Source organism: Vicia villosa, linkage group LG4 (assembly GCF_029867415.1).
Source record: "Vicia villosa cultivar HV-30 ecotype Madison, WI linkage group LG4, Vvil1.0, whole genome shotgun sequence".
Lineage (NCBI taxonomy): Eukaryota > Viridiplantae > Streptophyta > Magnoliopsida > Fabales > Fabaceae > Vicia > Vicia villosa.
The window spans coordinates 64,014,721-64,086,809 of NC_081183.1; the positions used below are offsets into that span (position 1 = coordinate 64,014,721).

Here is a 72,089-nt window from a genome sequence, read left to right on the forward strand (position 1 = left end):
TGGATTGTGACCTTAACCGCTGTTCAACTAAAAAACACAAAACAAATGGAAACTATGGCGCCGAACTACGGCGCTCTGATTCCTGGTAAGGGATACGTAGGCATTGGGTCGCGGGGCCTAAGCGAGCACACTTGTAAATAATTCCTTTTTTTCCCCGTATTTCTTTTGCATTCATTCGCATTTAGGTTTTAGACATTAGACACCCTTTAGATAGAAACAAAAATAGGTGGATACCATCGAGTACGATGGGCGTGAGGGGTGCTAGCACCTTCCCCTTGCGTAACCGACTCCCGTACCCTATTCTCTGGTCGAAAGACCTTGTTCTTGTTCTGAGTTAGGTTTCCTGGTATTCCTTTCCCTCGATGGGATGAATATATTAGTGGCGACTCTGATTCCATTTTTCGCGGTAGCGACACCTGGCGACTCTGCTGGGGACGTGATAGACCTGTGCTGGTCCATTCTTAGCGAGGCGATCCTAGCCTTTGTTTGTTTATTTATTGGGTGTTTCTTTGTTTGTTTGTTTATCTGTTTATATGTTGTATATATGCATATCATGTTTTATTTTCTGCTTGCATATCATGCATCTGGACTATATTATGGGTCCCCGTGGGGACCGCATATTCTTCTGCTTTGTTTTGCAGGTTGGATGGGTTGTTCTATGAGGTAAAAGGCCCAATACCCAGGCCAGAGTTGACACATAGGATACCTAGGATAAAGTGGATAGTCATGACGCCAACAGAATGTCAGGTTCTGTTGATTGCGATCATGAGACCCACGACCAGCCGAGACTCGAATGGGATACCGTTGTTGGCATGTATTTGCAACAATGATGGTGTTTCAGGAGAGTTGTTAACGCTGGAGACCTTTTGACCTACCCTGACCTAGATTCACCTGTGAGTGGGGAGGGATATACGTGACAGGTACCGTTGGTGACTATTCTGTTCTGTTGGTGACTATTGTTTCTCCTGGTATTCAAAAAGGTGTCGGACCTTTGATCTTGTGACATTCGACCTACCGAGGCTTTATATCAGTTATTCAAAGGATTGTACAATGGTTATTCAGATTATATGGACCGTGATCCCATGCTTTTGCATTGCATAACATCATTACTTTATCCACTTCATTTGTGGGGGATTCTAAAGTCTATTTTCAAAAAAAAAGAGGAAACAAAAAAGTAGAAAAAACAGAGAAGATGGAAAAGAAAAAGGAAAAGATACTATATGCAAAGAAAAAAGAGAATAAAAGAGAATAAAAAGTGAGTGAAAGGACTTTAGGATCCCTTGTAAATGGAACATGCATTCACATTATCATGCATTTCATAGTTCTATCAGAAGCTTATGAGGGCCCTTTCTACTCAAGTTCTAACTTCAACCACAAAATCTGACTTCTCCCCGCTACGCGCTTGAAAGTTAATAATGGAACAACTCCGTGAGGTTTTGACTGAGATAAGAACAGAAGTGGGGACTGACATAAATCTGTGTATGAAGGTTATTCAAGCCTTTTCTCTTAGACAAAAGGATTTGAGAACAGTTTCTTCAGAGGCCAAATGCAAATGTTAATCTCACACATGAGAAGTTCTTATGAATTAGAGTGTCTGAAGTGTGTTGAGGTTCCTATTACTGTTAAAGAGGCTCCACATCATAAGAAAAATTTGGGAATGGAAATCTTCAAGTTTCCGATTACTGAAATTGACAAAAGATTCCATCTCTTGGAGGAAAAGTTTGAAAGCCATAGAAGATTGTGACTCCATTGATATAGACATCGTTGGATTGTGCCTAGTGCTTGATGTCAATAGCTGCAAAGGTCATTTATTTTCTCTCTGGATAGTTTGGACATGCAAGCCAAAGTGGTAATCATCTCTTGTACATATGTAGAAGTTGCTTGGGGCTCCCGACTGAGGGATAAGCAAGATGTATTCTGGTCTTGAGTACTGCACCATTCGCATTGCTCGAATCCCTAAAGCATTACAAATTTTTGTGCAACTTTGTCAGAATATTTTTCCATGTGATAATCAAGAGTGTTCTGCAGAGGCATTTCTAATTCTCAATATGTTGCTTCATATCATGTGTCATCTCTTCCCGGAATTTTCTTCTCAGTGGCCTTTGCTCGTCAATAGAGAAAGAAAGAATATGAGAAAGGAACCGATGTAATTTCAGTGCCTTGTGCTCGGTTATCCCTGACTGTTGGTATTTCAGTTGGTATTTAGGGTCTTCCTCACCACATATAGCTCTCTTGAGTTCGATGATATGCAATATTCTTTCAATCATGATGGTGATTATCGTTCTAACATCTATGTTTGGGGCTCCCGACCGAGGGATAAGCAAGACATTGTCTATCTTGAGTATTGCATCATTTGCATTGCTCGAATCCCTAAAGTAAGGGAAAATGCACCACTCTTATACGCCTTTGTTGGAATATTCTTCTGGGAAGTAATCTAAAGTGCGTGGAAGGAACATATGATAATGCCAAGTGGTTACCATGCTGGGGCACCTAGCTATTCAACTGAAGGTGGTAGGACATTCAAAAGCAGAATTCAAGTACTCGTTGACTTCAGAATAATCACAACCACTCCAAGAGGTTTTATGCACAAATTGAAGTCTCGATGGGGTATCAAAACTGCAAAAGGCATTCGAGAGCAGTAAGTCCATACGGAGTCAAGTCTCCTCAACAATGGTGTTTGTTTAGATCTTTATTGCATTCTCATTCCTAACATTTTGTTGTTTGTTTAAGCATGCTAGCATGTAAAAATTTGTTAATTTCTGAATGAAAATCATAATAAAAGAATATGTTTGTCTTGAAGTAATCCTTTCGTTTTCACTCATAAAAATGTTTTGGCATTATGATACCAACTTTTACTAATTGCTTGCTTAGGCAAGGAGCGGAGGGAGAATGATGATAAAAAAAAATGCAAAATCCCTAATTGTGTGTTTTTGAATAAAACCCTACTGATGATGTACAGGCATTGTTTCAAATCCCCAAACACCGGAGATATAAGGGAGATAGACCCTCGTCAACCCCTTTGAGCCTTGAAGTAGGAGTTTCTTTTCTGTTCAGAAAAAACCCTTAATTTTAACCCTGGGGCAGGGTAGTGTTCATTTAACTTGATCAAGTGTTCAAAACTCACAAATGATATGCATCTGAGGATACAACAATGGCTATCCTTCAAAAGGTTGAGGAGAGTCAAAACCGTAATGGTTATCCTTCACCTACCAAGAGGTCAAAAGATGACGATACCACAATGGTAATTCATCATCAATCATGGAATGAGGCAGTCGCAATCACGTCCAACGAATCAAAGACAATGCGAGGTCACACGACTTGTTCAAAAAAAAAAAAAGAAAAAAAAAGGGCAAAAAAAATTTGAAAAGAAAAAATGATGAAAGAAAAGAAATAGCAATAAAAAGAAAAATGGCGGCGAAAATAAAGCAAGAACAAAGTCGTGTGATAATGAATCAAAAGAATAAAAGGTGAGCGACTTCCATGTCCGAAAAACCTCATTGATTCCTCAACCATTTCAAAAATTCCTTGTGAGGGATGAGCACTCATGTTGAGTTAATTGAACTTAGGAGTGGAGAACATCACGAAGGGGGTGGGCACCAAATAATTTTGAGCCTAAAAATCCTTTGTTTCTGAAAAACATGAACTTGGCCAAGTTACAACCCCTAAAAGTCCTAATTGAAGTAGGGTTTATTTCAAAAATGCACTCCGATGAGATAGCGTTTAGCTGACTCCCAATGAAGCGTAACACATATCTATGTTGGTATTGTATGCCCGCTTAACATTTCATTCACAAGAGGTGGCCACCTCATTGCATAAAAAGTTTTTAAACTTCAAGACTAGCATAGGCTTTGCATTAGAATTATCATTCTCACAATTAACATTCTTTTGCATACAAAACATTTGCTTAAACATCAAGGAGGTTTCCATTATGAGAATCAGCAAAGAGATTAATCATGTCAATAAAGAGACTTGAGAACTCCGTAGAGTAAAAAGCAATTATTTGAGAGATTGGTTATCAAAGCAAGTTGTCTGAATACCCCATTGAGCATGTGCAGTTTGATGCCCTCGTTGTTTGAATATTAAGAGACAAGTGCCTGAACACTCCGTTGAGCCAAATCAGTTTGATACTATTCTTTATTGGTTACCCTGAGAGGAAAAGGGCTGAATTCTCCTTTGACCAAATCAGTTGATACCCTCTTTGATTGATTACCCTGAGGGGAGAAGTCTGAATACTCTGTTAAGTAGATGCATTTTGATTAAGTACCCTGAGGGGAAGAGTTTGAAGACTCCATCGAGTATGATAAAGTTGATTCCACAGTTTGGTTGACTTCAAGGGAAGTAAACTTGAGGATTATGATAATATGGGCATAATCAGGGGCAGTCACGACGAGGAATCTCTCTCGTGAGTTCAACCGATCTGGGGCAATCAAATCGAGATTTGACATCTCAAATTCAATCAATACGGGTTAATCAAGTCGAGGAATCTCTCTCTTGATTTCAATCAATCTGAAGTAGCGAAGTCGAGGAATCTCTCAAACTCACTCAATCTGAGGCAGTTACGTCGAGATTCGGAAAATCTCTTCAATGATCCATGGATCAAGAGAAAAGAACATTTCAAACACTTGAATATGCTGGGGAATAATTTTCTCAGGTAATTGTGGTGTAAGGATCCTTTCGAGACAAATATCTTTGTAAGTCAGGCCGCCTGGGGCATAATCTTTTTGGTTTGTATTGAGGGAACCGTCATTCACTTGTAAAGTGCAGTTGGCCATTATAGAGTGGAGAAGTATTACAATGCTTTTCCTCAGCAAGTTACTCTCTCCCCAAGTGTAGGAGTTTATTTATCCTGAGAGTATATTTCATTCCTCAAGCATAGGAGTTTATTTCTCCTAGAAAAGTCTCTCCTCAAGCATAGGAGTTTATTTCTCCTGAGAATTCATTCTCTTCCCAAGAATAGGAGTTTATTTCTCCTCGGAGTTGTTCCACTCTTCCCAAAAAGGTTTCCTTATCAGGATTTCTTATCCCCAACAAGGTGAGTCGAGGGGATCTCCTCATGTCAAAAATCCTCAAAGCAATGGCACATGGTGAGAAGTCAGAAGTCATTCTTCAAGTCAACGAAGAAGTATATCTTGCAAGTTAATGCCAAAATATCAAGATCTATCCCCACAGAGTTCTTAACGCTAAGGGGATTCTCCTTGGCGTTTACCCCTCCCGAGGTTAAAGACGAAGCTCAATCGACAATTCAGTGGAATATTCTCCAAAGGGCCCTCGTTATCTCTGCATATAGTAATCATTGCATTCACATTGCATCTACAAAAACGCGTAGCATTTCCATGAATATGGAGCATTACGCCATGGAAAAATTCAAACATGCATCAACGCATAAGCCAAGTTTGTATGTGCTTCAAAGGCACAAGGTAATATATCCCCAAAAGAAATCTCACTCAAGTGTGGATTGGATAAAAAGTCTTTCTTCGTAAACATCATTGTCTCTATGGTTATTTCCAGTTTGCTGAGCTCAATTGTTTGGATAACCCATACTTTGTGTGTGGCAATTCGAATGATTATCACTCTTGTAGAATTACACCCCGCCTTTTGGCGTAATGGAACCATGTAGTTCTTATGTTCCGTAAGTAACAATACCTCTTTCAAAGTCCAGTGCTTACTGGCATCATCTAATAGAGTCTGGTCGTCACCAGTCATCTCTTTGTATTCACTTTTTGTGAGTCCCCTTACTGCCTTTTGCATAAGGGATATCTCTTGTTTCTTGCAAGTTTGCCTTGGTTATTTTCCCGTATGTTGCGCGCAGATTAAAGTGCGAATGAGGGTGGGCATTCAACCCATCTCATTTTTTTATCATTTGAAATCCATACTATGTGTGTGGCAATTCGAATGATTGCCACCCTTGAAGGGTTACACCCCGCCTTTGCCCTGAGGGATCCATGTAATTCTTATGCTTCGCAAGCATCAATATCTTCTTGAAAGCCCAGTGTTTACTGGCATCCCCTGATTGATTCTAGTAGTCACTAGCCTTTCTTTCAGTCAAGCCCAATGATTATTGGCATCTCTTTCCTTAAAGTCCCATGGTTATGGGCATCCTTCAAATTCTGGTTGTTACCAACAAAAGTCCTGTTGTTACAGGCATCCTTTAAAGTCTGGTTGTTACCAGCAAAAGTCCTGTTGTTACAGGCATCCTTTAAAGTCTGGTTGTTACCAGCAAAAGTCCTGTTGTTACAGGTGTCCTTTGGTCAGTTCTAGTTGTCACTAGTCTGTTCCTTTAAAGTCCTATTGTTATAGGCGTCCTTTGGTCAGTTCTAGTTGTTACTAGTCTGTTCCTTTAAAGTCCTGTTGTTACAGGCATCCTTTGGTTAGGTCTGATTGTTATCAGTCCTTTCTTTCAAAGTCCGGTTGTTACCAGCAAAGTCCTATGGTTATAGGCACCCTTTGGTTGAGTCTAGTGGTTATTAGCCTTTTCCTTAAAAGTCCTGTGGTTACAGGCATCCTTCAAAGTCTGGTTGTTACCAGCAAAGTCCTGTTGTTATAGGCACCTTTGGTCATCTCTAGTTGTTACTAGTCTGTTCCTTTAAAGTCCTGTTGTTACAGGCATCCTTCAAAGTCTGGTTGTTACCAGCAAAGTCCTGTTGTTACAGGCACCTTTGGTCAGTTCTAGTTGTTACTAGTATGTTCCTTAAAGTCCTGTGGTTACAGGCATCCTTCGGTCATGTCTGATTGTTATTAGTCCTTCCTTTCAAAGTCCGGTTGTTATCGGCAAAGGTCCAGTTGACTGGCGTTTCTTGTTTGTGTCAAGCATTTAATTGTATCCCCTGGTTGGAGTCAGTAGTAACTGGTGTCCTTTCTCAAAATCACAATTACAAATATCACTTCAGAGTTGTTACTCCGGAGCGCAAATTTTTGGGTTCTTTGGTATTCAATCCACTAACACCTCAAATGTCCAGAACTTGTGTCGTTCGTACATTCAGGTCCAAGAAGATTGAATAGGGGCAGCTGTTGCACCCCAAAATTTGCCCATCTATTTATTCCTAAATGGTTTTCTCATCACATTCATATACATGTTGCATTTAGGTCATATTTCAAATACATGCATTCATATCGTTGTTATTGCTCAAAATTGACAAGAAAAAGGGGTTTCTAATGAAGGAGGTTCTTGATCAAAAGAAGAACATCTGGGGTCCATCTGATTGCTATATCTTCATCTGGTCCTCCCCAAAGTCAGGGTTTCCCAATTGTCAAGTTCAAAGCTTTGATAGAAAGATACAAGTTACAAGTTCACTTGGTCTCCCAAACTAGGGTTTTGACCAAAGTCAATGCAGTTGACTTTTTGGTCAACAATTTAATCAGAAGATGATACATGGTATGAGGTGGCATGGAATTTATGTTGAGACACTCAATTGGTTTCATTGATTGATGCTCAATTGAAGTGGGATCGGAGGTTGATTAATTAGGAAATGTATTTGGGTCAAAAGTTAAAAGGTTGACTTTTTGGAGATTTGGTCAAAACCGGAGTCAACATTCATGTGTGGGATTTTTGGTGGGAAAAGTGATCAAGAAAGTCAATGAAAATAAAAATAATAAAAAATTACTAAGAATGGAAGGTGGTTGGTTTTGGAAGTTTCCATAAGTGGAAATTTTGTATCATAGAGATTTTTGAGGTTTCTTAAGAATGGTTACATGGCTGACTTCAAGCCCAGATTGCACATGGTTCAAGGCATTTTCTCGAGGTGAGTTCAAAAGAAGAGTTGATCAGTTCATGGCAAGTTACAATTTTGTAATTGGGAGTTTCTCCATTTGGATTCTCAGTCAAAAGTTATAAGGGTTGGAAGTTGGTGATTTAATGCTGGAAGACTTCTAACACTTAGAAATTTTTCGAATATCTTTCATATTGTGCAAGGGTCTGACTTCGAGGATGTTTTCCATAATGTTCCAGCCGTCAATTCGAGTTTGCTCCAACTACAAGTCTGCTCCTCTCGTGGCAAGCTATAGCTTTCTAGAAGGAAGTTTTGTCAAAAGATGCTCGGATGCGAAGATATACAGCCTGGAAGTTGGCGTTCCAACAGGTTAGTTGAGCATAGCAGTTGACATAATTCTTCGAGAAGCCGCGTGAATGATCAAGGGTGGGACCTTGAGGACAATTTTCATGTCAATCCAAGTTCCGATTCAAGACGAGTTCAATTACAAAATTTTTATCCTCATTGCCGTTTGTAACTTTGCTCAAGGAATCGAGTCCAGATAAAGTTCGAATCAAGAGATATGGACAAGAGAAGTCGGTGCCTCGCTAAGTATGACGGCTTTTGAATGCAGAATCTTGCTGGGAATTTCTTGAACATTTCAAACGCCGAACATCAAAGCCGAATTACATAAGGATTCAAGCTCCGACTCGAAAGAGGACTAACACGAAAGTTGTTCTACTATGTCTCACGTTTCTACTGAATACGATAACTCGACGTTTGAATATACAGGTGATGAGATCTAATCGTTGGAATTGGAACATTCGACGCTGCAGAAACTCTAATGTTTAGCAAAAGTTTGTGTGCATACCATTCAGTCACGAAGAGCAAAGTTCAAGAGCACTTTCGAACATGTCGCAAGCAACCTCTCCGTGAATTTTCAACATGGAATCGATTCTATCCTGTATGGCCTTTGACATGAGTCCAAGAAGGGAGTGTTTGAGTGTGTGGATGATGGGCTAGAGAGTCTCGAAGTTTGCTACTCGAAGAAGCTAGCGGCGCAAGTCTGGCCTGACGGTGCGGCAGCGTTGAGTCAACCTCTTTGAGACTAGTTTTCACGCATATGTAGTCACTGTGCTAGAAATCTTTCAACATCACTGTTTCTCTACAACACGTCCTCTTCACATTGATCGTAAGCTCGAGCCGATTGAGGGGTCGTCGAAGAAGTGGCATGCATGCTAAGCGGGCGTCTTAAACGCTGAAGTCGTATTTAAATTCGCTGAGTTGGAAAAAAACAAACTGTTGCTCGAAGAGATTGAAGGCTGCAAGCAATGTCTTGATTAGTGCTCAAAAAAGAAATTGATTCACGCAAGCTTTCTTTACATTTTTAGTCTTAAGATTCTTACATGACAAGGCTTAAATATGGAGTTATTTAGTTGAGAAGAGGAGCGCATGGCCATAAGTTCACTTCTGAGATTCAGCCAGTAATGCATGTGTTTGTGCATAACACTGATGGAATAGGCCGCAGTGCATGCATTATGCTACGTCCTCGATTCATTACCCCATGGACCCATGCAAATTGCTGCATGAATAAAGAGAGAAGCTACAATACACTGATCCACACCATAGCTAATCATGTACACTCACCATATATATACAAAACTATTCACAAATTCAGGGGTCAATAATTTATTTTCTCAGTTTCACAAAATATCACCCTCACAATCATCTTCTCTCATCTCTCTCTCTCTCACTCTCGCCATCATAACCACCACAACAACCACCACGAATCTCCATCTCAAACATCATACTCCATCAACCTTGCGCTCTCATCATCACCGTTCAGTCATTGTGACCACTGCCATCTCCATCAAGCTCCCATGGTCATCGTTCACACCAAGATCTACAGAGTCTCGTAGCCGCACCGTCACTCTAATCATTCTCTCTCCATGAGCAACAACGACGCAACGGCTTCTATCACCATACTGTAACAACTTCATCACCTATATTGATCAACTCTCATCATCATCCTCTCAAAACTCAGTTCCAAGATCCAAGATCTTCATCAAACCTAAGTGCTTCATAATCATCATCATCTCCTTCAAGGAACAAAGAAAGCAATCTCCTCAAATCTTGATCAATATCTCTCCAAGTAAGTGACTCTCTCCATTGCTTTAGAAGCATATAGGCCTGGAACCCGTCATCAGGGATTGGGTTAGGATTTAGACCACCATGTTTGCATCGAAGTTGTTGCATATTCATTGAGCATGTATTCTGTTTGCGTGATATATACCTCTTATGAATGTGTGGATCGCATATTTGAGTTCCTTGTAGCATAAGGATTGCTTTGGTAATAATATTGTGCATTTTAGGGAGAATCTTGAATGTTAGGGTTTTTAGAAAGTGGTTCGGTTCGAATGATAGGGTAGGAATTAGAAGGAACTAATTGCAGATCCGTAATCAGTGCGAAAAAACGAGTGGAAAGGTGTTTGCTCTTTTCATTTCTGGTAATTTTCGTCCACCTCCGTCGTCGGCCTGATCGGAGAAGATGACCGGAGCAGAGCTCCGGCATCTGTGTGTTCACGTTTTTAGTTTTCCTCCCTCCCTTACGTGGCGCGATATCAGTGGGTATGTTCCCATGCTTTTTGGCATTTTTTGTCTTTTCTCAATCATTGGCATGTGTGTTGTTGAGTTCTAATTGGTTAAGAGTTATCTTTTGTCTTTTAGTAACTTAAAGAATTGACTGTCCAATTGATATGGGTGTGTGTTAAGTGTCACGAATAAAGAATCATACTGTAAAAAAACATAGTAACAATACTGAGTAAAAATTGAAATGAACTAATGGAATAAATTAGTGCATGCTGACCAAAATGAAACATGGGCCGTGAGACTTTCTGAACACATGGGCCTAGCTGTTTTCGTTTTTACACCACCTAGTTTTGGGCCCAGCGCGCCAGTAGTAGTTTTCAGTTCATGTTCTTTTTGCTAATGCACCCCCAGTTCAGGCAGATTTAGATTTTATTTTCAACTTTGTTTCTCTCACAATTTTGGCTTGATAAATCATTTTCTATTGCAATAAAAAATGCGAAAAAATATGTTTTAAATAGAAAAATGTGTGTAGATAATTTTAATATTTTCTTTAGAATTTTAGGACTTATCTTGGTATTTTTAATGGTCTATTCTCTAGAGTGTAGTCGATTTTGTTTCGGTTTAGGTACCTTGTGAGTTTAGACTTGATTGAATAACTTGCAAACTAATTTTTTCCACTTCTTTTTGTGTACATTCAGTAGAGATATGTAGAATGTCATGTATCAAAGAGGAAGTCTTGATTCTAAATTTTGGTATGATTTTTGGGCTAGTTCCTTTAGCGTTCGATTATTGTGCGTTTGTGTACGTTTGTTGTTTGTTTTTGCCCGTAAATGATGAGGCAATTGTACAATGCTTTTAATACTTTTTGAGGACATCCCTAGGATTGTTTAAGAGGTTTTAGGACCTGAGTTGTGAATTTTAAGTCATACTTTCATGCTTTGCTCTAATTTCCTTTCTTACATGTAAATAATTTGTTTTTGGCTAACGATTGTATCAAAACTTGTCCGAATGACCTATAATTTTGTATGAGACTTCTTGACTTGATTTCATAATTGTTAGACACCTATTAGAGGTCATTAGCTACTGACTTCTACCATGAAAATACATCTTTCTAACTTCACTCCTAATTTGAATTCTATTAACTAGTTTTGACCTAGTTTTGTATAGTTTTGTTAGAACTTTGTTTGTTTCAAGTTAATTGACTAACATAGATTGGTATAAGGTCTTGGACCTATAAAAGAACTAATATGCTACTGACCTCAAGTTTAGTTCATGTTTTCATTCACTTTTTGGTTTGATTAATTGATGTTTGTTCACTAATTGTTAAGTAACGATTCAAGCGATACTTTGGTAACTTCTTGCGAATATTTTCGTGTGATGTCATGATGCTTTTGTGTTTGATTTAGGACACTTGTTTCCTTGGTTTGCTACTGCCCTAGGTCTCTCTTCTCATCTTGTTGGAGTTGTAACTCTATTCTTTTGCCATGTTCCCTTAGACTCTTCCTTCTTTATTAAGAGGAATTGAGATAGGTTAGGATAGTTATCCTTGACCTTAGGGCCATTAGACTTAGATTAGAATAACTTAGATTAGAGAATAGGTTAGTTCCCTTTTGTTCATTCTTTTTCTTTTCAACTTTAAAACATTAATAAATAAAGAGGCGAATCACATTAAGAAAGTGATAGAGAAATGAGTGGGATTCATTCCCTAATCTGTTTCTCAATCACTTAGTGGCATAGAAATGAGTGGGATTCATTCCCTAATCTGTTTCTCGGTCACTACTTAATGGGAGAGAAATGAGTGGGATTCATTCCCTAATCTGTTTCTCAAACATTAGTTAATGGGATAGAAATGAGTGGGATTCATTCCCTAATCTGTTTCTTGAACATTATATAATGGGATAGAAGTGAGTGGGATTCATTCCCTAATCTGCTTCTCGATCATTATACATTTTATGTGATTCTAATCGCAAAGTAAATTCCCTTAAAAAATACCCAACCAAAAACACTTAAACTACCTAATAAAGGCTCGAATTAAAACAAAGTGACGAAGTGGTGCGAAACCGTGTATTGGATTTTGTTCATCATGTAGTTACATAAAAAACACAAACCCAAGTTCACTCTTTTGCCTTGTTAGGCGCTTAAGAACAGGTTAAGTACTTTCCAAAAGTAGGCGTATAAGTCTCCAAAGGTCGAGCATCGTGGATTGTGACCTTAACCTCTGTTCAACTAAAAAACATAAAACAAATGGAAACTATGGAGCCGAGCTACGGTCGCTCTGATTCCTTAATGGGATACGTAGGCATTGGGTCGCGGGGCCTAAGCGAGCACACTTGTAAATAATTCCTTCTTTTCCCCGTATTTCTTTTGCATTCATTCGCATTTAGGTTTAGACATAGATACACCCTTTAGATAGAAACAAACATAGGTGGATACCATCGAGTACGATGGGCGTGAGGGGTGCTAGCACCTTCCCCTTGCGTAACCGACTCCCGTGCCCTGTTCTCTGGTCGAAAGACCTTGTCCTTGTTTTGAGTTAGGTTTTCTTATATTCCTTTCCTGCGATGGGATGAATATATTAGTGGCGACTCTGATTCCATTTTTCGCGGTAGCGACAACTACGAACGGTACTGACACGGTCAACTCTCAAAGATCTAATTCTATCATCACGAACGGTGTAGACACGATCATCCTTCCAAGGTCTAATTCAGTTACTACGAACGGTGCTGACACGATCAATATTCGAAGATCTAATTCTATCATCATGAATGGTGTAGACACGATCATCTTCCAAGATCTAATTCAGTTACTACGAACGGTACTGACACGATCAATATTCAAAGATCTAATTCTATCATCACGAACGGTTTAAACACGATCATCTTCCAAGATCTAATTCAGTTACTACGAATGGTACTGACACAGTCAACTCTCAAATATCTATTTCTATCATCACGAACGGTGTAGACACGATCATCTTTACAAAGTCTAATTCAGTTATCACGAACAGTGTAGACATGATCATCCTTCAAAGATCTAATTCAGTTACTACGAACGGTGCTAACACGATCAATATTCCAAGATCTAATTCTATTACTACGAACGGTGTAGACACTATCATCTTTCCAAGATCTAATTCAGTTACTACGAACGGTGCTGACACGATCAATCTCCAACAAATACTCCTCAATACAAAGGATCCAGTCTAACGTAAGACTCATCCTAGGATACGACCTGACGTACGGTGTATTCTGACAACTATTAACACAGAGGACTTGGTCTAACGCATGACCCATCCTTCATCCTAACGCACGACTTTCCAGACATTTATCAAATGCAAATTGGATCCGGTCTAATGCACGACCCATCCTTCAGCCTAACGCACGACTTTCCAACATTTATCAAATGCAAATTGGACCCGGTCTAACGCACGACCCATCTTTCAGCCTAACACACGACTTTCCAAACATTTATCAAATGCAAATTGGATCCGGTCTAACATACGACCCATCCTTCAGCCTAACGCACTGTTTTCAAGACATTTGAATAATGCAAACTGGATCCAATCTAGCGTACGACTCATCCTAAAAAGTATAGCCTAACGTACGACTTACTTTGACACTCATCAATACGGTGGATTCAGTCTAATGTACGACTCATCCTAAGTATATCCTTCAGATACAGCCTAACGTACGACGTATTCTGACTCTCAATTCTATCAAGCTGGATTGCATCTTTAAGCCCATCTCAACCAAGTCTCTCAACATCTGGATGGCATCTCTAAGCCCATCTCCGGAGAAAGTCCCTATCCCAGCAAGGGCAAATTCCTAGGTATTCTAGTGTTCAATCCTCTTCTACCTTCAAATTCCGACAGGCACACATGCCAATCTACATCCTCAGGTATAAGAAGATTGAACACGGGCAGCTGTCATACCCCAAAATTTGCCCATCACATTTTCATACTCAAGCTCATTTGAATATCAAAAGCTCATAGCTTGAACATAGAAGACTAAATTGAGATGAGACCAAAAGGAACCTTTAGAGGACACATTGAGCTTTCCAAAAAGTCTTATAACACCTTCATGGGACCAAAATTGAAGAAGTTATGAACGGTGCAAGGTAGATGCTTTTTAGGAGATGCACAAAGGATACATTGAGCAATTTTGAGTTTCTACACAAGTGGGCCTAAGTTTGAATTTCTAAACATGATCATGGGTGCACTAAAAGCCCATAATCCCATTCTTCGATTTTTATTATATTATTATTTTTATATTGAGTTTTTGTTCATGAAAATTCAATTTAAAAATAAATAATTGATGGAAATAATCAAATATTTAATTGGGATTATATTTCTCTCAAATATTGAGAAATTTATTCAAAATCAATCAAGTGGAAACCGTAGGAATGAAATTGAGTCAAAAATAGAAGCCTTCACATAAGATTTTCTATCAAATATATTTCCACCAAATCAAATATTTTGATTGATTCTCTTCAAAGTTTTTTTTTACCCTAAAACCTTGCTCTATATATATATATATCACGCTCAGAATGCAAAAGGGGGACTTTGAGGCTGCAAGGGAATCCTATTCAAGCTTTAAAAAACGTGGAAGGAAGTTACATCGCAAACGAAATTTCTGGCTACCTCGTGAAAGGAATCCAACCAATTTTCTAATACTTTTTGTTTGTTTTTGCAGAAAGAAAAGACAGGAGAATTAGAAAAGTGTGGAATGGAGATCGAAGCACCGCCATCGTGAACCACAGCAACACAGCTTCCACACCCATTGAAGCCACGAAATCTGCAACCACCTCCTCCGCCAGGATCGTGCTCACAATAACAGCTCAAACACAACAGCCATAGGAAGATTTAAATTTGAAGATACAATAAAGCTAACATAAACTTCATTCAAACTTCAAATTCATTGAATTAATAACACAACATTTGTTTTGTTTTGTTTTTTGCAGCCACTCGCAAATCGCAGATAAGCATCAACAACAACAACTTCAGTACTAGCGTAGCTTTAACTCATAAGCCTCAGAACGAGACGCAACAACCGAAGCCGATTCAAAACACTAACCACCCAATTCTTATGATTTTTGCAACAAACAACATTATTAATTCAGTTTCTGAAAAGTTGATTTTTTGTACAGGGAAAGAAGAAGAAGCACAAAGACGTCACCGCCGCGGACATCATCAATCAAAAGCGGAACCAAGACTGAATTGCTGCTCATACCAAAAGCTTCACGCTACCGCCGAATCCACCTGTGACACTCACAAACTCACGCTGATGCTCCCAAGCCAACCCTGTCGGAATCACCACCTGTGAGGTACAACGGAGTAATACGCTTCATGACCTCCGCACCACTGTGGATCCTTCTCCGCTGCCTCCGAAAATCGCCGATGGTGAAGCCATCATCATCTTCGGCACACCGCCGTCGATGTTTAGGACAGATGCTCTCTCCGTACAAATCGCTCCGACCACTGCGAGCTCTCCATGGCTTCCGATTGTACTGCCCGTTTTCATTTTTTTGCAGGTTGCTTTTTATGATTTATAGTTTTTTTTTTAAAATTTATTTTCATTGATGCTTGAGAGATATTGAGGCCAGGTAGAAGTGAGAGAAAAGAGAAGATATTTTTCTTATTGGAAGGGGAAAATCGTGAGGATGCAGAAGAGTTTTGCCAAGTTTGTTTTGTACGGCTGTGAGAAAGATGGGAGTGAGAGTGGCGGATCCCACAATTTACTCCAGGGCTTCCTTTCAGTTTGCTTTGGGCTTGAGTGTTTCGGCCCAGCCTAGGTTTCCTTCTACGCACCACACATCTCTATTCCAGATCACACCCCCCAGGTTTTCATTCTTTTTTGTTGTTGTTGTTTTGTGTTTAGTTATTCTAATCCATACTAATTTAAAAATCAATCATAAAAACCATAAAAAATATTTTTTTCTTCAAATTCTAACTTTTAGGCTAATTTAATTTAGGTTAGGATTAGTAAATTATTTTTCTTAATTAAATTTAGGTTAGTTAATTTAATAATTAGATTTATAATTTTGGGTTTTCTCCTAACCTGTAAGATTTAAGATTTATCACCATGAACACCATAAATTGTTTTTAAACATTGAATTTCTTTTGACGCGCATTCTTTTCTCATCCCATACTCCATTGATTGTCGAATGCTCTATTTAATTTTCCTTCTTATTTAAATTATTTGCCTTTATTTATTTGTTTAAATTATTTGGTTTTATTTATTTATTTATGTAGGCTATTTGCCTTTCTGCCTTGCCTTACTAGTATTCTATGGTTAACTTGTTCCCCATGGTTTCCCCACAAAGTTTATATGCCTTATGCCAATTGCCTTGCCTGGTTTAATTCTTGCTGTTATTATGTATCTGCCCTAAAGCCATGTAAAAAGTTTTCTACCTTTTTGTCTTTATTTTTCTGCCCACAGGTGTTTATTGTGATAGCGTAGGAACTTTTAATTCTGCCTTATATAACTGCGTGGTTAGTAATAATATGGAGTGACAAGCCTGCTAATAAATTTAGTTTGCCTAAATTATAAGATAAATATAACTGTATTGAATCACCTGATTGTGACACACACACACACCTTTAGGGTAACTCCTATTACTGTTGCCTGTTGCCTCTAATTATACTAAATATAGTCAAGTCCCTCGGATGTAGGGATACCTTAGCTTGATGCTTTCGATTCAAAATCACCATGTCCCTCCGATAAAAGATCATTGTCACTTCGAGATGCCAACGATAAATATGATCTCGTCCCTCGATTAAATGGTGATAGTCCCTTCCATTGCTAGGGTATCCTTACTGTTGCCTAAACATTAAATGACTATTATATCCTTCCCTTAGACTACATGTCCTCTTTATGGTAGGGACAGTCTTGTGGCGAATGATTATCATCGATGACCCTTAAAAATCTAATAGAAAGACTTCCTGCCCTCTCATGGTATGGATAGACCCTTTCACCCTGAAAAGCTAAAAGAACGTTTTTTAAACTTAAGGGTAATTGCTTTTTAATTGCTTGCTCTTTTTTCAAATTTAAATTCAAATCTATCTATCCCACTCTTTTCAAATACTTTCAAAACAAGGCTACGCTTATTTACAAACTAAAGTCCTTAACGAATCTTTTTCTATTCACACCCTACTTTTCAAACAATTCAAACCTTTTGAAAACAAAGTGAGCTAAGCAATTAAGAGCCCATGGATAACCATGGATACAAAGGGTGCTTTACACCTTCCCTTTGTATAACTTACCCCTAAACTCAAAATCTTTTAAAAAGGTATTTTTCTGTTCTTTTAGTCTTTCTTTAAATTGGATAAAATAAAAGTCGATGGCGACTCTTGCTTACCGTACATTTCTTTAAAAGTGAGTTCTCCCACCGTATTATAGTAATGCTCTTTGAATAGTGAAGAGTATGTATGACTTAGAGTCTTCCAGTACTATGATTTTTAGGTGTAATGAACTGTCTTTTCCCTTTTGAGGGGTGATGTATTCATAGGGATCTCGAGGGCCTAAGGTTCCCTCGAAAAATGCCACCGCCCACTTAGTCAAATAGTGGACCTTTGAATCTCTAGTTCCAAGGGAGACCTGAGTCAGTAATGATCGTGAATTTATCTTTACCCGAGACACATCTTATCCCACGTTTGTTTCCCGTATGGGTGAGGCGATACCTTCCTCTAGGCGACCTTTTGTCGCCACTCTTCCTAAGGAGATCCCAGGGTATTGCACTAGGCAATACCTTTTGTAAATACAAAAATTCACTTACATTTGAATCTATGTGCTTATGATTGCATCTCTTAGCCTACTTTCCTTTTTTATTTAGATAAAGGGGGAGAAGTATACTCTTAGGGGGAGAAGAGTATTCTTTCTAATTAATTGATGGGTAGTTTGATTACTCCAAAATACTTATATGTTTTTGTTACCACCTTCCATGGGAGATGTGTTTTCATCCTCAAAAAGGTGGAGAATGTAGATCTATATGCTTGCAAGTTATCAAGATAAAAGCTGTGCAGAAGTTCCATCTGAAGTTTTGATGATGAAAACCCTTGACAAATAGATCTCAACATCAATGATGACAATATAACCAAAGAGAACACCTTACCACTCTTTAACAAAAGGAATCAAGATCAAAGTGCCTATATAATTAGAAATTATCTAGCAAAATTATTGAAGTTCTGGAGGAAGGTGTGAAAGCTCATTAGGCCATGTTTGTCGGTCTGTTAGAATGAACCAAATATTGTAAAACTAAAGAAGTTGCTTAAAAGTACTAAGGCAACTCACAGACACGCCTAAAATATCTCTCAAAATGTTTTTTATCTTAAAAATGATTTTCTAAGCCCGAGCCAACTGATTAAAAAGTTTTCCAAAAGCTTATCAAATTATTTTGTAACTAACCAATCGATTGATAAGTTGGGCCAAAAGATTAGAAATAATTTCTCAGCCTGCCAAACAATTGGAACAACGCGAATTGATTACCTAGACAATAAAGGAAGGATATTAATGACTTACAACAACTATATATCCAAATTATCTTACTTGGGTTTTCTAATTGATTGGAAATAAGTTGGCTAATCGGCTAGAGCTTTGTGCTAATGGATTAGCTCATTAATTCGGCTGATGGATCATTTCCATTTTTAGTTTCTCCAACTACTATATCAAGGATTCTCTTATCCACTTCAAACCATGCTACTTTCCAACAATGTAATATTTCTTTGGAATTCATCTCTCTAACTTCCTTCTCTCTCTCTCTCTAGAAGTATTTTCTTTCATTTTAAATTGCCATAGTGTTAGTAAGTGAAACTTTTCTTGTGAGGAAGGAAATTTTGTAAGTGATTGTGTTGGTCATTTATATTCTTAAGAGTTCGGTACTCCTAAGAGAGCAAGTTTGGTTCTTGAAATAAACGTGTCATGAAATCTTTGTAATTGGTTTGTGGGAATAAGTCTTCAAAAGCTCAAAGTCTATAGTCAAAATCTCAAGAAACCCTCTTGGGGACATGACTAGGATACGTTAAGTCAAACTTGTATAAATCACTAGTTCAATTTCTCTAACCCTACCCTTTTAATTTTGGAAATTTACTTTCACTAATTTATTTCTCCTATAAAATTAATCATGATTTTAAATACCACAATTCACCCCCCTATAGGGCTTGAAGTCACTTGTCTAACATTTTCATCTTTTGTTTATTTTGACTTATCTTTATTTCTATATTATGTTGTCTATTATTTGATTCTTTACAAAATTGCGTTATTTGAATGCTTTTTATCAAAACAAATTATTTGGATATCGATTTACAAACTCACACTATTTAACACCCTCCCTTCTTGTGCTTAGAGACACTTTTCCAAGAAATTTAAACTCATATATCATTATTATTATTATTATTATTATTATTATTATTATTATTATTATTATTATTATTATTATTATTATTTTGTTGCTCTGCTTTATATTTTGTTCCCTTTTTATGCCACCGAAGGGTGAGCGCATGTAAACGCGAATCAGTGTATAACCAACATATCTGACGTCCGAAATAAAGTTTTGTTGAGTGCTGCCTGACACACTTTTCATGTCTGACTACAAAAATAAATACTACACAGTGCCAAGCATTCCTAAAGATTTTAGGGATGCTATCGGACACGTTTTGTACGTCGAACTATAGCAACCAGTACTCCGTTGCGCTAAGCGCGCCTAAATATTTTGGGAGTGTTATTGTAACAGCCCGAATTTTATTATTTGACAAATTAAATTAAATAAGGATTTATTTACTTAATTTGGACGAAGTTTGATAATTAATTGGATCGTCGGTGTTATTGAGAAACGCATTCGGATTATTAAGTGAGGTTGGAATTTATTCGGTTAATCGAATAATTAATAAAGTGAAATATATAGAGAAATAATATTAGAATTAATATTATTATTGGATTTTATTTATTTGAGATAAAGTCGGATTTAATTAGATTAATCTGAAAGTATTATTAAAGGTGTTAATATTATTTGTTGGAGCATAATTATTTATTTAACTACTCTATTTCATCAATTGGGCCTAATTAGTTAGGAAGTGGAATTGATTGTGGGTTAAGCCCATTAAAAATATAGATAGTAAGGGAAATAGGGTTTTAGAGGTTATAACTCATTTGGGGGAAAAAGAAGAAAAAGGAGGCTAGAAGAGAAGAGAAGAGGATTTGGGGAGAAACTAGAAGATAGAAGGAGATTGATTCAAGGTAAGGGGGAGAATCCCTATTATTATGAGTTTGTATGATTGGGTCAATGGGTAGATTAACATGATTAGGTTTAATTTTGTTGATTGAATCTATCTATGTTATCTTGAATCTGTATCAAGCTGGGTTGTATGCCATGAAATTGTGTTCACACTGTTGTTATTATTAATTAGAACAAGAAATAGATTTAATAAACAGAAAATAAGAAGATAAGAAGGTGGAGTTGGTATGAGGTGTCGCTCGGTGCAATTGGGAGGCGCCACACGGAAGCCTTGTGGAATAACGTCGGAACCATATGCTAGCCCATTGTATTTTCATTTTCGGTTTCCAGCTATTCCAATTGTGTGATGTATTTGTTTCATTTCTGTTCATATCATGTGCACCTTGTTCCATGTGCTTGTTTTGTTTTTCATCTCTATGCTATCACTATATCACTAAGGTATATAATATATATATATATATATATATATATATATATATATATATATATATATATATATATATATATATATATATATATATATATATATATAATGAGATACGTGATGTAAATAAGGTATCCTATTTAAGATTTACTGTTTTTCTTTTTCCAACTAGCACAGTATGTATTTCCATTATATTTTTCTTCTTATAACTTAGAGTATATATATATATATATATATATATATATATATATATATATATATATATATATATATATATATATATATATATATATATATATATATATATATATATATATAAAATGAGGATAATATAAATAATGTCTAATAATTATAATAACCAGTAGTTGATTAATAGAAGATAGAAAATAATAGCAGTGCTTGGTTAGTAATGGAATCACTTGAATTGGTAATAATAGTAAAGTTATAATAAAATACAAAATAGTCCCGTTTGATCGAAATGGCCGAATTAAGCGGTTAGTTGGTTAACGTGGCAATGTCATTTTGTTGAAAATGTGATATTACGAACCGACCGAAATAGTGTAGATTTGAATATCTTTTATATTAAATATTGGTTTTGGAATAGAAAATGAATTAGAAACTTGGAACTAATATAGTGTAATTATTAATTGGTTGATTTAATTAATAGTTAAATTAATTGCAATGAGTTTAATTGATTGGAATATACTTGAAGTTGGATCAACTATTCGGTTTGTCGGTAAATTACGGTATTTTGAGGATTCGTCCGTAATTGCGTTTTGGCATGAATATGTATGTTGAGAATAATATATGTATATGCCATGATGTTGTGTTAGTATTGATTCTCTGTGGTTAGTTGGTTAGCATTAAATTAATGATTAATTGCTTGATGCTGAAAGTGTGTGTTCATGTTTAGTTGGCAAAAATGAGAATTAACATGAGATAGTATGGTTACTAGTGTTAATTGGATTGTGTGAATCATAATTGATTAATTGGCCTCTTATATGTGAATGATGTTTGTGTGTTGTGAATGTTGTGTACAATTGATGGATAATTCATAGAGTTGAATTATTGTGATATGCGGGAAGTTAAGATGCTAGAGATGATCTTAATTGCATATATTTGTGATATTGTACATACATTCATATCATAGTGTGCCTTGGAACACAGGTGGATCTGCTTTGAAACACAAGCGGGCTTGGATTCTAGAGTGAATCGGAAGCCGTAAACTATATGTTTACAATTGGTGGACTTTGGTCTTGTCCAGATCGGAAGTGTGGCTTAGATTCTAGAGATATGAATCGGAGGCCGGTGAAACATAGAATTTCACATTGGTACCACATGCATAGTGTCACATGTTCCATTGAGTCACATTAGAGTTATGTGATAGTTGATTATGTGCATTATGTTGTCATAATATGTGCATGATTGTGATAATTTGATTATGTGCATTATGTTGTCGTGATACAATTAATGACTGTGTATAATTGAGAATATAGTATTGAGATATTATACCCTTATACTTGTTGAATGCTTAATATATGTGAATATATTGAATTGTATTATTTTACATGATTAGACATGGTATAATAAATTCCTATAATTGTCGATCTTAACTATTGTATCTTATTATACTTTCTTCATAATGATTCGTATTCTCACCCTTCTGTTTTAATGTTGCCCTCGTTTGGCGACATGCAGGTTCTGGAGTTTAGTAGCTTGTGCGTGATCTAGTCGGAGATTCTTCCGTGTTTGTTGGAGATTAGGTAGTGAGTCGATGCTCTGGTCATGTAACACTGGGTAGACTAGTCGTGTTGAACTCGTGTTTCTTTTTGGTTATGTATTATGTTATGACTTGAGAACCTGTTTATTTGGCTACTTGTTGTTGAGAGGCTTTTAAGCTAAATATTCTAATTATGGTTTATTTTATGTTGAGATGATTATTGAGATATATGATCATGGTATGGGACATGAATCATTTTATGAAATACATGAGTATTTAGTATTTTCCGCTGTTCATGCATATTATGTGTGAATTGTAATTAAATGTTTAGGTGTTATTGAAATGACCAGGTGTATCGTATATTGTAGATAAATGTTGTCGGTTTTTAAAAGCTTTTAGTTTTTGAAAACGTCGATGTGACATTCTTTTGAATTATATGCATGCTTATTCTCTGATTATATGCTTATTTATTTTGGGGTATAAAAGGGGTGTTACTGTTATCACATGCGCTTTGCACATCCAACTACAACAATTAATACCCTACAAAGGTGAATATGCCTAAATATTTTAGGGGATCTATCAAAGACGCTTTGCACGTCCGACTATAAAAATTAATTCCTTATGGGGTACCGTCAAAGACGATTTACACGTATGACTACATCAGTCGAAAAGACCTTTGTCAAAGATTACACGCATATTTTCGTAGTTGGAGAATCCCTTTCAAATTTAGACCATCTAAGGGATGTAAGTGGTGGAACCAAAAGAAGTCCACCTCGATACGAGCTTTACCTCAGCGTCAGGGAAGAGGATCATCTACCTTTGATTGAGCTTTACCTCAAAGGATGGGCACATCTAGCCTGTTTCATTCCCCTTACCTATGGATATGATTCAAAGCATAGTCACATCTAGCCGGCTTCATGTGAAATCATTATAGATGAAGTTAAAAAGCATAAACACACTTAGTTGGGTTCATGCCTCACAATTACGAGTTCAACGTACAATCGTGCCAAGTGTAACACCCTATATATATAGTCTTTTGTGCTATATTATTCTTGATAATTGAGATTCATGATAGTCAGATTAAGGGTTAATCTAGTATTGGGGTTATCATTAGCATAATATAATAATAATAGTAGAATATTAATAATAATTAATATAAGTTATTATTATTGTATTTGGTAGAATTATTATTAATTGTATTATTATTTTAATTATTAGTATTACTGGGTTAATTAAATAATAATTGAAATAATAAGGATTAAGGTATATAGGGAGAGAACAGAGAAGTTAAAGAATACTTTCACATAAAAAGAGAAGGAGGAGAGCTAGGGAAAACAATGGAAAACAACCAGTTTCACCATTGTCAGAAGAAATCAAGCTTGAAATTAAGGTAAGGGGTGAGTGAATTCAATTAAGGGTGATTGAACATGAGAGGGTAGTGAGGGTTCCTTCCCCTCTTAGAATTTTTTATTTTCTTCCATGAATTGATTTGAATCATTATATGTTTATGTGATTTGTGATGAAATTCGTAATTGTGTTGTGTGGGTATGTAGTGTTGATGATGATTTCCTGAATACATGCAATGTGTTATGAAAACCCTTGTGTGCTTGAAAACTATGAGTAGATCTGTGAAATTTCCTTGAATCTGGAGAATAGAAGTGTTATATGTTGTTATTGTTGATAGATAAATCATGTAGTATAGATATAGGTTGCTGGAGATGAAGTAGAACTGATCTGGGATTGAATTAGAGAGTGTAGAAGTGAATCAATTGAGAAGAATTTGTAATGGTTTAGAAAACTGGGTTTTGACAGTCCCATATGGTCATATGCGTAAGGGGGCTATACGCATATGGGGTCCCTTAGAAATAGCAGTTGAAAGTAGGTTCTGGTGGTATGCGTATGGGTTTGGGCTAGAAGTCTTGAAGGGAGATGCCCTTCTGGTGGTACACGTACGATATGCGTATGGTGAGGGTCATATGCGTATAGGGAGTGATACGCGTATGGACCTGGGTGGAAATTTTGAATGGAATATCACCTTCTAGAGATACGCGTATGAAACAGGGTCATACGCGTATTGGCTTATTGTGCATAGATTTTTGTAGTTTTGCGATTCTTTCCCGATTTCGCAGTGCAGTGTAATCCATTGTAACTTTTGAGAGTGTAAATAAATTAGTTAATCAATAGGATAATTAGGTGGGGGTAAAGTGAGGATAACTGAGTGAGTTCTTGTGGTTAAGCTGTGATTTGCAAATTATGATTTATGACTGTGATTTCTTATATTATGTGAATATGCTTGGTTTAATATAGGGGTTCCCAAGAGTGGAACGTGGTGAGTATGTAGCTCACGTGTGATCAATGAGGATTGTATTGTGTACAATGTTGAGACAAATTATGCATATGTGGTATGTCATGCATCATTGTGTCATGTCATGTGGAGATGAGCCTAGGTGGGAATCCATGATTGGTGCCTAGTCTTGTCCGGACTCTCAGGGTAGATTCGAGTTGAGATAAGCCATAGTTCAGTGGAATGCTAATGGCTTATCCTGATTTCAACGGGAATCAGGTTCATAATAAATGAACCGTATCTGTTGTGTTGGTACCGCATGCATCGAGTCGTGATAATGTGATCACTTTGCATACATAATTCAAAATGTGATTAGCGCGCTGCAGGAGTGATTGATGATGATTATATGAAATGTGTGCATATGTGTGCATATGATTATGTATGTGATGTTCAGTGTGTGAATTACTACTCCTTAGCATGTGATATTCACCGTTATTTAATTGAATGTAATTCTCACCCCTTTTCTATTATTATGTCTGTACTTCTGATGGGAGTACATATGACCAAGTACCTAAGTAGTTTTGGAGCTTTGTGTTGCTTTTGGATCGAGTTGTAGTAGTCACTCTGATACGTAACACTGGGATGATGAGGATTTCATTTCATATTTGTTTTTAACTAATAAACCAATTTATTATGTATCACATTTTGAATAAGATGTTGGACCACTTAGAGTGGATTTTTATTTGTAATTCCAGGCCTTAGTGCCATGAATAAGTTTTGTTTCGTATCCCGCTGCTTAATTTCAATGAGATATTTTATGAGAAAAATCAACTTGTATGGTTTGAGAATATGGGATGTGACATCCTACTTGCTATATTTATGTTTTATCACTCTAATTTTTATCATTAAACAATAAAGGGAAGTGGGTGTTTACAATTGGTATCAGAGCAGGTTGGTCCGTCCGGCCAAATAGTCGAGTTAGTCTTGTGTGACAGTGGTATACTGTTTGTGATAACTTCCAACCACTGTTGTTGTTTATGGTGTGAAACCGAGAATGGCTGGAAGAAACAACGCTGCGATTGTTGCTGCTTTGTAAGTTGTTTCCCATGTTGTATAGAACCAGCCTAATGCTAGGGGAAACGACGAATCCCGTAACTGGAGTACGTTTCAAAGGGAGAATCTACCTATCTTCAGGAGTAAGCATGATCCTGACGGGGCACAGAATTGGCTCAAGGAGATCAAAAGGATTTTTTGGGTAATGGATTTCCCTGAGGGCCAAAAGGTACGGTATGGCACGCATAAGCTAGTTGGAGAAGCTGACGACTGGTGGTTGGACACTCGTCAGAGGGTGGAAACTGCAGGTGAAGTGATTAATTGGGCAGTGTTTAGTAGGGAATTTCTGAGTAAGTATTTTCCAGAGGACGTATGCGGGAAGAAGGAGATTGAGTTCCTTGAGCTGAAGCAAGGAATTCTATAAGTGTATTAAGTTTGAGAATGGACTGTGTCTAGAGATCAAGCAAGCTATAAGGTACCAACAGATTCGCAGGTTTCCGAAGTTGGTGAATAGCTGATGAATTTATGAAGTGGATAGCATGGCACATTCGGCTTACTACAACAGTTTGAGTGAAAAAAGGGGTAAACAACATATGAATCGTGGGAAGCCCTATAGTGCTTCTACTGATAAAGGGAAGCTGGAGATGACTGATGGTAAGTGTAACGCCCGTTTTTAGTTGCGTATTTTATTTGATTAAGTCATGTTATGCTATGTGTTTTATTTTACTAATTAGGTGTTTACGTGATTTTGGTGTTATATATTGGGTTTTTATAGTAAATAATATAAGTTGATTTAATTAAGAGAGTTACTGGGCTTGAGATAGCATTAGTAAGTGTAGGGTGTGATTTAAGGCCCATTAGCATTATGAGAAAGATAGTAAGGGTAACTAAAACAAGGGTTTTAGAGGTTTAGAGAATAGAAACTATTTTTACACAAAATTGGGAAAGTAGAAGGGGAGAGTGAAGAGAAGAGAAAGGGAGAATTCCGAGATTCAAGTTCATAGAGTTGGCTTCAATCCAAACCTAAGGTAAGGGTGGGATTCTTCCATTCTAAAGGGATGTATGATGATGTTTTGGGTGGGATTTGATTGTATGTTTATATCCATGGAAAGTTGTGTGTAGAGATGTTAGGGTTTATGAACAAAATGCATGGATTTATGATATGAAATGTGTTTTCATTGATATATAGTGATGAATGATGATTGATTTTGTGCTTATACTTGGTTAGTTGATGTTTAGGATGAGTTATGGGTGAGGGGAGGGGGATTATGCAGGTCTGATACTGTTACTGAATTTCTGCACAATCGTGCCTCCGCTAAGCGGAGCTAGTCCGCTAAGCGGACCTTGTTTTGCTCTTCGCTTCTATCGTGAGTCGCTAGTGCTCCGCTAAGCGGACCTTGTGTGTATTTCGCTTCTGGACCCCTTCGCTAAGAGGACCCTGTTTTACAAAAATGGTTCCAACTTTGAAATGTTGTAACTTTTGAACCGTAACTCCTTTTCAAGTGCCGTTTGGACCTACGTGAAGCTCTAATTGATGTTTTCCCATTGAATATGCTTGGTATAACTTTGAAAACTCTTGGAATCTTTTCTTGAATTGAATTTTTTGACATTGGAGATCCGGAATTGATTATGTCGTTTACGTAGAATATGTTGTTCGAGTCAATTATGTAGTTAAGTGTGATTGTGAATATGCATCGTTGAGTTACATTCATTGCATTTTTTGAGACGGCCCTTGTGGCAAATGTTTGAGACGACCCTTGTGGCGGATGTTTGAGACGGCCCAATGGCAATTGTTTGAGACGAGAGTTTTACTCCAATGGTACCACATGCATTTGCATTGTTCGAGTTGCATAAGTAAAGTCGTATGATGAGTCATAATTGAATATTTTTGTGTGCATAACATGAATGTTATCTTGTGTCGAGTTGATGGTTGTTTCGTCGATCATATGTGATAATTGACTATGTATGCCTTAATTGAGATTTATATTATTGTTGTTGGTAAGATGTTGATTGATGTGAATAGTAGTAACTGATATACGTTGAGAAGTGGTGACCATTGTATGATTATTTCTCCGCTTTGAATATTATCATACATTTCTTTATAATGAATGATATCTAACCCCTTCTGTTTGAATGTTACCCTCTGTTGGTAACGTGCAGGTAATGACGAGGAGTAGTCTTGTGCCTTATAGCTCGAGTCGGTGTGTTGATACTCTAATACATAGCACTCGGGGGATGTTGGATTACTTGCTTATGTCTTGTTTATTGTTGCTTATTCCTTGTTGGATTTTGTAATTATGTTATGTTGAGATTGGTTGGATATGTTGTGCCATGTTGGCCTTGATGTTTATGATTTAGATTGTGGTTGAAATTTGATTCCTGCTGCGATGTGATTACCTTTTGGAAGTGATGATTAATGCATTGGATATTGCCCTCTTTTATATGTGTTATGTATCCATGTTGACGAGCATGATATGTGTATGTGATATTAGTGGTTTAAATTAGACCCTCGAATCATTTTCTTCGTATTACTTTAAGATTTTTACACTCTGATTTTCCTGGTAATTGCAGGGTAGATTTAAGGTGTTACAGTAAGAAGCCAAATGGGGGAAGTGTTCCTTCGAATCTTATCAAGTGTTTCAGGTGTGGTGGCATAGGCCATCATGCTAATGAATGTCAGTCTAATGTAAAGAAATGTTTCAAATGTGGGCGATCGGGACATGTTATGGCAGAGTGTAGGGCTAATATACCTACCTGTTATAAATGCGGAGAGTATGGTAGCCGAAGAAGTCGCAGACAGATGGGAAAGTGTTTACATTGGCAGGGTGTCAGCCCACTAGTACAGATAGTTTGATTCAAGGTACTTGATATATTCATGATACTCCTTTGATTTCCTTTATTGACACGGGTGTGACTCAGTCATTTATTTCTGCTGAATGTGTGAAGAGGTTAGGACTTGTGCCGTCTACTTTGGGTAGAGGGATGGTGATTGATACTCCTTCTATGGGATGAGTGACCACTTCTTTAGTCTGCTTGAATTATCCTTTATCAATTCTAGGTAAATATTTTGGAGTGGATTTGATTTTTCTACCACTCAATGGGCTAGATGTTATTTTGGAGATGAACTGGCTAGAGTTTAACCGTGTGTATATCAACTGCTACGCCAAGACGTTATTGTTTCTTAATCGTGAAGAGGAGGAGTTAGATGATTATTTAACCACCAAAGAATTGAGAGCACTTTTGGAAGATGAAGCCAAAGTATTCACGATGTTTGTCTCACTGCGTGTAGCGAGAAAGATGTCAATTAGTGAATTGTCTATAGTATGCAAGTTCCCAGAAGTGTTTCTGGATGATATATATGAATTACCTCCTGAGAGGGAGATTGAATTCACAATTGATCTTATTCCTGGTACCAGACCGATATCTATGGCACCTTATAGGATGTCGGCGTCAGAGTTAGTAGATTTGAAGTTGCAATTGGGAGAGTTACTCGATAAGAAGTTTATTACACCCAGTGTGTCAACGAGGGGAGCTTCAGTGTTATTGGTTAAGAAGAAGGACGGTAGCATGCTATTCTACATTAATTATCGTCAGTTGAATAAGGGGACAATAAAAAACAAGTATCCGCTTCCGAAGATTTATGACTTGATGGATCAACTTGTGGGGGCATGAGTATTCAGTAAGATTGATTTGAGGTCGGGTTATCACCAAATTGGAGTTAAGGAAGACGATATTCAAAAGACAACTTTTTGGACTCGATATGGACATTAAGAATATTTAGTGTTGCCTTTTAGAGTGTCCAATGCGCCGAGCGTGTTTATGGAATACGTGAATCGTATCTTTCATAACTATTTGGATCAGTTTGTTGTAATATTCATTGACGACATTTTAATTTATTCGAAGTCGGATGAAGAACATGCAGGACACTTGAGAATTGTATAGTAGGTGTTGAAGGAAAATAAATTGTTTGCAAAGTTGTCGAAGTGTGAGTTCTGGTTTCAAGAAGTGAGTTTTAATGGCCATGTCATTTCTATGAATGGTATCACAGTGGATCCATCTAAAGTAAGTGCAGTTTTGCAATGGGAACCTCCAAAATCAGTGACGGAGATCAGAAGTTTCTTGGGCTTAGCAGGTTACTACCGTAAATTTATTGAAGGGTTTTCTAATTTAGCCCATCCGTTCACTCAGTTGACACGAAAGGGTCAATCTTTCATAAGGGGTATTTTATGTGAAGAAAGCTTCAGAGAATTGAAGAAGAGATTAACTACGGTACGAGTGATGATTTTACCAAATCCTCTTGAACCTTTTGTTATGTATTGTGATGCGTCTAAAATGGGATTAGGCGGTGTGTTAATGCAAGTTTGTAAGGTCGTGGCTTATTCTTCTCGATAATTGAAAGTACATAAAAGGAATTATCCTACTCATGATCTCGAGTTAGCTGCAGTTTTTTTTTGTGGTGAAAATTTGGAGGCATTACCTTTACGGGTTGAGGTTCAAAGTATTCAGTGATCACAAGAGTCTGAAATATCTATTCGACCGGAAAGAATTGAATATGAGACATAGGAGGTGGTTGTAATTTCTCAAGGATTATGATTTTAATTTGAGTTACCATCCAGGTAAGGCTAATGTGGTAGCTGATGCATTGAGTAGGAAGACTATTCATATGTCAGCATTGATGAGTAAGGAATTAGATTTGATTGAACCATTTAGAGATTTGAGCATGGTATGTGAAATGACTTAAAATAGTGTGATTGTGGGTATGTTGAAGATTAATAATAACTTTCTTGTTGAAATCAGAGAGAATCAGGAGCTTGACGTGAAATTGGTGGATTTGATGTCCGCAATGGAATCCAATTCATAGAGTGACTTTAAAGTGGACGATTTGGGTGTGTTAAGGTTTTGGGGCCGAATTTGTGTTCCCGATAATTCTGAGTTAAAGAAGATGATCTTAGGAGAGAGTCCTCGGAGTTTCTTGACTATCCATCCGAGAGCTACAAAGATGTATCATGATCTTAAGAAGTTATTCTGTTGGTCAGGTATGAAAGGAGAGATAGCTTAATTTGTGTATGCTTGCCTGACTTGTCAGAAGTCGAAGGTGGAACATCAAAAACCTTCCGGTTTGATGCAGCCATTAGAAGTTCCAGAGTGGAAGTGGGATATCATTTCAATGGACTTTATGGCGGGGTTTCCAGATAGTGCGAGGGGTTTTAACACCATTTGGGTGAATGTTGATAGGTTAACTAAGTCGAGCCACTTTATACTAATTAACATCAGTTTCCCATTAACAAAATTAGCAGAGATTTGTATAAGTGTAATAGTGAAGTTGCACAGAATCCCTATAAGCATAATATATGACAGAGACTCGAGATTAAATTCCGGATTTTGGAAGAGTTTGCAAGAGGCATTGGGTACCTATCTGAAATTGAGTTCTGCTTATCATCCGCAGACAAATGGTCAAACAGAAAGGACCATTCAATCATTAGAAGATTTGTTGGGATCTTGTGTGCTCGAGCAGGGGGGGTCTTGGGATAGTCACCTCGCGCTGATTGAGTTCACATATAACAATTATCATTCTAGCATTGTGATGGCACCTTTTGAAGCGGTGTATGGTAGGAGGTGTAGAACACCTCTGTGTTGGTATGAATCAGAGGAGAGCACACTTCTTGGTCCAGAAATTGTGAAACAAACTACTGAGAAAATCAAAATGATTAGGGAAAATATGAAGACGCCTTAGAGTAGACAGAAGAGCTATCTCGACAAGAGAAGGAAGGATTTAGAATTTGACACGGGTGTCCATGTGTTTATAAAGGTCAATCCGGTTACCGGTGTCGGTCGTGCTTTCAAGTCAAAGAAACGGAATCCCAAATTCATTGGACTGTATCAGATTTTGCAAAGAGTAGGGGCTGTTGCAAACAAGGTGGCCTTGCCACTAGAGCTTTCGAACTTGCATGACATGTTTCATGTGTCGCAACTTCGGAAATATATTTCAGACCCGTCACATGTGATTCAGAGGGACGAGGTACAGGTTCGAGATAACATTATGGGTGAGGCAATGCCAGTAAGTATTGAAAACTCTAAGATAAAGCACTTAAGGGGCACAAATATTCCTTTAGTGAGAGTAGCTTGGGGAGGAGCTGCGGGAGGAAGTGTGACCTCGGAACTGGAGAGCAAGATGCGAGAGTCGTATCCTATGCTGTTCTCGTCAGGTACAATTTTTAGGACGAAAATATTCTAGGTGGGGGAGAGTTGTAACACCTCATTTATATATTTAGTCTTTTGTGCTATATTATTCTTGATAATTGAAATTGATGATGGTCGGATTAAGGGTTAATCTAGTATTGGGGTTATCATTAGCATAATATAATAATAACAGTAGAATATTGATAATAATTAATATAAGTTATTATTATTGTATTTGGTAGAATTACTATTAATTGTTGTCGCACGCTCGCGAAATGATGAACAGAGTCGCCACCAATATATTTATCCCATAAGGGAAAGGAATATCAGAAAACCTAGGAAAGGATAAGAACAGGGTCTTGCGGCCAGAGATAAGGTACGGGAGTCGGTTACGCAAGGGGAAGGTGCTAGCACCCCTCACGCCCATCGTACTCGATGGTATCCACCTATGTTTGTTGCTATCTAAAGGGTGTATAAATCTAAAGCTTAACTACTAAGGGAATGCATGCAAATGAAAGAAAAGAAACACGGGGAAAAGAAGGAATATAAATAATTGTGCTCGCTTAGGCCCCGCGACCTAATGCCTACGTATCCTTTTCAGGAATCAGAGCGCCGTAGTTCGGCTCTTTAGTTTTTGTTTGTTTTTGTGTTTTTTTAGTGGACGAAGTTACATTCGCACTCCGCTGCTCGACCTCTGGAGTCTTAAGCTGGGAATGGAGCGGAAATAACATGGCCGATTAAAGAATGCCTCAGAGGCGAGATAGAGAAGAGAGTTTGAGCGTTTCGAGGAAATCCCTTAAGCAAGGGAAACTCGAGTTACTATTTAGTTTGTGTTTTTTAGAAGTTGGGAACTTACGCCTGAATGGGACCCTTAAGCAAGGGAAATCCAAGCACTCGAACATTCCCTTAAGCAAGGGATGTTTCAAGGTTCCATTCCCTTTTTAAGAATTTTCACTTTGATTATTAATGTTTTAAGTGTTTTCTTTGTATTTTTTATGGGGATTTTTATTCAAGTATTTATTAATGTTTTATGGTTGTAAAAGAAGAAAGAAATGAAAATAGGGAACTAGTTCTAATTTCTAAATCTATGTTGTGGATATTCTAAAAGAAAAATAGGGAGGAAAAAGCAATTAAATGGATTAAAACCAACATCAAGGACCAAGGGCATTTTAGACATTTCACAATGGAAAATATTCACAAAACAATTAGAAAATCACACAAACTATAAAGGAAATTAATCACAAACAATTTCATTTTTTATTTAATAGAGAAATTAATTTGAATTAATAAAGAAGACTATTATCTATTTATGGTTTTTTTTTTGTATGAAAAACTATTTATTAAAATTCTACAAAAATGCTAATTAAAAGTCACTTAAAAGAAATTTAAAAAAAACTAGTTGGTAGGAAAATTATTTTTGTTGCTTTTTATCTAAAAGAAAAAAAACAATTAATCAATCAAAGAGAATAAAAAAAAACTATTTTTATTACCTAGTTTGGTGAGGGAGGAGAGAGAGAGTAGAGAGAGAGAGTTTGAACGTTTCAAGTGGCACCCTTAAGCAAGGGAGACTCAAGTTGTTCCTCTTTTTTTTTTCTCCTTTTTATGTGAATGTTTGTGCTTCTATTTATATTGCCAATGATTGGATTGTGATTTGGATTCTTGAATGTGGGACTTGAAAAATGTAGTTTGCAACACACCTTTTCCATTTCTCCAATGTGGGACTTGCACCATCACCTTTTTTCATTTTTTCAATGTGGGACTCTAACTTGTGTTGTATGTTGCAATTGCTCTTTTTCTTCATGCTATGGTGCTCACTTTAGACACTTATATCTCAAGCCATGGGTGGTCAAATGATGCAAGAATGGTGTCATATCAAAGAGGGCATGAGATAGAACAAGATTGGTGTTGAAAATATCTCAGGATAAGGCTTATAAATATGAGAAAAATGGCCTTGAACTCATGCAACCATCACTGCACACGCCCAGCAGCATGCAGTCCCGTGCGTATGGCCAAATTGTGACTCTGAGAGGGTGGTACTTTGAGCCTCTCTATCTCGATCAATACATGTCCAAAATCAGTGATACTGGTCTCATTGGATAGAGGACATGGCAAAGAATAGTTTAGAACTGGGCTTGTTTAAGATAGAGACTTGTGGAAGGAGAAAGAGGCCTTGACATTTGGCCCGCCACGTGTTTGCTGAAATGCGTTGCGTGCCCAGAATTCTGTGTCATGGCTGCCTGCAGAGTTTGGTCAGGGTTGGGGCACCACTTTGAAGGCTTGTATCTCACTCAATATTTGTCCAATTGTCCCAATTCTTGTTTCAGTGGATAGAGGAGATGGCAAGGAAGAGATTGATACCAAGTTTGCATTCATAGCACTTCTGTAGAGCTCTAAAAATGGCTGGAGATTTGGCACGCCATGTGTTTGTTAAAATGCCGGGTCATGACCTGCCTTGTGACCTGGATTGTGCCTTGATTTAAATGAGTTTTCAGAAACTCCACACCACTTCAACTCTTCATACAAGCTTCAAATAAAAAAGTGTCCAACTACAAAGTTGTTCTCCTCCATGAGAGGAAGAACTTTGATGTTGGAAATTTCTCCGAAAAATGCCGTTTGCCACGTGTAATTCAGTGCTGAAGTGGACTGCCCAACAAGATTCGAAACACCCAAAATTTTTCTAAGTGTTGAAAATTGCCTTTTTTGTCATTTTTTCTATTTTTGGCATCTTTTTGTCAAACTCCCGATTTTATCCATTCTTTGACTTTTCTTGCCCGATTTTCCACCAAAAGTCAATATTTGAATAATTCCTCTGATTCTGACCCAAAAGTCAACTGTTCCGATTTTTCCGACTATTGATGAAATTCCCGATTAAACCTTTTCCAATCGAATCCAGTCAAACAAACCCCTCCACAAGGTCAGCATGAGAAGTTTTCCACACATAGGAGCCATTCCCGATTAAATGTTGACCAGAAAGTCAACTGGTTGACTTTGGTCAAAGAAACCCTGATTTAACGAACCAAATGATTTGCAAGCTTGCACTCTTCAATCAATGTCCTGATTCGAAGCAGAGAGACACCCCAATCTAGGAGGACTTCAATGAACATAGAGCCACATGATTATACCTCAGTCTTCCTTGTTCTCCGATCAAACTTCTTTGCAATAGAGCTCTTTCTTTGCTAGCCTTTTGAATAGTACCAATGATACGACTGCATGAATGTGAGTTATGACCTAAGTGATGTATGTACATGAACCATAAGCCATATGAGTAGGGTAGGGCAAATTTGGGGTATGACAGCTGCCCCTATTTAATCGTCTTAAACCTGAGAGCGAGATTGGCGCTAGCCTTTCAAGCATTCAAGGTAGAAGAAGATTAAATACCAAGTAAACCTGAAAATTTGTCTTATGATGAGATGTGATCCACTGGGGATAAGATGATGTCAAATCCACTAAGGAAAACTGCGTCAATTCTGGATCGAACGAAGTAACCCTGGGTTAGGAATGAAGTGGAATTCAACTCTGGGTTGAGTGGGAAAAAGACAAGAAGACAACCATCAACTCTGGGTTGAGTGGAAAAAAGAGAAGGGTCAACTCTGGGTTGAGTAAAAGATAACCGTCAACTCTGGGTTGAGTGGGAAAAGAAACAAGAAGAAATATCCGTCAACTCTGGGTGAGAGGGAAAGAAACAAGACCACCATCAACTCTGGGTTGAGTGGGAAAAAGATAAGCATCAACTCTGGGTTGAATAAAAGACAAACATCAACTCTGGGTTGAATAAAAGGTGACCGTCAACTCTGGGTGAGTGGGGAAAAGGTAAGGGTCAACTCTGGGTTGAATAAAGGAAGACCGTCAACTCTGGGTGAGTGGGAAAAGATAATTAACTCGGGGTTAAAAGATGAAAGGAAGGTCAACTCTAAGTTGAACACAAAGACACCAACTCTGGGTTGAAGCAAGATGAACATGATTGAGTTGAGGAGATGACACCACAATGGTAACTCTGAGTGCCCTAGTGGAATATCAATTGATTGCTTATAGAGAACCCATCTGATGAGTAACTTGGCTTATGCTTCACATGCAAATGTTTGATTTATTTGTGCACTTCTGGAAATGCAATGCAAGGGATTCTATATGCAGTGTACTGATGCATTGTTCAGGGTTTCTGCTTTGATGTGGAATAGATTAGGTGGAGTTTTGAAACTCTGCTTGATTCAAGATGGGGTGGATGGCCCTGCTTTGTTGATGATCGGATCATGCGGGTGAAATGATAATGAAAATGCAATGATATGCATGATGATTGTATGATTATGAGTGCAATGATTGTCTCCAAGATACCAGGAGTGGATGGAGTATGCCCTTGTGGAAGGTTGTTGCTTGAAGGACAACACTTGTGAAGGTGAGGTGTTTAGTTTGACTCCTCGACACTTGTCTTGATATCTGACACTTGCTTGGGGATGGAAGAAAGAATTGTCACTAGCTTGCCCCAGCTTGTATGACCTTCTTGAGATATGACTTTGATATGCTTGAATCATGGAGATTAGCAATGGTCTGCCCCAGTGTTGATAATGGAATGAATGCCCCGGATTGTAGGGAACTCTGCCACCAGATGGGTGCTTCAGATATTTGCTTTGTGGATGACCAACCTTTGCCCTTGTAAGATTACTCGATTGGAATTTCAATGTTGGACTTTCCTTGGTATCAAGCATTTACTTTCTGATTAGAGACAAATCTGTTTTGCAAGAGATAATGAGAAATGCGATGCACATGTTAATCTCAAAGGAGAAGTTTTATTTGTCAAAATGTTGTACTGATACTAACACAGATGACAAGCAACATTAGGAGTCAGTTTTGACATGATTTTACAATTTGTATGCTTTCGGAACAAACCCTACTTCAATTAGGACTTTTGAGGGTTGTAACGTGGTCGAGTTCACGGTTTAAGAAACAAAGGATAAAGGCTCAAGTTCTACTTAACCCACCCCTCTTCATGATGTTCTCCAGTCCTACGTTCAGCTAGTTTGATACGAGCGTTCACCTTTCAGGAAGGATTGTGATGGATGAGGATCCTTTATGGCTTTGATGGAGGTGGCAGTCACCTTTTGGTGCTTTCGTTGATGATTATAACAACTTGTCCCTTGGAGGATTTTTGTTCTTGTTCTAATTTTTGCTTGGACAAAAAGTTTCTTTTGAATTTGGTTTTTGTTGTCCAGCGGGATATGCCCTAATTTTTGCCTAAGTCATTTGCTTAAAAGCTTTTCTTTTTTTCTTTTGACTTAGCGGGCTATTGTTTTTTTTTTGATCATGATTCATAACTTTCTTTTCATTCTCTTTTTTTTGTCTCGTTCGGGAACAAGTTGTATGACTTTGGTGATTGACTTGATGAAAAGGTTGTGACTGCCTTCTTCTTAGTGAATGGGAGACATCCATTGTGGATTGTGCTCTTCTTTTTTTTTTGTTGTGAGATCTGAGATATGATTGATCCTCTGATGGAATACCTGAAAGTTGAGCGCTCGGTCGCACTAACTGAAAACTACCCTGCCCCTGGTTAAGATTGAGGGTTTTGTATTTTTTGAAAAGAAACTACTACTCCTTAGGCTCAAAGGGTTTGACGAGGGTTTCACTCCCTTATAACTCCAGTGTTTGGGAATCGAAACAATGCCTGTACATCGTCAGCAGGATCTTTGTTCCAAAAGCATACAGTTAGTAGTTCATGTGTTTTTGGTTTTTCATCATTCTCCTTTTTTAGTTGCTTAAGACAAATGAGTGAAGTATCAATGAACATGACAAAGATGAAATGATTTGAGAAAAACATGTATATTGCATTATTTTTATTTATTCAAACAGAATGAGTTTCTTACAATGAGAAGTAATTGATAACAACGAAAGTAGTACACTTGAAAGTGCTTGAAAAATCTAAACAATGGCAAGATTGGCCTTATTTTGATGCAAATGAAATGTTTTCTGACAAACACAAAGTCTTTAGGCTCCAATGGTGGAAGGTGCCCTCATGAGGAGGCACGGGGTTCTTTGATAGTAGCTTGATCTTGTTTGTAATTCCCCATGATTCTTCTTCTGTGAGCTTTTGTCAGATATCGGTATGGAGGAATCGTCTTGACTGATCTGATGGAGAGGAAGAGTGGTAAGAGTCTTGGTAACCATGGATGCACATGCATGAATGCAAAAATGTTAATGAAGATGCAAATGTAGCATAAATCAGGATCAAGGATCAAGGCCTCTTGGATAACAACTTCTCATGGTCAATAAGATATGGTCGAATCCTCCAGATTCAGAGGTTCGACGTTGCTCTCTGGATAAATAGCTTGTGCATAAGTCAAAGATGGTCGAACCCTCCAGATTCAGAGGTTCGACGTTGATTCTGATAGATAACTGATGTAGAACTTCTGTATAAGTCAAATGTCCCAGGATCAAAGGTTCGACGTCTTTTATTGAATAGCAGAAATCCGGGTATGATGGAGGTCAAGTTTCCTGTCCCACCCCAATCTCACGGGTATGTAGTCTAGACACGGACAAGTGGTCCCTAATGGTCACCAGGGTCTACAGTTCCCATGGGGTACAAAGTGTTTGAGGCAACAAGCGTGCCAGACACAGTGTTCCATGAAAGAACCTCGCCCAGTTGTGGTACCCCATGTCAAGCTCGATCGTAGCAAGGGCTACGGGAGTCGACATGAGCATCCACGCTAATCCTATGTGTCACTGGCCTGGGTAGTGGGCCTTTTACCTCATACAAACCCCCCACCTGCAAAACAGAACAGAAGACCCCAGGGAACACAAAATATAATCCATATGCATGATGTGCAAACAGAAATAAACATGATATGCAGGCAAAGAATAAGCATGCAAACATATATACAAGGTATAGACATAAAACAAGTAAACACCCAGTAGATAAACAAACAAACGCAGGCTAGGATCGACTCGCTAAGAATGGACCCGCAATAGGTCTAGCAACATCCCCAGCAGAGTCGCCAGCTGTCGCACGCTCGCGAAATGATGAACAGAGTCGCCACCAATATATTTATCCCATAAGGGAAAGGAATATCAGAAAACCTAGGAAAGGATAAGAACAGGGTCTTGCGGCCAGAGATAAGGTACGGGAGTCGGCTACGCAAGGGGAAGGTGCTAGCACCCCTCACGCCCATCGTACTCGATGGTATCCACCTATGTTTGTTGCTATCTAAAGGGTGTATAAATCTAAAGCTTAACTACTAAGGGAATGCATGCAAATGAAAGAAAAGAAACACGGGGAAAAGAAGGAATATAAATAATTGTGCTCGCTTAGGCCCCGCGACCTAATGCCTACGTATCCTTTTCAGGAATCAGAGCGCCGTAGTTCGGCTCTTTAGTTTTTGTTTGTTTTTGTGTTTTTTTAGTGGACGAAGTTACATTCGCACTCCGCTGCTCGACCTCTGGAGTCTTAAGCTGGGAATGGAGCGGAAATAACATGGCCGATTAAAGAATGCCTCGGAGGCGAGATAGAGAAGAGAGTTTGAGCGTTTCGAGGAAATCCCTTAAGCAAGGGAAACTCGAGTTACTATTTAGTTCACTACGCCAAATTTGGCTTTTAGCAGCACCCCTACGAAAGCGCTTTTAGGAAAAGCGCTGGCATAGGCTTCGCTAAAGACAAAATTAAAAAACACGCTAAAAAAGCGCTCTAATAGTGGGGGGGTATGAAAGCGCTTTTAAGAAGCGCTCTGGTAGGGGGGGGGTTATGAGAGCGCTTTTCAAAAGCGCTCTGGTAGGGGGGGTACGAAAGCGCTTTACAAAAGCGCTCTGGTAGGTGGGGGGAACGTGGGGGGAACGAAAGCGCTTTTCAAAAGCGCTCTGGTAGGGGTGTTTAATGAGAGCGCTTTTTGTCAAAAGCGCTGGTATAGCCCAGGCTATGAGAGCGCTTTCCAGAAGCGCTTTAGTAGCCTTATTACTAAAATTAAAACCAAAAACACGCTTCTACTGTTTCTCACTTTCTCTCTTTCTTTTTCTCTCTGCACGCGAACCAGAAACCCCACCCCTCACCGTCGTCGGTCCTCCGTCCACCACCATCGCGCGAACTTCTTCTCCTCCGTCCACCACCATCGTTTCGTCTCCGTCTCTTCTCCTCTGGTAGCAACTTGCTTTGCGCCACCCAGGTATCACACTTCTCATAGCTTTCATATCTGGAAGGCTTCATGTTTGTGAGTATTTGTGAATATCAGTTGTTGTTCTTTGTTGTTTTCTTTTCCTCTTAGATTCATTATGAGATTGTTGTGTTTAATAATATATTCTAAGAGAGAAAATTGCAAGATAGATATAAAACAAGTGTATGTGTTTCTCAATCTGTTAGATTACACTCAAAAACACAGCATTTTGTTAATTGAATTACCTCTTTTCTTAACAAATACAATTGTTGGGCACTGTCATGGAGAAACATGAAGCCTTGCAGCAGCTACAAGAGTTTTTTACTTGAGTATTTCTTGAATTAGAGGAAAATGTTAGGTTATTTCCATTGAGGGAACTATTTGATGAATACATATCTGGAAGTTTGAGATGGATAGTACATACATAGCTATATAGATTTTGGAATTTGATAAAATATATATTATATACTTTTATTTATATATAATAACTCTATGATATATATGTTGTGTGTGTATGAGATTGAGAGTGATGGTATATATTATACAATAAATTGGCTTGTTCAAGGATGCCAAGTACTGTAAAGTATGAGAATGACAGCACATAGAGAAATTAAATAATAAATAATATATAATAATAGTAATAATATATACCTTATGAGAGTTGAATTAATGAGGAAGAGAGAAGGTAAAGAATGAAACAAGAGTGAGTTAATGTATATAGACAAGGATGATTCATAAGGTTTGCTTTTGAGCAAAAAGTTTTATAGCTTCGTGTTAGTAGTGGTGTATTTAATTAACTGCATCGTGTGTCTTGTGTTAGTAGTGTTAGTAGTGGTGTATTTAATTAACTGCATCATGAGCTATTCACCCATTCTTATTATAATCATACATTGAATTGAATTTCTTGTATAGGTCTGACTGGATTGATAACTTTGGATCTCTTTGGAGCTCGTATCATTGACTCTGGTACTACATATTTAGGAGTATGTACACACATCAAACTATTGTTGATTTCCTTTGTTCAATCGATTTTGTCTTGGTGGTTACTAACTTTGTGAATTTGCTATAGGGGTAACTTGTGTATAGTGAAAGTTTGATCGTTTCCCAGCCTAGTTCGACGTTTGGCGTTTTCTTGAGTTCGGTAACATCCGAGGTAAATTTCTTTCTCAAATTACTGGTATTATGATGAATTTGTCTGAAATTGTGTGATTATATATGTTACGTTTTATTGCTTCGGATTCATTCCGTTTATACTTTGCGTTTTGACAGAAACACATTAGTTTTATGTGTTTAGAGAGTTAATATAGGAGGTACTTACTAACTTTGTGAATTGAATTCGCCATAGGGGTTACTTGTGAAGAGTGGAAGTTTGACCGTTGTTGTTTAGCTTAATTAAGACATGGATAAGACATGGATGAATTCAAACCGATTGTCGAAAGAGTACGAGAAAGGGGTATGGGAATTTGTTGAGTTTGCGGTTGCGAACTCCAAAGACCCGCTTCGAATGCCGTGTCCTTGCTTGGGTTGCTGTTATGCCGGGGGTAAGGTTAACGGGAATCAGTTGGGATCTCATTTACTACGGTTTGGAATTGATAGAAGTTATACATGTTGGACAATGCATGGTGAGAAAAGTACCGGGAATGCTGGGTCGAGGTGTAATAGGAAGTATGCTTCAAACGACGATTGCACAGACACATACGATTGTGATCGTGTCGAAGAGATTGCAGAAGCGCTGGAAGAAGATCTAGCGGATTGTCCCAAAATGTTTGAGAGGTTGGTAAGCGATGCAGAGAAACCGTTGTATGATGGTTGTTCAAAATTCACAAGATTGTCTGCGGTGTTAAAGTTGTACAACTTAAAGGCGGACAATGGATGGTCGGATAAAAGTTTCACAGAGTTATTAGCCCTTATGAAAGATATGCTACCAGAGGATAATGTTCTTCCCAATCGAACGTATGAAGCCAAAAAGATGTTGTCTTCTATTGGAATGAGCTATGATAAGATACACGCATGTCCAAACGATTGCGTTTTGTTTCGAAACGAGTATGCAGCGTTGAATGAGTGTCCTAAATGTGGTGCCCCTCGATATAAGAAAAAGTTGTCTCCTGCTAAAGTCTTATGGTATTTTCCTATAATTCCGAGATTTAGACGCATGTATCGTAGTGAGACCGATTCAAGACACTTGACTTGGCATGCAGATGAAAGAATTATTGATGGAAAGTTGCGACATCCGGCAGACTCACCACAATGGAGTAAAGTTGATACTGAATATCCTGAATTTGGAAAAGAAGCAAGAAACCTTCGGTTGTCATTGTCTACTGATGGAATGAACCCGCATGGTATTCAAAGTATCTCGCATAGCACATGGCCTGTGATTCTTATGATTTATAACTTACCTCCGTGGCTATGTATGAAGCGTAAGTACATGATGTTATCTATGCTAATTTCTGGGCCTAAACAACCAGGGAATGACATAGACGTATACTTGGCACCCTTAATCGAAGATTTAAAGTTTTTGTGGGAGAGAGGTGTGGAGGTTTACGATGGGTATAGGAAAGAAAGTTTCAACTTGAGGGCGATGTTGTTTGGAACAATTAATGATTTTCCAGCATACGGAAATCTATCCGGGTACAGCAACAAGGGTCAAAAGGCGTGTCCTGTTTGTGAAGATGAAACCGATACGACACGATTGGCGCTTTGTCAGAAGAATGTCTTTCTCGGCCATCGTAGATTCTTAAATTCTAATCATCACTACCGTGGGTGGAGAAAAGCATTCAATGGAGAGGCCGAACATCGTACAGCCCCGCCTTTTTTGTCAGGTGATCAAATTTTTGAAAAGGTGAAAGATGTGAGCACTCAGTTTGGCAAGCCTTTTGCACATTCAATTGTCAAGGGTGGGTGGAAGAAGAAGTCAATTTTCTTTGAACTTCCATATTGGAAGTCGTTGTACGTAAGACATTTCCTGGATGTTATGCATATTGAAAAAAATGTATTTGACAGCGTTATAGGTACGCTACTCAATATACAAGGAAAGTCTAAGGATGGCGTTAACATAAGGAATGACATGGTAAACATGGGGATGAGAACTGAATTAGGGCCCGTGACGAAAGGAAGACGAACATATCTGCCACCTGCTGTTTACACTCTATCTAGAAAGGAGAAGAAAACATTGTGTAAGTTCCTCAGTGAAGTAAAAGTTCCAGAAGGCTACTCTTCAGATATTAGAAGACTTGTGTCCATGAAAGACCTCAAGTTAAAGAGTTTGAAGACGCATGATTGCCATGTTATAATGGAACATTTTTTACCAATAGGTATACGTTCTATTCTGCCAGAAAAAGTAAGAAGCGCAATAACTAAGCTGTGTTTCTTCTTCAGGTCTATTTGCAGTAAGGTGGTCGATCCCGCGATCTTACCAACATTGCAAAATGAGATAGTTGTTACTTTATGTGATCTTGAAATGTATTTTCCTCCCTCGTTTTTTGACATAATGGTTCATCTAGTCGTTCATCTTGTGAAAGAGACACAACTGTGCGGACCAGCTTATATGAGATGGATGTACCCTGCTGAACGTTATATGAAAATATTAAAAGGGTACGTGAAAAACAGAAGTCGACCGGAGGGTTGTATTGCCGAGCGATACGTTGCTGAAGAAGCGGTTGAGTTTTGTACTGAATATCTGTCAAATGTTCAATCAATTGGACTCCCCAAATCTCATATTGTCGAAAAAAAAGAAGGAAAAAGGCTAATTGGAAATAAAGTTGTGACAGTATCAATGGTCGAACGGGATCAAGTGCACTTGTATGTTCTGCACAATGAGATTGAGGTTGAGCCGTTTGTTGAAATGCACAAAGTTGTTCTCCGAGATTTAAATCCAAATAGAAATGAGAACTGGATAGTACGAGAGCACAATCGAAGTTTCATATCGTGGTTTAGAGATCATATTTATTCAAAGTATCGTTCAGATCCTGCTTCAGTAACAGAAAGGTTGAGATGTTTAGCCTATGGTCCATCTGTAATTGTACTTTCTTATAGCGCATACGCAATTAATGGATACACATTTTATACCAAAGAACAGGATGATAAAAGTACTATGCAAAATAGTGGTGTTACCTTGGTAGCTGAAGCTATGCACATATCAAGTGCGAATGACTTAAATCCGAAATTTGCAAATTTGTCATATTTTGGGGTTATCGAGCGCATTTTGGTGTTTGATTACGCGAAGTTTCAGATTCCTGTATTTGGTTGCAAGTGGGTTGAAAATAATAGTGGCGTACGAATGGATAAGTCAGGATTTTTGCAAGTGGATCTCAATAGGGTAGGGTACAAAGATGAGCCTTTCATTCTAGCCTCTCAAGCTAAACAAGTGTTCTATGTCAATGATCCGACAAGTACGAAATGGTCTATAGTGCTTTTATCTAACAAAATAGTTGATGAAAAAATTGAAGATCAAGGTGATATTGGTGTTGGCATTGAATCTTGTACAAGAAACGATCAAAATGAGAATGAATCTTGTATTAGAAATGATCATAATGAGGGTATTTGGATCAATCCAACCGTCCGCATTGTTAAGAGACGCGTAGTACACAAACCTACCAAGAAAAGAAAGAGACGTTAGTGATAAAGGTAATAGTATACATAGTCCGACTAATTTGTTTTATTCAATTTGGTGCATATTCTCGTTTTGTACATAACTTTTGAACCATGTATCCGCTTGTTGACTTCTTTACATGTAACTATACTATTTTGACGATTCCGGAGCTGCTCATGCACTTATCTTTACATTTCGGGACTATTTTTTTATCGGTTTTGCTTCTGCCCGTAATCAAAAGTCGGGCTTAGGGTCTGAATTTCGGAAAACCGACTTTGTTTTTGAGTCCGTGGCGACGTTTTACCATAGCCATGTAAATTTCGTTCAATTCCGATAACTTTCTTTTTTTACGCTTATTTTGATTTGTACCGATTTCGTTTCCGATTTACTTGTACATGCATGGTTTGACTTTCATTTGACTTGTATAGATTGTTAGCTTATTAATAGTGTACTAATGTGCTTTAGTTTGTTTGATACAGGTTCAATGGCTTCAGATAGAGATGCTCCACCTGAAAACCCACCTGAAAACTTACAAGAAAACTCACAAGAAAGAGTTGCTTCGGATACAAATGCTCCACCTGATACTGAAGCAAAAGAGGTTGCACGAGGCATCACTATTATGAGGGATATCATACGACATAGAGACCAAGGATTAGTATACCGATTGGAATGGAATTCTGATAAACAACCAATTGGTCCTAATTCTGCAAAGTTGACAAGTTATATTGGTACACTTGTCCGTATGCATATTCCAGTCTCCATAGCTACCTGGAAATCGAAGACGAAAAATTTAGAATTGGAGGAGAAAAAACAAGCGATTTGGGAAGAGCTTCAGGTATATATCATATATGGTTAATTGTTGTTATTATCTTGACGATAAATTGTTTAAATTATTTATACTAACACACTATGCGTACTCTTTTTGCAGAGGACTTTTGAGATACCAGATGAACGTAAAAGCTACATACTTAGTTTGGCCGGCAAGAGATATAGAGGGTGGAAAAGTTTTTTGACAAACACCTATCTTAAGGATAAAGATGGAAAATTTCTTGAAGTTGCACCGGGACGGCCAACAAAGTATGCGACCTTCATTGATGAAGCAGATTGGGCTGAGTTTGTAAAGCAAAGAGATGAAGCTTTTCAGAAAAAGAGTGCCACGAATAGGGAGAGAGCATCCAAACCCGCGTATCCATACAAAAAAGGGCGTTTGGGATATGCACGCTTAGAGGATAAAATTGTAAGTAAATAGAAATTCGATTTAATTAATTGTCTACATGTGCATGTTTTAATTGACGATTTTATCGTTTGTGTCAATGCATAGTTGGAGGAGACTAAAAGTGAGGAAGCTTCACTTCCTGTACATGTGTTGTGGAAGGAAGCTCGTGTGGGCAAGAATCACGCTGTCGATCCCGATGTTCAGAGAGTTTATACTGAATGTGTAAGTATAATACTGTGTCTTTAATTAAATCAAATGTTTTTTAATATATAAATGACTTTTTATCTCCACTAATAATTATTTAAATGTAAATGAATTACAGGAGACCTTGTCGCAATCGGCATCCACCGGTGAGGAGAGCGTACTTAGTAGAGTACTAGATGCTCCCGAGTATCCCGGTCGGGTGAGGGGTAAGGGTCATGGTGTGACTCCAACCTCTTTTTATAAGAGTTCTAGGAGAAGATCAAATCTTACCAATGAAGAAGTGTTGCAAAAGTTGCAGGAATTGCAAGCACAGGTCTCTGAATTGCAAAGAGATAAAGATATGTATATGAGAGAAAAGTGCAACACTTCATCGGTGAGAGAAACTAGTGATAAGGCTAGTATCAACTATCAAAAGAAATTTCCCGAGGTAATTATAAGTTTTTTTCCTTACAAACTGTTCTATTTTATTAATGATAATGACTTTATATTTACTTTTGGTTTAGGGCATTTCATCTTGCCAACTATACTTATCGGAACCGAATTATCGACTAGTTGGCAAGGGAAAAGTGCACAACACTTCGGGAGATTTACTTCACCACAGACCGCTCCCGGATGGACACCTGAAAGTATCGGTGGATGTTGTATTAGATCGTGATGCGATTCTACCGGTACCTGACATGGTCTCAGAGACGACATTGCTGCGAGATGCAATAGGATCGTTTGTTGCATGGCCCTCGGAGCTCATTACCATTAGTGATGAGGTAAATTGAAAACGATTATGAATCATTTAGTTTTCGAATGTCAATTCTAAACCGTTTATTAATTATGTTTTACATTTTATTTTTAGACTGCTCCTATAAAACCCGCAATTAAGGGTAAAGGGATTTTACAGGAGGAGGAGTCTGTTGCATCGCTAAAAGAGGTACATTTAAAGTGTTAATATATAATCTGAATCAAAATATGCATGATTTTATATTTTACCTAACTTATATGATTTTTAGGCATCCGCTCGGGAGTCACAACAAGTGACGCAGCAGGTTCGTAGCGTACCACCCAGTGGTCCTCCGAAGCAAGCGGCAAGAAAAGGCGGTGCTTTTGTGCCTCGATACCGGGCGACACTCGCAACAATGGTTGATATGTCCGATATGAAGGATGGTGCTTTACGGGAAATCGATATGGATGAAAGTGTCTTCGGTATTGAGTTCAAGTCACATATTACAATTGACGACTTGCAAGAGATTTTTGACCAGGATCAACTAGGCGTCAGTAATATGCAATCATACATCCGGTAATATTCACTCATCCGATATATTATTTAATTAGTCCCACAATATAATTTATTTACACTTTTCAATAAAAAGAATCTAATGTTTATTATGTTTTTATTTAAGGTTGTTGTATGACAGAGTGTTGCGCGGGACTGCATTGTCTAACAGATTCCGGTTCGTGTCTTCCGCCCATTGCAGCGGAATGGAAATTGTTTCGGATCCGGAATCTGTTAGACAGCGCTTAGTCGATAGATTCATGTCCACCGGCAATACAGAATGTCTGCATCTTTGGGCGTATAATACCCGACCAGTAGGGTTAGTTTCTCATTCTTTATTCATCTAATCTCTGTTTCTTTAGTGTATAGCAATATTTTCATATAACCTATTGTTTTAATTTATAGAGCACACTGGTTGCTGCTTGCTATCAACCCGATAAGGGAAGTCGTGTATTATCTGAATTCGGTAAAGGGTGAATGGACCAATTATCCGGCCATGAAGGAAATCGTTGATTTGTAAGTGGGATCGTTCTAAATATATATTCGTGTATATTTATATATTTACTTATTTGTGGGATTGATCTAAACATATGCTTTTATATATTTGTTAATTAGATCAATACAAGTATTCCGTAGTCAACGGGACGCACAGGTATCCCGGACTAAATCAAACAACATCACCTGGATCGAAGTGCAGGTACATTACTTTTCACAAATTTGCTTATAATATTTATGCTACTTGGTAAAACAAGACAACTTATATAGAATCTTATTTGTTTTTCTATGTAGTGTCCGATACAGCGTAACAGTTCAGACTGCGGATACTTTGTATTGAGGTTTATGAAAGAAATCATTCAGGCGAATCAATTAGAGATTCCTCCCACGGTATAAAGTTATAACTTAAGATAATTTCATATAATTTATTACATTTACCTAAATATATTATTCATATTATGTTTTTGTTTTATAGTACCTTGACGAATTCCGTGCTGCTGGGTACTCGAAGCTAAAGTTAGAAGAAATCAAAGAGGAATTGTGTCAATTTTATATTAAGCAATTTTTCATGCAGATTTGAACTATAATATTGTTGATTTTGTAATGATGTATATATATAATTTTGTAATGATGTATATATATAATTTTGGATATTATAATGGTATATATTAGTATATATATTGTCTTACTGATGGCTGAAATAATATAGTCGAAAATATATTACAGGTCGAAAATATATTACAGGTCGAAAATATTACAGGTCGAAAACATTACAGGTCGACTGGGAGGATTAAATTATAGGCTGCACATAAAAATACCTCATTTAGCAACTACAGCGCTTCTAAAAAGCGCTCTTAAAGGTCCACATACTAGAGCGCTTCTTAGTAAAAGCGCTGGCAAAGACCAGTAAAAAAGCAAAAAAAACTAAAAAATTACGCAGCATACAAAAGCGCTTTGGGAAAAGCGCTCTGGTAGGCCCCCCTATGAGAGCGCTTTGTCTGGAAAAAGCGCTCTCATAGGGGGGCCTACCAGAGCGCTTTTCCAAAAGCGCTTTTGTATGCTGCGTAATTTTTTAATTTTTTTTGCTTTTTTACTGGTCTTTGCCAGCGCTTTTACTAAGAAGCGCTCTTAAAGGGGGGTCTACCAGAGCGCTTTTTCCAGGAAAGCGCTCTTATAGGGGGTCCTACCAGAGCGCTTTTTCCAGGAAAGCGCTCTTAAAGGGGGGGTCTACCAGAGCGCTTTTAAAAGCGCTTTCGTAGCCTACGCCAGCGCTGGCTTTGGCAGCGCTTTAAAGCGCTGTTAAAGGCCAAAAAAAGCGCTGTGAAAGCCCTTCCGTGTTGTAGTGGTTTGTGTTTTTTAGAAGTTGGGAACTTACGCCTGAATGGGACCCTTAAGCAAGGGAAATCCAAGCACTCGAACATTCCCTTAAGCAAGGGATGTTTCAAGGTTCCATTCCCTTTTTAAGAATTTTCACTTTGATTATTAATGTTTTAAGTGTTTTCTTTGTATTTTTTATGGGGATTTTTATTCAAGTATTTATTAATGTTTTATGGTTGTAAAAGAAGAAAGAAATGAAAATAGGGAACTAGTTCTAATTTCTAAATCTATGTTGTGGATATTCTAAAAGAAAAATAGGGAGGAAAAAGCAATTAAATGGATTAAAACCAACATCAAGGACCAAGGGCATTTTAGACATTTCACAATGGAAAATATTCACAAAACAATTAGAAAATCACACAAACTATAAAGGAAATTAATCACAAACAATTTCATTTTTTATTTAATAGAGAAATTAATTTGAATTAATAAAGAAGACTATTATCTATTTATGGTTTTTTTTTTGTATGAAAAACTATTTATTAAAATTCTACAAAAATGCTAATTAAAAGTCACTTAAAAGAAATTTAAAAAAAACTAGTTGGTAGGAAAATTATTTTTGTTGCTTTTTATCTAAAAGAAAAAAAACAATTAATCAATCAAAGAGAATAAAAAAAAACTATTTTTATTACCTAGTTTGGTGAGGGAGGAGAGAGAGAGTAGAGAGAGAGAGTTTGAACGTTTCAAGTGGCACCCTTAAGCAAGGGAGACTCAAGTTGTTCCTCTTTTTTTTTTCTCCTTTTTATGTGAATGTTTGTGCTTCTATTTATATTGCCAATGATTGGATTGTGATTTGGATTCTTGAATGTGGGACTTGAAAAATGTAGTTTGCAACACACCTTTTCCATTTCTCCAATGTGGGACTTGCACCATCACCTTTTTTCATTTTTTCAATGTGGGACTCTAACTTGTGTTGTATGTTGCAATTGCTCTTTTTCTTCATGCTATGGTGCTCACTTTAGACACTTATATCTCAAGCCATGGGTGGTCAAATGATGCAAGAATGGTGTCATATCAAAGAGGGCATGAGATAGAACAAGATTGGTGTTGAAAATATCTCAGGATAAGGCTTAGAAATATGAGAAAAATGGCCTTGAACTCATGCAACCATCACTGCACACGCCCAGCAGCATGCAGTCCCGTGCGTATGGCCAAATTGTGACTCTGCGAGGGTGGTACTTTGAGCCTCTCTATCTCGATCAATACATGTCCAAAATCAGTGATACTGGTCTCATTGGATAGAGGACATGGCAAAGAATAGTTTAGAACTGGGCTTGTTTAAGATAGAGACTTGTGGAAGGAGAAAGAGGCCTTGACATTTGGCCCGCCACGTGTTTGCTGAAATGCGTTGCGTGCCCAGAATTCTGTGTCATGGCTGCCTGCAGAGTTTGGTCAGGGTTGGGGCACCACTTTGAAGGCTTGTATCTCACTCAATATTTGTCCAATTGTCCCAATTCTTGTTTCAGTGGATAGAGGAGATGGCAAGGAAGAGATTGATACCAAGTTTACATTCATAGCACTTCTGTAGAGCTCTAAAAATGGCTGGAGATTTGGCACGCCATGTGTTTGTTAAAATGCCGGGTCATGACCTGCCTTGTGACCTGGATTGTGCCTTGATTTAAATGAGTTTTCAGAAACTCCACACCACTTCAACTCTTCATACAAGCTTCAAATAAAAAAGTGTCCAACTACAAAGTTGTTCTCCTCCATGAGAGGAAGAACTTTGATGTTGGAAATTTCTCCGAAAAATGCCGTTTGCCACGTGTAATTCAGTGCTGAAGTGGACTGCCCAACAAGATTCGAAACACCCAAAAATTTTCTAAGTGTTGAAAATTGCCTTTTTTGTCATTTTTTCTATTTTTGGCATCTTTTTGTCAAACTCCCGATTTTATCCATTCTTTGACTTTTCTTGCCCGATTTTCCACCAAAAGTCAATATTTGAATAATTCCTCTGATTCTGACCCAAAAGTCAACTGTTCCGATTTTTCCGACTATTGATGAAATTCCCGATTAAACCTTTTCCAATCGAATCCAGTCAAACAAACCCCTCCACAAGGTCAGCATGAGAAGTTTTCCACACATAGGAGCCATTCCCGATTAAATGTTGACCAGAAAGTCAACTGGTTGACTTTGGTCAAAGAAACCCTGATTTAACGAACCAAATGATTTGCAAGCTTGCACTCTTCAATCAATGTCCTGATTCGAAGCAGAGAGACACCCCAATCTAGGAGGACTTCAATGAACATAGAGCCACATGATTATACCTCAGTCTTCCTTGTTCTCCGATCAAACTTCTTTGCAATAGAGCTCTTTCTTTGCTAGCCTTTTGAATAGTACCAATGATACGACTGCATGAATGTGAGTTATGACCTAAGTGATGTATGTACATGAACCATAAGCCATATGAGTAGGGTAGGACAAATTTGGGGTATGACAATTGTATTATTATTATTTTAATTATTAGTATTATTAGGTTAATTAAATAATAATTTAAATAATAAGGATTAGGGAATATAGGGAGAGAACGCACTTTCACGTAAAAAGAGAAGGAGAGCTAGTGAAAACACAGGAAAACTGTAGCAACCTGCCCTAAAAATTAAAGATTTAGAGTCGCCACCTATTCTACCAGGGCGAATAGGAAACCCTACGTAGTTAAGAGATTCGGGATAAGATACTATATTCAGGTCGAGGGAAGGTGTTAGGCACCCTCAACCCTTTCCTAAGGTTTTCATATTAAGGTTAAGGTTCATGGCTAAAGTAAAGAAAGGTAACAGACAGTTAAAAGAGTTAAAGGCTAATTATTTGAACCTAATTAGGATTTTAGGGAAGGGGACTCGCCTTGGTTATCCAAGTGCCTACGTATCTCCTTATGGAGAATCAGAGTCAACGTAGTTCGGGCACAGGGTTGTACGCCTTAGAATTTGAATTAGATATGGTTTTAAGGCTTTTTGAATGGCCTATCGTAGTTTTAGAAGTCGTGATTTGAAAGGCATTTTGAATTGCATGATTGAAAAGGATGAAAATCCGTAGTGTCATGGTTTAGTGTGCTTTGAATGTTTGGGCGTACAACCCTGATTTTAATTTGTTACCGTTAGTTGCAATAATTAATAGGTTTGATTACCATGGCTAAGGGATTGAAGGGAGGATTGCTAACCACTATAATCGATAGATTCGATTATCACGAATAGCAAATGTTTGTATTTTAATTATCGTTACCCCTCATAATCGATAGATTCGATTACAAATAATAACAAATTTTGATAAAGGGAAAATGCTAATCATCGTAACCAATAGCTTTGGTTAAAAACCATTTAGCAGAATAAATTGTTATTTTAGTTTATATTTAAGAATTAAGTAATTATTTGATTATTACGCACCACGATCAATTGATTTAATCGAAGCGAATAATAAATTAAATCTTATTATTATGGCTAAAAAAATATTGGGATTTGACAAACCCTAATGCCTTGGTAACAATCTTCTAGGGTTTTCTATGATTTTCGTAATTAAAGATTGATTAAAATTAATCGAATCGCATAATCGGGAAAATAATCGAGGAAATAATTCTAAGTAACCCTAATTATAGTACTAATATCATTTTAAAACTAATTTATGTACATAATAAAAATAATTAAAACCAATTATAATTATATAAACAATATAGCAAATAAATAGATAAATAAATAAAGAACCTGGTTGCTATCATGTGGGAGTCATCCTCAGGGTTCATGGTGGACCCCGGGCTTTAAACGCGTTGGATCTCATTTGTGCATGATCCGACGGTTGCTGAATTGAAGGCACATGGTGTTCTTTCACGTGTGAGATACATGAGATTCACAAGAAAGTATTTTGCAAAATAAATTGCATAGCCTAGGTATCGAACCCAGAACTTTGGATTTGTAATGATATGCTTCAGCCATCTCTGCCAGCTCTCCACGCTGATCATTACACGCGCTAAAATTTCTATGTATTAAACAAAATATCATTTAAGGATTTAAAAACAAAGAGCGCGCGTCCCTGGCTTCTTCCTCGTTGCTGTTTCTTCCAGAATAAATCAGACCCTTTAGGCCACGCTTTTTATCCGTTGCCGTAAGCTTCCCTCTTCAGATCCTACGAACTAACACCAATACACTCCAAACAAAAGCCCAGATTACATGATCATCACCTCTTAAGCATGATGGAATCATCAATTTAGGCCAATTCGGCCTCTAATCAAAATCCCCCAATTTGAGAACTTAGAACCCTAACAATGGAAACAATCCAAACCTGCACTTAATATACAATTAAACCATCCAGAAAGTATCAACACGTCATCATAAACATGAATATTCGATCAAATCACGTTAAAAGGGCGAGTATGTATGTAATCGAATCCGGAAAAAAATTGAGGAAACCGTGACTTGTATGGGCAATCTTCAGCGTGTTTTGGCTGATGATGAAGGTTGGGTTTTGCTCAGGAAACCCCAGGGAATCAATTGGGATCCTTTGTTTGGCCTAAATCCTACTGAAAATCTGAACTCGAGTTTGATTGTTCTTGAGTTTTCTTGAATCCTTTTTCTACGATTTTCAGAGCTACTCCTCCAAAAAATGACCCCTAATGCCTCGCTCATCTTTTGTATATATAATAGGATCAATTAGGTTTAACAATTATATATTCAATCTTGGTTAATTGGAGATTTGATTTTTTTATTGATCCATGATTATGAACCTTTCCAATTTTTGCTCAATTTACTCCTTCTCTTGCCAATCTTGGAGAGAACGAAATTAAACCATATATTTGCTCAATATTGTCATTTAATTAGATTAGAAACTTTAATCAAATCAAATCATTCAATATTTTCTTAATTACTAAATTTCTTTCTTTTTTTTTAATGAGTAAAATTCTAATAAAATCAAGTAATTGTCAAAAAATTCATGGACTTGGGCTTGGAGTTTCTTGAATACTTGAGGGATAAGTTTGGCTCATAACAAGATAGGCCCATTTGCAAAAATATCCATTTTGAACCACTTTTGCTTCACATATTTCAACCAAAATTCACCAACTTTGACAAAGCGTATCTCCCTCAATTTTTAAGATATGAGGGAGTTCTAAGACTTTTTGGAAACCTCAAGATGTCCTCTACAAGACACTTTGGAATATATTTTCCATTTAGAGATTTTATCTGGATGTTATGCCCTTTGACAAAAAACTACTTTCGGTTGACCTTTGAAAAAGAACTATAATCTTTTGTACCCTATCTCTCAAATGGTGCATTTCTGAACTTAGCGTGTGAGAGACAAAATTGTAGAGGATTCAATTTCCTTCAAAATAGGCTTTGAGTGAGAAATTTCTGATACTCTATGTGGAAGTTATGACCAGTCAAAGTTGAGTTGACTTTTCCTATAAAAAGACCCTAATTTGAACCTTTGCATTTGGTCATTTCTGAGTTTTTATTGATGGATCATGATCAAGCTTTGATCAAATAATAGATATAACCTCACATACTTGATGTTGACCAAAAATCTTGAAGTTTGACTATATTTTAACTATAGTTGACTTTTAGGTCAACATAGTCGATTGTTGATCATCTCAGCATTTGATTGGGAAATCCTTGGGATTGAAGCTTGATAATTGACATGGAGATACTTTGAGACACATGAGATACCTTGAGATCCATTTGAGACCTTACAGATTCAAATCCCTTTGATGAGATGTAAACCCTAGGTTTGGATAGGAGAGTGTGACTTGAGAAAACCTTAGAACCCTGAGTTATTGGAGATGAAATGAGTAACCTTTGATTGATTATAAGAGGGCACATTTTGGGGTATGACAACTGCCCCTGTTCAATCTTCTTCAACCTGAAGAGTCAGATAGGCACGTCTGCCTATCGTGGTCTAAAGGTAGAAGATGATTGAACACTGAAATGCCCTGAAGTTTGCACTTGTTGGGAAGGATGCTCTGTGGGAGACGGGCTTAAAGATGCCATCCAAGGTAAATACCCATCTTTTCCTTGGATGTGAAGCAGATGCTTTTTTGAAAGGAACCACGTGTTTTAGTTGTAGCACGGCCTAAAAAGGCAACCTGAATTTTATGCAATGTTATGATGAATGTAATGTATGATGCAGTGAGCTTCTCAAAATAAATGAGAGCGATATATGTATATGCATTATGTATGAATGAGGTATGTTAATTGAATGATGCATGATTTTTAGTTATGTTAGTTGAAGTTAGTAACTTTGGAAAAGAAAAATAGAACCTTGTTTGTTATTGATGAGATTTTGAAGAAGATCACTACCGAGGGACTAACGTGATAAACCCAATTAAAGAACTGTTTGAGAAGCCTTGTGATCAGAGAAAATAAATCCCTATTTGCAAAAAGACGTAGCTTTATATCACTGCCAGGGGACTAACGTGATATTAATCAGCGAGATGATTTGAAGGAGATCACTGCCAAGGGACTAACGTGATGAATGCTGTGTAGAAGGAGTTTACCTTGCTATGGTGCTAGCAAGGGTTTGCAGTGTGTAGGTAACCCACTTACTATAGCACTAGTAAGTCGTCATGGTCGGTATACCTACTCCCTATCGTATTTGGGAAACAAGTTTGTGGCGTGGACCACTTCCTTGTCATCGTGGTTGGGAATAGCAGTTGGGAAACAAGTTTTGTGGTGAGGACCACTTCCTTGTCATCAAAATTGGGAATAGAAGTTGGGAAACAAGTTTTGTGGTGAGGACCACCTCCTTGTCATCAGAATTGGGAATAGAAGTTGGGAATCAAGTTTTGTGGTGAGGACCATCTCCTTGTCATCAAAATTGGGAATAGAAGTTGGGAAACAAGTTTTGCAGTGAGGACCACCCCCTTGTCATCAAAATTGGGAATAGAAGTTGGGAAACAAGTTTGTGGTGTGGCCCACTTACTAGCTATAGTAAGTCGTCGAATTTAGCCATACCTACTTGCTATCGTAGTTAGAGTAAGCTTATCGTAGATGGTATGACCCACTTACTATAGTTCTAGTAAGTCATCGCAGTTAGCCATACCTGCTTACTATCGTAGTTTCAGCAAGTTTATCGCAGATGGTGTGGCCCAATTACTATAGCTCCAGTAAGTCGTCGCAGTTAGCCATACCTACTTGCTATCGTAGTTGGAGTAAGCTTATCATAGATGGTATGACCCACTTACTATAGTTCTAGTAAGTCGTCGCAATTAGCCCTACATGCTTACTATCGTAGTTTCAGCAAGTTTATCGCAGATGGTGTGGCCCACTTACTATAGCTCCAGTAAGTCGTCGCAGTTAGACTTACCTACTTGCTATCGTAGTTGGAGTAAGCTTATCGTAGATGGTATGACCCACTTACTATAGTTCTTGTAAGTCGTCGCAGTTAGCCATGCCTGCTTACTATCGTATTTTTGATTAATCCCCAAAAGGATCACTTGCTATAGCTCTAGCAAGCTCACCTGCACCAATGGGATCCACTTGCCCCAGTTCGGACAAATTTACCTGTATAGAAAATTGTTTGCCTGTATGAAAAAGATTCACTTGCTCGGAGACTCACGACTCGAGGGTCGGAAAAGATAGTATGTCAAATGCTTTACGACTCGCAGGTCGGAGACAATAGCATGTCAAATGTTTTACGACTCACGGGTCGGAAAAAATAGCATGTCAAATGTTTTACGACTCGCGCGTCGGAGAAAATAGCATGTCCACTGCTTTACGACTCGCGGGTCGAAAAACACACTTATCACAACACGAGGGTTGGACACTCACGACTCGAGGGTCGGAAGACAAACCAATCACAACACGAGGGTTGGAAACTTACGACTTGAGGGTCGGAAAACACACTTGTCACAACACGGGGGTTGGACACTCACGACTCGAGGGTCGGAGAACTGGATTTTTGTAGTATGTGAATGCGCTAGTTGACATGTATATGCTAAAGCATATGCATATGTTTTATGAGTGAAATAAACAACAAGGTTGCTATCATCGGTAAGGTTACCGGAAAGCATCAATCAGGCGATTGGAAAATAGCACTCAGTAACGTTACTTGCATTGGTAAGGTTACCGGAAAGCATCGATCAGGCGATTGGGAAGAATATCTCAGTAAGGTTACTAGCATCGGTAAGGTTACCGGAAAGCATCAGTCGGGTGATGCGGTTTAGTACTAGAGTGATGACTTGGATGTTTTGATGTATGTGATAATGCTTATGCTTATGCATATGTTGAGCGAGTGGAACGAAATAATGTCTTCTACAAGACTACCTGAAAAGGTTTCTGGAATGGATATGAACATCTGTCCTAAAAAAGACTACCTGAAAAGGTTATTAGCAAAGGATGCAATTTGTCTTAAAGAAGACTACCTGAAAAGGTTCTGAGCGAAGGATAAGAAAAGTCTTAAAGAAGACTGCCTGGAAAGGCTGAAAGTTATGTCTTAAAAAGACTACCTAACAAGGTTCTTGGAAAGGATAATGGATGTCTTAGAAAAAGGCCACCTAAAAAGGTTCTTAGAGTGTGTTAAAGAAGACTACCTGGAGAGGTTCCTAAAAAGGATGACAAATTGTCTTAAAGAGGACTACCTGAAAAGGTACTTAGAAAAAGAATGTCTTGGAGAAGACTACCTGAAAAGGTACTTAGAAAAAGAATGTCTTAGAGAAGACTACCCTAAAAGGTACTTAGAAAAAGAATGTCTTGAAGAAGACTACCTAAAAAGGTTCTTGGAAATGACGATGATTGTCTTAAAGAAGACTATATGAAAAGGTTCTTAGAAAATAACGTCTTAAAGAAGACTACCTAACAAGGCATGGTGTAATGCATCCACCAATGTATGTAATGCATGATTTATATGTATTTTCATGATGCCCCAATGATAGGTTGTTGATAACCAAAAGCGTGTGTGGTTCGTTGATGTTGTAAGGTTGTTAGATGAGGCGAGGTGTGATGCTAGCGCGACTTCCCAATACCTGTTTTTTGAACTTTGTAGTTAGGAGAAAGATTGATACGAGGTTGTAAAGCATGAAGGCGCCTTTTCCTTTTGTTGTGCGTCTTATGGATTTGGTATCCATTTCCCCAATATCTTTGTGGAAAAAGATCCTTATGAGGGAAGTGCCCCAGGAAATAACCTTGTCATATGCTTCGACGTTTAGATTGAAGGGTATGCCCTTGATTTCCAAGATATGGAGGGTTATCCAAGGTGTTCTATCCTTTTAAATTTCTCCCATGATTGACATGCCCCTGACTGAGATTGCTTTGAGATGTGACCCAAGTCGATTGATCCTTAGGGAGAATGCCCCTAGTTAATAGGATCCTTGATTGTATGCCCCTATAATCATTGAGGTTTTGCCCCTGTTCAGGAAATCCCTCTGGACGTAGTTTCCCCATGCAAGAGTCTTTATTAGAAATGGTCATCTTTGATTAACCAATTTCGAGATCTCCTCGATGCTAAGTGTATATTCGTAGATGACGTTGTACCCTTCGAGAAGTAACTCCAATGCAATGCGTATGCATATTTTGAAATCAAAGTCCGTTAGGAATTAGGAGTGGATGATTAGAAATGAATGCTTGAAGGAGCGCAGTGGTTAGGAATAGTTTTAACAAACTTTAAGAGTCAATATAACAAAATCCTGCTTAATATGCTTTCGTAGTTAACCTTGACTCAATTAGGACTTTTTAATGTTGTAACTTGGCTTGGTTCAAGGTTTTTAGAAACAATGGATTATAAGGCTCAAAATTTATTTAACCCACCCATTTCTCCTTGAGGTTCTCCAAATCCTAAAAATTCGATTAAGCCAATAGATGTGCTTTGTTTGTAAGAGAATCGTTTTAGTTCTGATGTTGAGCGGAAGCATTAATGATTTTACAAGCACCGATGAAAAATATTGTAGAGATCTAAGCATAGATGAGAAGCTTCGATGATTTAGCAGTCACAAGATTGTACTTTGTATTTTGCCTTTGTTTTGTTTTTATCCCTTATTTTTGCATGAACCATTTCGTTTGAATTTGATCCATCGGGATGCCCTAAATTTTGCCTAAGTCATTTGGTTTGTTTTCATGGAATTTCCATTTTGACTTAGCGGGTGTTTTTCTTTTGAATGCCCCTTTTGAGATTTGATCCTTGGATATTGAATATTGTAACTGCCATGTTGACTTTGATTTGTAAGCTTCGATTTTGATACGTCCTCGATCTTAAACGATGTATTGAGAAAGAAGACATTGTGAATGTTATCTCCATTGCTTCCTCAATCTTGGATGAACGCGAGGAAGAACATATGCTTGAACCTTTGCTTGAACTTTTGCTTCATTGATTCTCTTGACAACCAAAATACACCATTGAATTAGTGGAAATCTACCCTGCCCCTGGTTGAAATCAAGGTTTATTTGAGAAGTAGAAACAAACTCCAACTCCTAGCTCGAGGGGGTAACGAGGGATTAACATCCTTATATCTCCATTGTTTGGGAATCGAAACAATGCCTGTACATTGTCGGTTCGGTCTTACCTTGAAAGCACACGTTTAGCGAGATTTAGTTACTTGTATTCGTCATTCTCCCTCATGTTTGTTAATAATTGAAAGTCGTAATTGAAATAGAATAGAAGGGTGCGAGTGGAAAGTCATGGTAGTGAGCGAATGAAGAAAATGAATTGATTTTAAAACATGCATGATTATTTTATTGAATTACTATTCGAAAGATACAACGTTTTACATTAGATAACATTTTGTGATCGTAGAGGTTACAACTTGAAATGATAAACCTATGTATCCTAGGGACAATCTTCTTTGTTGATCCAAAGACTTTGTTTTACTTCTTAGTTCATGGACTTGTAGAAGTGAAGAGTAACCTCGAATTCTCCTTGGGCACATCAAACCTGTCGGGAATAGATTGTTAGCGGTGGGTTTTTGTCGTATCGGAACTTCATGAGTTTCCTTTGACTGAACCTCTTGTGCTTTTTCTAAGGATAGTATCACACCATTCGCAATCTTCGGATTTCGTAGATTGATGGAGAAAACCTATGACCCTTTTGCCCCTTGGTGTGGAGTTAACATATGTTGCCTTCCCTCCATCGTAGTCATGCATCTTTGTTCAGGGCATTGCCCCAGTTGGACTGACTCTTGCCCCCAGGTTATTATGGAGCATCCTTGTAAGTTTGCTATGTTCGTAGATGAACCTCTTTATGGCTAGATACCCCTTGAGTGTATCTATGAGGGAACTTCTTTGTTGAACTAATCCTTGCTCGAGGGTAACCTATGTTGTATGAACACGTGGCTGGCATAGTGGAGGACACCCTATTTTTTCTTAGCAAGACCAAGATCTTTTATTCTCCTTGCTCCATAGTTTGTGGTCCTTTTCAATTTCTTTGTGAGTTTCGGGAAACCGGCTAGCATGGTAAGTATGGATGCGGGCGAAGATTGAAATGCAAATGTAAATGTATGAGCGCATAAAAATGCGAATGCATGTGTATGCAAAAGATTCCCTTTTTTTATGGTGACTCCTTGTATGCAATGTTATGCAGACGTGCGACAAATATAATCCTAAGGATAACCTATGCGGATTTTGAGGTGACATTGGACCCTAGTGAAATCCTTGCGAGATAGATGTTATGACACGCCAATGGAAATCCCTTAGGTTAGGGGGTACGCAGAAGGTAGCAGTTGGTGACCGTTCAAGACAGTCACCAAATCTCATGGCCATCGAGAGGCCGTTCGACGTGTACCAATGAAGTTGTCCCTCGCGGGAAGGTTCTCTGTGCGGAACAAAACCTATCTAAGGACGATATCAGACGAAATGAAATCCCCACAAGCTAGGGATGAAATATGTATAGACGGAAATCCAAAACCCTACAAGTTAGAGGGTGCACGGGAATAAGCATTGGGTGACCGTTCAAGACAGTCACTGGATCTCATGGCCATCGAGAGGCCAATCGACGTATGCATAACGAGGACGTCCTTCAGGGGAAGGACGAAGTCATTGTAAAAACACATGGGCATGAAAGAAAATCCCTACAGGCTAGGGAGTGCGTAGGAGCAAGCACAGGGTGACCGTTCAAGACAGTCACTGGATTTCATGGCCATCGTGAGGCCAAACAATGTATGTTAACGAAGATGTCCTTCACACGAAGGATGCGATTTTAGAAATAGAATCCCTACGGGCTAGGGAATGCGTAGATGTAAGCGTAGGGTGACTGTTCAAGACAGTCATTAGGTCTCATGGCCATCGAGAGGCCAATTGACGTGCGTAAACAGAGATGTCCTTCGTGGGAAGGACACAATTTTTTTTAAAAGATAGGATCCCTAATGGCTAGGGCATGCGTGGATGTAAGCGCATGGTGACCATTCAAGATAGTCACCGGGTCTCATGGTCATCGAGAGGCCAATTGACGTGCGTAAACGAGGATGTCCTTCGTGGGAGGGACACGTAGCTAACAAAATACCAAGATAAAAAAAGAAAATCCCTATAAGCTAGGGAATGCGTATATGCAGGCGCGAGGTGACTGTTCATGCCAGTCACTAAGTCTCATGGCCATCGAGAGGCCAATCGACGGGCATAAATGGAGGTGCCCTTCGTGGGAAGGACACGTAGTTGTAAAAATACAAGGATATAAAAATAAAATCCCTACAGGATAGGGAGTGCGTAGATGGTGATGTCCTTCGTGGGAAGGACGTGGTCTTAGAAATAGAGTCCCTGTGGGCCAGGGAACGCGTAAGAATACCTGCAAAATCAAAACGCAAGACACTCGCAGTATATAAATTGCACACATAAAATAAACACATAAGCACTAGGTTCATAGGTTCGGCATGACGGCTTAGGGATATACCCTTCCCATTGGTATGTTCTAGATAAGGGTCTCATGGGGTCGTTTGTAGCCTCCGAGACTTTTTGTCTCTTTGAATTTTAGAACAACTCATTTTATCCATTAGGTTCGAATTTTTGGGGTAGGTTCTCAGAGAGATCAGCCAAATACCAAGTCCTGCCCTCAACAAGGTCAAGCCTCGTATTGGACATTTTCGGATATTCAACCCACTCTGAGTGGAATTATCAATAAGACTCGTAGGCGATTCAAGTCCCCCTGGTCTTAAGGATACTTCCCACACTTAGGTTTAACAACAATTTATATATAACGCACAAATATAAGAAAGGCCAACAATTTATATCAAAAGGCAGTAAAGATAGATAAGTAATTAAAACAATATTTAAATTATTGTAAAAAAAATTTGCGGTAACTTAAGACTGTAAATAAATAAATAAATTTAAATTCAAATATTTAAAAAAAACTGACCTCGAAATCCAGCCGCTTATAATTTTAAAAATATAGTAAAACAGCAATTAAATAAAGATCTAAATTACTGTAACTCAAGGCTGTAAATAAATAAATTAAATTAAATTTAAATACTTAAAGAACTAACCTCAAATCCGGCTGCTTATAATTTAGACAATGCATTAAAGCAGCAAATATTTAAAAATATATATATTTATTTATCTGGCGTAAATAGATCGAAATGTAAATAAATAAATAAATAAATAAAAACTTAAATATTTATAAAAATAAACAAACCCTAAAAGTGGTGAATTAGCCAAACCCTAAAAAGTTTGCCAAAAACCTAAATAGTTTGCCACAAACCTAAACCCTGCCAAAACCTATAGGAGTATAGTAATTCACCATTAAGTGTTGTCCCCAGCAGAGTTGCCAGCTGTAGCAACCTGCCCTAAAAATTAAAGATTTGGAGTCGCCACCTATTCTACCATGGAGAATAGGAAACCCTATGTAGTTAAGAGATTCAGGATAAGATACTATATTCAGGTCGAGGGAAGGTGTTAGGCACCCTCAACCCTTTCCTAAGGTTTTCATATTAAGGTTAAGGTTCATGGCTAAAATAAAGAAAGGTAACAGACTGTTAATAGAGTTAAAGGCTAATTATTTGAACCTAATTAGGATTTTAGGGAAGGGGACTCGCCTTGGATATCCAAGTGCCTACGTATCTCCTTATGGAGAATCAGAGTCAATGTAGTTCGGGCACAAGGTTGTACGCCTTATAATTTGAATTAGATATGGTTTTAAGGCTTTTTGAATGGCCTATCGTAGTTTTAGAAGTCGTGATTTGAAAGGCATTTTGAATTGCCTGATTGAAAAGGATGAAAATCCGTAGTGTCGTGGTTTAGTGTGCTTTGAATGTTTGGGCGTACAACCCTGATTTTAATTTGTTACCATTAGTTGCAATAATCAATAGGTTTGATTACCATGGCTAAGGGATTGAAGGGAGGATTGATAACCACAATAATCGATAGATTCGATTACAAATAATAACAAATTTTGATAAAGGGAAAATGCTAATCATCGTAACCAATAGCTTTGGTTAAAAACCATTTAGCAGAATAAATTGTTATTTTAATTTATATTTAAGAATTAAGTAATTATTTGATTATTACCCACCGCGATCAATTGATTTAATTGAAGCGAATAATAAATTAAATCTTATTATTATGGTTAAAAAACTAATGGGATTGGACAAACCCTAATGCCTTGGTAACAATCTTCTAGGGTTTTCTATGATTTTTGTAATTAAAGATTGATTAAAATTAATTGAATTGCATAATCGGGAAAATAATCGGGGAAATAATTCTAAGTAACCCTAATTATAGTATTAATATGATTTTAAAACTAAATTATGGACATAATAAAAATAATTAAAACCAATTATAATTATATAAACAATTATAGCAAATAAATAAATAAATAAATAAATAAAGAACTTGGTTGTTATCATGTGGGAGTCATCCTGAGGGTTCATGGTGGAACCCAGGCTTTGAAGGCACATGGTGTTCTTTCGCGTGTGAGATACATGAGATTCACAAGAAAGTATTTTGCAAAATTAATTGCATAGCCTGGGTATTGAACCCAGGACTTTGGATTCGTAACGATATGCTTCAACCATCTCTGCCTGCTCTCCATGTTGATCATTACATGCGCTAACATCTATATGTATTAAACAAAATATTATTTAAGGATTTAAAAACAAAGAGCGGGCGTCCCTGGCTTCTTCCTCGTTGCTGTTTCTTCCAGAAAAAATCACACCCTTTAGGCCACGCTTTTTATCCGTTGCCGTAAGCTTCCCTCTTCGAATCCTACGAACTAACACCAATACACTCCAAACAAAAGCCCAGATTACATGATCATCAGCTCCTAAGCATGATGGAATAATCAATTTAGGCCAATTCGGCCTCTAATCAAATTTCCCCAATTTGAGAACTTAGAACCCTAACAATGGCAACAATCCAAACCTGCACTTAATATACAATTAAACCATCCAGAAAGTATTAACACATCATCATAAACATGAATATTCGATCAAATCACGTTAAAAGTGTTAGAACAAGATTTGTTCTGATCAATATTCTTAGTTTTGATGATAACAAGGATATGAATTTTGTGTGAGATTATGTGGTACTCTAATACATTGCAATTTCCTTTTCAGGAAATATATAAAGAGTATGCACAAATCAGCGCTCAGAAGCTTTGTCTCAGAAGGTTCAGCATGCAACATCAGAACATGGTCTGGCAAGACATCAGAAGATGTTCAAGGCAGAATCAGAACATGGGTCTATGGAAGCATCAGAAGAACTTGAGATCAGAAGCAGAAGCACTGAAGTTCTCATGGTATCACGCTCAGAAGCACTTCAAGGTCAGAAGACAAGAAGATGCTATGCACCAAGCTGTTTGACTCTGATGATATTCAAACGCTGTATACATAAACATCAAATCAGAAGAAAGTACAGGTGGCAGGCTACGCTGACTGACAAAAGGAACGTTGGAAGCTATTAAAGGCAACGTCAGTAGACACAGCGTGAACAAGGCTCGAGGTAGTTGACAAAAGCGTGAAACATTAAATGCAATGCTGTACGGAACACACAAAGCATTAAATGCTCCCAACGGTCATCTTCTCAAGTGCCTATAAGTATGAAGTTCTGATGAGAAGCAAGGTTACGAATTCGACACCTATTCTGTGTATATTAACTTGCTGAAACGCTGTTCAACTCAAAGCTCAGAAACTTCATCTTCACCAAAGCTCACTACATTGCTGTTGTAATATATTAGTGAGATTAAGCTTAAACGTTAAGAGAAATATCACTGTTGTGATTATAGCTTTTCAGAAGCATTTGTAATACTCTTAGAATTAATTACATTAATTTGTAAGTAACTAGAGTGATCAAGTGTTGATCAGGATACTCTAGGAAGTCTTAGCTTGTGTCTAAGCAGTTGTAATTAGAGTGATCACGTGGTGGTCAGGATACTCTAAGAAAGTCTTAGCTTGTGACTAAGCATTTGTTCCTAGAGTGGTCAGGTTGTGATCAGGATACTCTAGAAGACTTAGTCGTGGGCTAAGTGGAAAACCATTGTAATCTGTTGCGATTAGTGGATTAAATCCTCAGGTGAGGTAAATCACTCCGTGGGGGTGGACTGGAGTAGTTTAGTTAACAACGAACCAGGATAAAAATAACTGTGCAATTTATTTTTATCGTCCAAGTTTTTAAACTACACTTATTCAAACCCCCCCTTTCTAAGTGTTTTTCTATCCTTCAATTGGCATCAGAGCGCCGGTTCTACGGTGCAAGCACTTAACCGTGTTGAGAAAAGATTCAGGAAGAGAAAAACGCTTCAGTAAAAGATGGCTGGTCAAATTCCAACAGATCCACCTGTATCTACATCTGGCTCTGCTGAGCAATACAATGGTAACAATGGTTATACTAGACCACCAGTATTTGATGGTGAAAACTTTGAATACTAGAAAGATAAACTGGAAAGTTACTTTCTTGGTCTAGATGGTGAACTATGGGATCTTCTGATGGATGGTTACAATCATCCAGTGAAAGCTAGTGGCGTAAAGCTTACAAGGCAAGAAATGGATGATGATCAGAAGAAGCTTTTCAAGAATCATCATAAATGTAGACCTGTTTTGCTGAATGCTATCTCTCATGCTGAGTATGAGAAGATATCTAACAGGGAAACGACCTATGATATATATGAGTCATTGAAAATGACCCATGAGGGAAATGCTCAAGTCAAGGAGACAAAAGCTCTTGCTCTAATCCAGAAATATGAAGCCTTCAAGATGGAGGATGATGAAGATATTGAGAAGATGTTCTGGATAAAGGCTACACCAAGGCTGATCATGTAAAGAAGATCATCAGAAGCTTACCCAGAAGATGGGGTCCAATGGTGACTGCATTCAAGATTGCTAAGAATCTGAATGAAGTTTCTTTGGAAGAGCTTATCAGTGTCTTGAGAAGTCATGAAATAGAGCTGGATGCAAACGAGCCTCAGAAGAAAGGTAAGTCTATTGCATTAAAATCAAATGTTAAAGAATGCACTAACGCTTTTTAGGCTAGAGAAGAAGATCCTGAAGAATCAGAATCTGAAGAAGAAGATGAACTGTCCACGATCTCCAGAAGGGTAAAACAACTCTGGAAGAGCAAGCAAAGGAAGTTCAGAGGCTTCAGAAGTTCAAAGAGATTTGAACGTGGAGAATCTTCTGGTGACAGAAGATCTGACAAGAAGAAGGCTGTCTGCTATGAGTGCAATGAGCCTGGGCATTACAAGAACGAGTGTCCAAAACTTCAGAAGGAGAATCCCAAAAAGAAGTTTCATAAGAAGAAAGGTCTTATGGCAACATGGGATGATTCTGAATCAGAATCAGAATCAGACTCTGAAGGAGAACAAGCCAACTTTGCGCTGATGGCTACAAAAGATGATGGATCAGAATCTACATCAGAATCAGATTCTGAAGAGGTATTTTCTGAACTATCTAGAGAAGAGTTAGTTTCCAGTTTAACAGAACTTCTGGAACTCAAGGCTCATCTTAGTAGCAAATACAAAAAGCTGAAGAAGCAGTTTGAATTTGAAACTAAGAAGCTGGAAGTGGAAAATTATGAACTGAAGGAAAAAGTTTTAAATCTATCCAAAGATAGTGGATCTCCTTCTGAAACAGAAAAATCCATTCCTAGCATGAATCATATTCTGAAAGAATATGACTCGAGCTTCAGAAAGTTCTTATCTAGAAGTATTGGCAGAAGTCATCTTGCTTCTATGATATACGATGTTTCTGGAAACAGAAGGTTTGGTTTTGGCTATGAGGGTGATACCTCACATAAATTTGAACCTGTTGATGATTTAAAAATCACATACAAGCCTTTGTATGATCAGTTCAAATATGGCCATGCTCATGATATTAGGCTCACTTCACATGCACAGAAGTTTAACACTGTTCACACCAAGAAGCATGTGACACATCCTAAGAAATATCATGCTAACAAACCTAAAGAACATCATGTTGTTCCTCCTGTTAAAAATTTTTCTAAACCCAAGTTCAATCAGAACTTGAGGAGAACTAACAAGAAAGGACCCAAGAAATTGTGGGTACCTAAGGAAAAGATAATTTCTGTTGCAGATATCCTTGGCAGCAAAGAGGACAAAAAGCAAAATGTCAGGGTACCTGGACTCTGGGTGCTCGCGATACATGATGGGAAGAAGGTCTACATTCCAAGACCTGGTGCTTAAACCAGGTGGAGAAGTCAAGTTTGGAGGAGATCAGAAGGGCAAAATCATTGGCTCTGGAACCATAAGTATTGGTAACTCTCCTTCCATAACTAATGTACTTCTTGTTGAAGGATTAACGCATAACTTATTGTCCATAAGTCAATTAAGTGACAATGGTTATGATATAATCTTCAATCAAAAGTCTTGCAAGGCTGTAAGTCAGAAGCATGGCTCAATCCTATTTACAGGCAAGAGAAAGAACAACGTTTATAAGACAGATCTTCAGGATCTTAAGAATCAGAAGGTGACTTGTCTTATGTCTGTTTCTGAGGAGCAATGGGTCTGGCACAGAAGATAAGGACATGCTAGTTTGAGAAAGATTTCTCAGATTAACAAACTAAATCTGGTCAGAGGACTCCCAAATCTGAAATACAAATCAGATGCTCTTTGTGAAGCATGTCAGAAGGGCAAGTTCTCCAGACCTGCATTCAAGTCTAAGAATGTTGTTTCTTCCTCAAGGCCGTTAGAACTCTTGCACATTGATCTGTTTGGCCCAGTCAAAACAGCATCTGTCAGAGGGAAGAAATATGGATTAGTCATCGTTGATGATTATAGCCGCTGGACATGGGTAAAGTTCTCAAAACACAAGGATGAGTCTCATTCAGTGTTCTTTGATTTCTGCACTCAGATCCAATCGGAGAAAGAGTGTAAAATCATAAAGGTTAGAAGTGATCATGGTGGCGAATTTGAGAACAGATTCTTTGAGGAATTATTCAAAGAAAATGGTATTGCCCATGATTTCTCTTGTCCTAGAACTCCACAACAAAATGGAGTTGTAGAGCGAAAGAATAGGACTCTACAAGAAATGGCCAGAACCATGATCAATGAAACCAATATGGCTAAGCATTTCTGGGCAGAAGCAATAAACACTGCATGTTATATTCAGAATAGAATCTCTATCAGACCTATTCTAAATAAGACTCCTTATGAATTGTGGAAGAACAGAAAGCCCAACATTTCATATTTCCATCCTTTTGGATGTGTATGCTTTATTCTGAATACTAAAGATCATCTTGGTAAGTTTGATTCTAAAGCACAAAAGTGTTTCCTTCTTGGATATTCTGAACGCTTTAAAGGCTACAGAGTATACAATACTGAAACATTGATTGTAGAAGAATCAATCAATATCAGGTTTGATGATAAGCTTGGTCTTGAAAAACCAAAGCAGTTTGAGAATTTTGCAGATTTTGATATTGATATATCAGAAGCAGTACAACCAAGAAGCAAAGCTGCAGAAGCTGGCAGACTCAGAAGCAATGGATCAGAAGATCAAGTTGCTGCATCTTTAGAGAATCTCAGGATTTCTGAAGAGCCAACAGTTAGAAGATCACCTAGACTTGCTTCAGCTCATTCAGAAGATGTGATCCTTGGAAAGAAAGATGATCCCATCAGAACGAGGGCATTCCTTAAGAACAATGCAGAATGTCAATTAGGTCTTGTTTCTTTGATCGAGCCAACTTTTGTTGATCAAGCTCTAGAAGATCCTGACTGGATAATTGCCATGCAAGAAGAACTAAATCAGTTTACAAGGAATGACGTATGGGACTTGGTTCCTAGGCCAAAAGGATTTAACATCATCGGCACTTAAGTGGGTGTTCAGAAACAAGCTAAGCGAGAAGGGAAAAGTGGTAAGAAACAAAGCCAGACTGGTTGCTCAAGGTTATAGTCAGCAAGAAGGGATTGACTACACATAAACCTTTGCACCAGTGGCCAGGTTAGAATCTATTCGTCTATTAATTTCTTTTGCCACTCAACATAACATCACTCTTTATCAGATGGATGTTAAGAGTGCCTTCTTAAATGGTTATATAGATGAAGAAGTTTATGTCCATCAACCTCCTGGTTTTGAAGACTCCAAGTCTCCAAATCATGTTTTTTAATTAAAGAAATCATTATACGGATTGAAGCAAGCTCCGAGAGCTTGGTATGAACGCTTAAGTTCCTTCCTTCTGGAAAATGGTTTCACTAGAGGAAAAGTGGACACTACTCTCTTTTGTAAAACCTTTAAAAAGGATTTTTTAATATGTCAAATATATGTTGATGATATCATCTTTGGAACATCTAATGCTACACTTGGAAAGGAGTTTGCTGAGTCTATGCAGGCTGAATTTGAAATGAGCATGATGGGAGAACTCAAGTACTTCCTTGGAATTCAAATCAACCAAACTTCTGATGGAACTTATGTTCATCAAACGAAGTATGTGAAAGAACTTCTGAAGAACTTTAATCTTCCTGAAAGCAAAGAAGCCAAAACTCCTATGCATCCAACATGTGTCCTAGGTAAGGATGAGGTAAGTAAGAAGGTAGATCAGAAGTTGTACAGAGGTATGATTGGATCTCTTCTATACCTAACTGCTTCTAGACCTGACATTCTTTTTAGTGTTTGTTTGTGTGCGAGATTCCAATCAGATCCGAGAGAATCTCATTTAACTGCGGTTAAGAGAATTCTGAGGTATCTGAAAGGTACTACTAATGTTAGTTTAGTTTACAGAAGATCCAAAGATTACAACTTAGTAGGATTCTGTGATGCTGACTATGCTGGAGATAGAATTGAAAGAAAGAGTACTTCTGGAAGTTGTCAATTTCTTGGAAGTCATCTGATCTCATGGTACAGCAAGAAGCAAGCTACAATTGCCCTTTCAACAACAGAAGCAGAATATGTTGCTGCTGCTGGTTGTAGGACACAAATGCTCTAGATGAGAAGTCAGCTAGAAGATTATCAGATATATGAGAGTAACATTCCTATTTTCTTTGATAATACATCTGCTATATGTTTATCTAAGAATCCTATTTTACATTCAAAAGCTAAACATATTGAGATTAAACATCATTTCATAAGGGACTATATTCAGAAGGGTGTTATATCTTTAAACTTTGTGGATACAGACCATCAATAGGCTGATATCTTTACAAAACCCCTTGCTGAAGATAGGTTTAAGTTCATTCTGAAGAATATCAGTATGGATTTATACCCAGAATGAGAAGATGAGAAGATCTTATGTATGAGTATCTTCTGAAATAAGATTGGATTAGTCTTTTATAAGAAGTTCTGATTGAAATCAATTAGAAGTAGTGATTCTGTTATTACTAACGTTTCATTGTCTAAGTTGACTCAGAATCTCTTTAAAAGTAAAACAGCTGTAACTGGCTATCCGGATGGTAAACACGTGTTCACTATTTCTGGACAAGCGTGCGTGCAGTTGAGGGACGCCTACTTAGGTAACTGTGCTAATCACTTCGTTTGTCATTATTATCTCTCCTCACGTCACGTAACATTAATTGCTATCCATCATTTCAGTTTATTTCTTTTCTTTTATTTTTTTCAGTTTACTTCTTTTTCGTTTCATCATCTTCAAACGTTTCTTTTCCCTCCATTTATTTTTCTCTATCTTCGTGCATTTATTGTCATCATTGCTCTCTCTCTCTCTCTATCTCTTTATAAGTGTCTTGCATAAACTTTAGTTTATTCATCTTCAACCTAGCATTCATCATGAATCCTGTTTCAAGTTCCTCTCAACAAGCGTCCAACAGACAAATGATTTCTCCACTGAAAACTCGCTACTTTCCTCCATCAGAAATGGAAGGTTTGTGTAAATCTTCTATGGACTCTGATGACTTGGGTGCTTATGGTTTCAAACCAAAAACGAAGACGAAGGCTCAAGGGTGGTCGATCTTTTTGAATAAGACGGTTGGAAGAACTGTTTGGTTCCAGATTGAGAAACATATCTCAGGGGTTGCCGACATAGATTTCAAGACGGATCTCTCAAGATTCCAAGAAGTCTCAAGTCAGATCTCCTCCTTGAAGATGTTATCAACATTAACCCAAAGGAAGAAGACTTTCTTGAGATATTGGATGAAGTTAAGACTCATGTCCTTGACTTCTATGTTAAGAGAAAGTCCCATTTGAGACTTTTGCTCTCTTCCTGTGAACTGTCTCTCACTTCCTCCTGGAATTCATGCATTCTCTTATAGTGGAGGTTCTAGTCTGGACAGACTTGCAGAGGTTCAAGCTTTCATGGTTGAACAAACTGAGAAGACTGCAGGGATTCATGATATGTTAGCCAAGATTATGTCTATGCTAGGGTTGTAGTCCTTA

General features: G+C 37.9%; 2 protein-coding genes across 3 annotated transcripts; both read left to right on the forward strand.

The window, feature by feature from the left end:
* The first annotated feature begins 25,178 nt into the window (after positions 1 to 25,178).
* LOC131597297 (uncharacterized) lies at positions 25,179 to 26,406 on the forward strand. Its single transcript, XM_058870002.1, has 2 exons — positions 25,179 to 25,208; positions 26,047 to 26,406. The coding sequence occupies exons 1-2, from the start codon at positions 25,179 to 25,181 to the stop codon at positions 26,404 to 26,406; spliced, it is 390 nt and encodes a 129-aa protein (XP_058725985.1).
* A 13,636-nt stretch (positions 26,407 to 40,042) lies between these two features.
* On the forward strand, positions 40,043 to 48,710 carry LOC131594866 (uncharacterized). 2 transcript variants are annotated; one of them, XM_058867070.1, is made up of 7 exons: positions 40,043 to 40,300; positions 47,448 to 47,584; positions 47,688 to 47,879; positions 47,966 to 48,076; positions 48,176 to 48,257; positions 48,350 to 48,445; positions 48,531 to 48,710. In XM_058867070.1, the coding sequence occupies exons 2-7, from the start codon at positions 47,472 to 47,474 to the stop codon at positions 48,633 to 48,635; spliced, it is 699 nt and encodes a 232-aa protein (XP_058723053.1). In that variant the 5' UTR covers positions 40,043 to 40,300; positions 47,448 to 47,471; the 3' UTR covers positions 48,636 to 48,710. The 2 variants fall into 2 exon arrangements, with proteins under 2 accessions (XP_058723053.1, XP_058723052.1); XM_058867069.1 differs by lacking the exon at positions 40,043 to 40,300 and having other exon boundaries at positions 47,314 to 47,584.
* Positions 48,711 to 72,089: the final 23,379 nt, after the last annotated feature.

Bases quoted from the DNA above. Each gene is read 5' to 3' on its own strand.
- LOC131597297 (XM_058870002.1), top strand. From the start codon at position 25,179: ATGGCTTATCCTGATTTCAACGGGAATCAG. The intron at 25,209-26,046 runs GTTCATAATAAA...CATGTTGTATAG, and splicing joins CTGATTTCAACGGGAATCAG to AACCAGCCTAATGCTAGGGG.
- LOC131594866 (XM_058867069.1), top strand. From the start codon at position 47,424: ATGGTTGATATGTCCGATATGAAGGATGGTGCTTTACGGGAAATCGAT. The intron at 47,585-47,687 runs GTAATATTCACT...TTTTTATTTAAG, and splicing joins AATATGCAATCATACATCCG to GTTGTTGTATGACAGAGTGT. The intron at 48,258-48,349 runs GTACATTACTTT...TTTTCTATGTAG, and splicing joins TCACCTGGATCGAAGTGCAG to TGTCCGATACAGCGTAACAG.